The sequence below is a fragment of the Gobius niger genome (assembly GCF_951799975.1).
Source record: "Gobius niger genome assembly, chromosome: 8".
NCBI lineage: Eukaryota > Metazoa > Chordata > Actinopteri > Gobiiformes > Gobiidae > Gobius > Gobius niger.
The window spans coordinates 4120381-4181634 of NC_136859.1; the positions used below are offsets into that span (position 1 = coordinate 4120381).

The following is a 61254-nucleotide window of genomic DNA, read 5'->3' on the forward strand; positions in this document are numbered from 1 at the left end:
CAGAAGAATGTGGGGGGTTTGAGACAGAAGGAGGGGTTGCATTCTTGAGACTTGTTGATCGCAGTGATGAGACATATCTACATACTAGGGGGGGTTGTAGAGGCTACTTCGGTTTGATTTGCAAATGTACTGCCATGTAGAATACTTTTGAACATGTCCAGGTGCCTTTGGACTATTTCTCTCACTGTTACACGTTTGGAGTTAATTACAAACCGTTGTTTTGGTAATAACATTGTATGACATGCACCAGAGTTACAGCTGCATCCATGAGTTGGATTAAACTCTGTAAAGGTCTCAGTCATTCCATCACCTATACACTTAAGGTGTGTGTTTTAACATCTCACCCTCCGCCTTATGTGCATTTTCTCCAGTTCAGCTTGACCCAAATCTAAAAGGTTACGACCTACAGGCCAGTGTAGCGCCTCGTTTGAAAGCTAAGACCTACAAAACTCATCTGAATGGAGCTTTTTCCTCGTGTTGTTGCCGCCTTGTTGGATTTTTGTCACATTTTTGCCACATCGCTTTTGGGCACTTTTTTGTTGCGTTTTTGTTGCTTTTTCATCATTATTTCATTTTTTTTTTCTCTTATCATTTTCTTAATTTTTTTGTCATTTTCTGTCACTTTTTCATCATTTTTTCTTCACTTTTTCATCATTTTTTCTTTACTTTTTCATCATTTTTTCATCCTTGTTTTCGTCGCTTTTTGGCCATTTTGATCAAGAAGCTTTTAGATTTGGGTTTAGCCCATTTGGATAAAGTGTGCTCCGTTCAGGTGGGGGTTAAGGGGTTAACAGTGTAAGCTCAACTATAGAGCTCACACTATAGGGTTCAACAGTCCCACCGTTCTGGGAAGTGAAAAAAAATCCTTTCTTTGTTTAAAGTTGTTGTTAAATTAAAAAAATATGAAGAGTTTAAAAGCACAATGAAGCTATTTGCGAGCAATGGACCATTGCGTGGATAGTTTACAAGGCAGAATATCCTAAATACTTAATAATACGTTGAAATGTTTTTAGATTTTTTTTTTTATAAAGTTTTAGATCAATCTTCAATTAAAACTGTGTGTGATAAGACAGTAGACAACAGTCTTGACTAGACAGACAAAACATCACTTCAGCCCAATGCATTCCAAAAAGAAGAAAAAAAATAGTAATGGCTTTAGTAAATGTTTGGTTGGTTGCTTTTAACTTATTAGAAAAAAACGATTATTAAAGATGCCCTCCCGCTTGTCCATCCGAATCGATCAAGCTTGCATTATTTGATGCCACTGGGATTATTTTCCCTTCGCTTTTCACCTGCCATGGCTCATGCTTTTGCCTGACATAAAAACAAACGGCGCTGTGTGATGATGTCATCAGGCCGCGCTGCTCAGTTTGCTTGCACAGGTGTGAGGGCTGGCCAGCAGGGGGCAGGTGTGAAAGAGACCTCTCTGTACTTTTATGACTGTTCAGAAAATATTCAGCATAGTTTTTTTTATTAATAAATGAATAAAAAACAAAGCTAGACTATTTTAGAGGCAACAAATAATCGTTTGAATAATCGTGATTATTATTTTTTCAATAATCGAGCAGCTCAGGTGAATATTGCATCCACAGAGGCTTCTTAAAAGGGCAAAGGCTTTGTGTGAATTTTGGTTATTACATCAGGACAAAAAATTATAATTTTTTCTTGAATTTCTTACAGACCAACAAAGCAACTGTCATCAGAAACCACCTATGCATCTATAATGCCTTCCTGCGGCCAGTGTGGGAAGATATTCTCCTCCACCGCTCACCTTAAACGACACTCACTGCTGCACACTGGGTCGCGGCCATTCAAATGTGACCAGTGTGACAAAACATTCAACCAGGCCTGCCACCTGAAGAAGCACCAGCAAACGCACACGGGAGCCAAACCTTTTCCCTGTAAGGCGTGTGGGAAGGGCTTCACCACCAGGGGGAGCCTGAGGAGACACAAGCTCACTCACACCGGAGAGAAACCTCACACGTGCAGTGAGTGTGGGATCGGGTTCACAGAGCTGGGAGAGCTCAAGAGGCACATGCGCATTCACACCGGGGAGCGACCCTATAGCTGTGAACTGTGCGGCAGAACCTTTCCATGGGTGAAATCCTACAAGAAGCATCTCCTAATCCACAGCGGACTGAAGCCGTGCACCTGCGAGACGTGCGGGAAGTCGTTTATCTCCACCACCGTCCTCAAGGAGCACATGAAGTGTCACACTGACGAAAAAACACACACTTGCGACCAGTGCGGTAAGAAGCTAAGAACCTCGCAGTCGCTCAGATTGCACCTTCTCATTCACTACGGAGAAAAGCCGTTTCGCTGCGATCGCTGCGGGGTTGGCTTCCGGAACCCAAAGACCCTGAACGATCATTACCTCGAGCACACGAAAGAACTGGTGATGCCTTGTGAGCTGTGTGAGGAGATGTTCCACACGAAGGCTGATTTGTCCCGACATATGAGGACGCACAAGAAGAAGAAGAACGTGACGAGTAAATAACTTCACGTCCTTTTTCATCCATGAATGTCGAGCCTCAGCACCCCTCTACTGTAACTTTCCAAACCGTGTTAGTCTGGACTTCATCTATAAAACAGAAGAAAGTTAACTTTTCAGGAGATCACACTGTTTTGATTGTTTTTATGATATTACTTTTTTAAGAAGAAACTTGGTGATTTGACACTGCTCATCTTGAGTATTGAGATCGTACATTCTCATGTCCCTTGGTGTTAAAATGAACTCCCAAATTTCTATCCTCATCATTATTTAAGGAAGGGGTGCCCAAATTGGGGCCCGCGGGCCAAACTTGACCCGCCTGAACAATTGAGTTGGCCCGCCAGAGAGTGCCCTACTTTTGCGCCGCATCTGGTTAATACTAACCTCCAGATTCCACATTCTCCGTGCTCGCCCCGCTCCACTCCACCCCGACCTCCGCAGCAAATGCGTTGCTATGTTGAACGTTCAGAAACATTCCACATCGTCCACTCTGCTCTGAGGGGCCTACGTCTCCACTCCGCCTCGCCACGATAAAAATACGGATCAACCCTATTTTCAGGTCCGTCTGCGCCCCATCAACTCCGGCCGGATCAAGCTCCACAGTTCAGACCGCACCAAACGGGAAAGAGAACGACAACAATATCCGTATTTTCAAAGTAATTACCCTCCGAGCGGACTTTATTTTAACGAAAATTTCACTATTTCACACAAAGTGACCTCGATAATTCCCTCTGTGGAGTTTGATATCACAAAAACAATCACACGACCCGATTAAGCTTCTGTTGCTTTCGTTCACGTAACTTTTTTCCTGCCTCTCCCTCGCACATGAGGGGGGGCACAGGCTTCATGCTTCAACGCGGCATAGGTCACATGCTCATTAATAGTTGTTTATTATTTTATTGGGAGTTTTATTTCTCAAAGTCGTTGCTTTGTGCGCGTGCTCCTCGTGGGGCTGAAGCACTGGCGGAGAGGACCGGGGCGGACTGAAGTGGAGACAGTGGGCGATGTCGCAGCCGTTCGGAGTCGGGGGGGAGCGGAGTGGAGCTGAGCGCACAGGCGGATGATGTGGAATCCCGGGGTAACTCACATTCATTCTCAATGGCAAATATAGATGCAGTACACTTTTTGGCCACCAGCTTCAAATTGGGGACGCTGTTTCACTCCTGTCGCAAAGTTAAGGAAACACTGTTCTGGTGTCTTGGTGTTTATCAATCATCACAGAGCGTTGCAGCATCAACTTTAACATTTTTCCATCTTTCATTGGAATGTTGTTGACATCAACAAAGGTACATGTTAAAAAAATGTACTCATAAAATAATTTTTGCTGAACTTTCAAAATGATCTAAAATCGCATTTTCTTCTTTTTCTTCGTTGACAAATGAATGAGGTAAAGTCACTGTAGGTGCTGTAGATACAGGTGGTGTTGTTTACATTTTGCACTATATTGCTACAATAATTGATTTTGTTATTGTCATAGATAGAATTAAATGCAAATATATACCAAAAAAGAAAATAACTATTATATGCAGTTATATGTGTTTCACGCTTTGCCGTGTTTGGCCCACGACCCACTGTCACTTTTTCATTTTGGCCCTCGGAGACAAGAATTTTGGGCACCCTGATTAAAGGGAACAGACATATTACAGAATAGCCTGAAGCAGTGCAGTGGTTGTCAATTGGTGAAGCTCCTATTTACATTTTGAACAAATTGATTTTGCTTTCTGGATGACAGCTGTCTGTAATCCTTAAAAAAACATGCATTATTCTTTTTAACTGTGACTGGAGCCCACTAAGAATGCCATGAAATAAACTTAATGAGTCTGTGATCAGTCTCTCATGTCTTTTTAGAAGAGTAGAGTAAACTGGTAATTTGCTGTAAACTTTAAATGGTATTTACATAATCAGGGTCTGTGCTCTGATTCTGATTCCATGTTTTTGACACTAGAATGTATAGCTACTAGAGTCAGACGCATTCACTACTTGTGGTGCTGGAGTGAAATGCCGCCCCCTTGTGGTGAAGCGCTGAATATAATACATGAGGTAAAATCTGTCCCTCATTCAGCTTACTTAAAGGTGCACTATAAATACAGACTGAAATCGCCCATATATGGTCATGTTTAAGGGGGAAACAATTTGGAAAAAAATCTAAACATTCTCTAATTATTCAAAAACTACTGAAACAAACGCTGAATTATGAATGTAGTTTCTACTAAATAAAGATACAAAGACATGGAGAGGAGCAAAGTGGTTCAACAGCCCATAAATATATAAATAGGCCTAATGAAGAATGCTAACATGATGCTATATGTTAAAATCGTGCTAATGCTAGCTTATAGCTAATATAGCTAAATAAGCATCCATATGGACCCGATTTAGACTTGACTTTATTTGTATGTGATAAATAAGATAATATTTCACCAGAAAATGTCTAAAAAATGTGAAAAACTGTTCCCTGAAGATGTTCACTGTGTTCTGAAGCCACGCCCCCTTCTATGACGCTGTCTGTATCTATGCAACTTTTGATCTGTTTTTTTGTTTATATTAATGCGTATTTGACCTTTCCGTGACCCATTGGCTGTATCGGTGTGGTTAGCATTGGTTTTATTTACTGTCTTTTTTTTTTGTATATATGGTAGATTTTCTGAATGAAATATATGCGTAACCATGGAAACGTTTCAATCAGCTTTGAAAACCAGAAATCCTAAAAACAACTGATCATGAGACTTAGGAGCCACCGGGATGGTAATAAATGCGCTATACTAACCACTAGGGCTGAACCATATGGACAAAATGTCATATCTCGATATTCATGCCAGATATCTCGATATTGATACGATATAACTACGGGTTAGGTGAAAACCAAGCATTTTTCTGAAAAATAAAAACATAATAATAAAGAGTGCAGTTTTATTGAGGAAAATCTATATAGTTTATGTCTTGCTTTTTTCGATTTGAATGTTTTGAATGTTCATATCTCGATATCAATACGATCTATATCTTTCAGCCCTACTAACCACCCAAGCAGCCACTAGAAAACTGAAAGACCAAATGCGCACTAATGTCAAGGTTTTTTTCTGCATAAAAAGTTGCATAGTGCACCTTTGTCTTTTTACACAGGACTATAAAGGTTTTGAGACATTCTCAGTAGTATCGTGAATATGAATAACGGTAATATTTTTCTTCAATAATTGTGACTCAAAAATGTAGAATCGTGACACCCCGATGTTTGGTTATGATATGTATATGTATCAGGGGCGGACTGGCCATATGTCCGTTCTGGAAGAACACAGAGGGGCCACTGGCTCTAGGGCCACCAGTCCTGCCTCAACTGAGCTTTACCCAAATCTAAAAGCTAAAAGAAAAGCATCAAAATAGCGAGAAAAAGAGGATGAAAACAAAACAAAAATGTGCTGGAAAAGCAACAAAAAATGTGATGAAAAGGCAACAAAAACATGAGAAAAACACTGGCAAAAAAACCACAAAAACATGAGAAAAACAACAAAAAATGATAGAAACAATAATGAAAAAAACAACAAAAATATGACAAAAATGACGTGACAAAAAGTTACCATCACTTTTGTAGGTCTTAGCTTTCAAATTGAGGCGTTACATTGTTGCTCTCCAGTCGAGAAGCTTTTAGATTTGGGTAAAGCCCAGTATTAAAAAAACATGAATCTAAAAGGAAATCCGTGGAGTATGGTGTGCCACAAGGTTCAATTTTGGGACCATTATCATTTACTATTTATATTAATGTTTTTGCTTCTGTTTCTACGACCACCTTTCCCGTTCTTTTTGCTGATGATAAAAATAAAAAAATAAATAAAAATAAAAAGTCGACCTGGGGTAAATGCACTCGGTTAAGGCGGGTGGTTAGAGGTTAAAATATGTATTTATGGAAGTGTCACAATTACGCTAATTTGGGCCAGGCTGGTCAGAGTCCAGGGCAGTTTTTCAGTCCCAGTCCGCCCCTGTTATGTATGAAATATATATAAATATATATATAAATATATAAATATATATATACTGTTCAGCCTTTTCCAACGCTATTATTTTGTAAGAAACCAAGCCCAGAATCCTTTAAAACCACAATAGAAAGACACAGTTCAAGACAAACGCGTCAGTCTCTCCCCACGTGCACACGCACACCGCGTTAAATTAACACCCTCTCGCGCAGCGGCGGCGCTTTTGTGATTTATTGATTCCTCCCCAAAAAAGGAAAATTAAAATCCCCCCGGGGCCTCGCTCATAGTCCTATCCGCGTATGGGCCCCTCTGCCTCCCACCTGTCCCCTATCCACCTCGGGGGGGCCCCTCATTGTTGTGCCTCTCGGGCCGTACCATTAACCCGTGCGAGGCGGGGGTGTCCTGCACAAGGAGGAGGTCCCGCCGCCTTCCCCTTCTCCTCCTGCTTCTGCTGCTGCCTGGAGGTGTCTGTTTGTGAAGATGCACCTGAGCTAGCATCCCGAGCCCGACCGTCCAACCTTTCCTTTCTGCTCGCGCGTAAATGGAGGCTCATTAGCGCACAGGGCGTGTAGCGTTGTGATATTTTTCTCGCTCCTTAAAACAAAGCGCGTTTTTTCGGGGGGTTCGTTTGGGAGCCCGAAAAGGAGGAGGTGGAGGACCATTGTCTCCGTATGTCCTCTTAGCGCCGACGCCGGAGCTCATGCCCAAACACAGCGACATTAGCAGCATGTTTTTCATCCTCGCGCTTCTGTGCGCATCGAGGAGCGCTGCCGCAGCATCCCGTAAGTACCACGTCTTTCTCTCGCACGCAACGATGATGATGATGGAGGAGGAGGAGGAGGAGGAGGAGGCGAGGCTCGAGCGGTCTGAACACACAGGACTAAAAAAGCAGTAGCCTACCTGGTGAACCGCGTACAGGCCCGTGTGTGTGCAGGGCAGAGACGTCCAGGCGCCTCAACCCTAAAATGTGCGCTCGAGTCTTTTCTATTCTAGTCCTGTTTTGTGAGGAGACCTGGTGGTGAGGGAATCATGAGGTCCGCACAGTTTGCTCTTAAATCATAATCCAGGGCGTCTGCAGTCAAAGGCAGAATGCTGACTTTCTGATATGCCATGGTGTGTTTCATGATCAATGTGAGTTTTTAGATCTGGCTGACCGTGCGCTACTTACTATAGGCTATAACCTGCTTGTTCATGGTTTCTTTGAGAATAATCACTGTTTTTACTCCACAGTTTCATCTAAAATGTGAAAACACTGCATTACATTGTTGTTGTGTTGTAATGTGGCCTTCATGTGCACACATCTCCAGATTTTGCATATAGATAGGTACTTAATTGGCTTGTTTTACTATTATACCCTTATTGTTGCTGCTGTGACGACGCAATTTCTTTTGTGGATCAATCAAGTGTCTCTAAGTCACAAAATCGACTTGTTCTGCTGAAAATATCTGTGGACATTCGGGCCTGGAGGATGGTTGTCGACTAAATGGTAAATGGACTCAACTTATACAGGCTTTTCAACCTTTATCAGGCCCAAAGCGCTTTACAGTAAAGAACCAGTCACCCATTCACTCTCATTCACACATCTGTGTAGCAGACACTGGAGGCAATGGGGTGAAGTGTCTTGCCCAAGGACACAACGATGTGTGCATTTGCGGGAGCTGGGATTCAAACCAACGACCTTTCCAATCACGAGACGACCCGCTTTACCAACTGTGCCACCGTCACCCGACTAGAGTTGCCGCTGGTCACGGAGATGTCTCTGAGACGTCCCCTGGAGACAAGACGAGTCTCCAGGTCGTCCCAGTCACGTCGTGAATGCTGTGTGTCCTCAGCCTGTGAGACGTGTCTGTCTCCGAGACACTCCGTGCGACTTTTTGAGATCTCAGTGATATTTCACAGGACTCGGAGACATTGCAGAGACGTCACAGAAACGTCTCACAGGTTGAGGTCAATAAACAGTGTTCGCAACATTACCAGAGCAGTTTGAGACCAGGTACAAATCAAATCAAACCTGTTTTTTTTTCTTCACTGAGACGACCTGGAGGCTTGTCTTATCTCCAGGAGACGTCTCAGAGACATCTCCGTGACCAGCAGCAACTCAAGTCTTCAACTAGTCTCCAGATAGGTTCTTTGTATGTGCGCAGTCAGAGTTGCAGAGACATTACTGCTTTAACACAACTCTCTATGGTGAGAGGCCTGTTGTGTCTTATTTACTCCTTAAAATATCAAAATGTCTCCTCTGTTTGATGGAACTAGAATTGAAGTGACATTACAAAGCACTCTTTTGTTAATCGGGACTAGGGCTGAACAATATGGACAAAATGTAATAACTCGATATTCATGGCAGATATACTATTATATCGAAACGATACGATAGGCTATAACCAGTGCTTCATTTGTAAATTAGTATTTTCAGGAACACTTTTGGTCTGATGTGATGGATTCGGGGCTCTTTAACAAACATTTTTGCCTGTTGTGTCTTATTTACTTCTTAAAATATCAAAATGTCTCCTCTGTTTGATGGAAGTAGAATTGAAGTGACATTATACAGCACTCTTTTGTTAATCGGGACTAGGGCTGAACAATATGGACAAAATTGAATAACTCGATATTCATGGCAGATATATTATTATATCGATACAATACGATATAACCAGTTCGGGGGAACAGGCCAAAACATTGGCCGGAACTCTCTCATTAAACACCATTATATCAAATCAAATCTTTGCCGGTGTAACATCGAGATGCACTTCTTTGTCAAGCTGCACTGACAGTATCAACGCGCATGTGCACATGTCTTTGTCTCTCATAAAAAACGAGTTATTAACAACTGGTAAACTTTGTCTTGCATAATATTACGTAACTAAAGAGCAGTCGACTCTTTCCTCAGCAACTTTTATGACATTTAAACGGTCATGCTTTCTGATTATTGACAAAACCAGTACTTTTTTTTGTTTTTAAAGCCTATATTTGCAACAGACAGATATTTAAAGGCAAATTGTTTCAGCAACTAAGTCATTTACTAATTATATGTAGAATAGACGGCCTAATTCGACAGTAAAATTTATGAAATCATGTGATTTGCTGAAAAAGCGGAACTCGATGGCTGAATGTAAAATGACTCGATAGTTCTGCACATGCGCAGCAACGAGAAGTAGTGCAACTCGACAAGCCGTCTGTTTCCATTGTACACCGGATCCTCCTAAATATTTCCCAGATCCTGTACCCTGAAAAACTGAAAGTTGGGGGACTGCATTCCCCCAAACAGGGGATCAAATGAAACACTGGATATAACTATGGGTTAGGTGAAAACCACACACGGTTTTATTGATGAAAATCTACATTGTTATATCGTGCTTTTTCGATTTGGATATTTTGAATGTTCATATCTTGATATCGATGTGATAATGATACATCTTTCAATCCTAATTGGGACCATATTTATTTAGAGTTGATTCATCCTTGAATGTTTCTATAACATTTAAAGATTTTTCACGAGTTTAGACCTGGTTTAGCTCAGAAAGTTTGTCATAACTTACGAAGGAGCTTTGGTTTGATCTTGCTGATGCGTAAACAGAACTATCCCAAATTCATGAGAGCGTAGATGTGATATGCCACATTTTAACAAACCAGTCAGAAATGACTCTTTTTGCACCATTATAAACATAAAGAATTGACCAGGGGCGGACTGGCCATATGTCCATTCGGGAAGATCACAGAAGGGCCACTGGCTCTTGGGCCACCAGTTTAAATTTTCTCCTTAACCTCTTAAACCCCCGCCTTAACCAAGCTTTACCCAAATCTAAGAGCTTAAAAGCAAAGCATCAAAATAGAAACGAGTGAGCCAGAAAAGCAAAACAAAAATGTGACAAAAAAGTGACAAAGACGTGACGAAAACATGACAACAAAGCAGCGAAATAAGAAATGAAAAACCGACAAAAAAATGATGAAAACACAACAAAAACTCACAAAAAAAGTAATGAAAAAACAACAAAATTTTCTGTTTTATTTTTTGTTTTATTTTCTGTTTTATTTTTTATTTATTTGTCTATTTTTATTTATTTATTTATTTATTTATTTATTTATTTTTTCATTTTTGGGGGACTGCTTTTTACGCAGTTTTGAGCCTCTCTGCCCATCATAAGGGAAATGGGATGTGGGTAAAAAAGAAAGGGCTATAAAATGAAAGTATAACACATGCAAAAAGGTGCAAAATGCCAATGTAATGTAACACTTCAATAAAAAAAGCGGTAAGAGGTTCACATATGTCTTTGTGTAAGTGCTGCATTTACGCTAATTTGGGCCAGGCTGGTCAGAGTCCAGGGCCCTTTTTCAGTCCCAGTCCGCCCCTGGAATTGACCACACCATGATGAAAAAAAGACTCCTTATAAATGAAACAAAGACAGTTTTACTCCAAAGTGTATATTAGATCAAATATTTGAAACACCAAATCTATGTCTATGTCATGTTTAAATCATCCTCTAATACCCTCTGTTTGAAAGAGCCTCACATCATTTAAATCCACTGCAAAAGGACCAGCTCTCTGCTCTGTCCACGTGGGAGAAGCTCTATGTAGCACAGCATATCACTGACTACAAGTAACTTCATCTCCTCTTCCACTACAAACGTGAATCTCCTCTCCCGTCGATCCTCTCGGCCTCACGTTTCCTGGCAGCTTTAACCTCGGCCTCCTACTACTCCACACTCCGTCCCTCCTCTGCACTCGACCCAACCGTCGCAATCTGGGAAAACTTTGCCTCCAAACTCATCGCCAAGGGAAACGACATCTTCTGTTGCTGTGACGACTGTCATTAGGCCACCGGGAGTCGCATTGTTTGGAGATGGCTGCATTATTGGGTCACTTTTACTGCAGTCTCCGAATCTTAAGTTAGAACTGCTGCAACGCCATCGAACCTAATGCAAATCTGACAGCGGGAACCTACATAGAGATTAATGGCCAGACAAGTAACAGCAGCAGCAGCCTGTGGTGGCCATTTCCCCTTTATTTTCTATTTTTATTCTCACGTTTATTGCCACTTGTGTGTTATTGAAGATGTGGTAATAAGTACTTTTGGGTTGGGGTGTTATTCTGTAGGTCTTTCTCAGTCTGTCGAGGTTCTGCATGTTTACGTAGCACAGTCAGACGAACTCGATCAACAGTTCCAGCGTCCTCGTCGGTCCTTTCTTTCTTTTGGAACATTCCCCCGTTTCCCTAAGGCCTCCACCCACGATGCAATAGTTTTGTAATCAGGAACACGGCCTCGCTGACGATGAATAATGGAAAATGGTCCTAATGTGAAGAATGAGCTCAGACCTGTTCACCACAACTGCCTCTAAAATCCTGCACTGTCACTCAAAAAGGTGTTAATTCAGATCTGAAGTGCCGTCATGCACGAGCTTAATATAGAAGCTGCAGTTACGCATAAGACCTGAGGTGGCAGCAGTGAGTATAAAAATGACCAACCTGCATCTAGTCTCTTTAATATCTGTATCCACTTTTCAAAAAAAGGACGTTTCCACGGCCCCCCTGTAGTAAAAGTACTAATAAGTGTTTGTACCACAGGGCGGTGTGAGGACTCTCTGGCCACCCCTCTGCAGTAGTAGTAAAAGTATTTGTTTGTACCACAGGGCCACCCCTTTGCATTAGTAGTAAAAATATTTGTTTGTACTACAGGGCCACCCCTCTGCAGTAGTAGTAAAAGTATTTGTTTGTACTACAGGGCCACCCCTCTGCAGTAGTAGTAAAAGTATTTGTTTGTACTACAGGGCCACTCCTCTGCAGTGGTTGTAAAAGTATTTGTACCACAGGGCAGTGTGAGGACTCTCTGGCCACCCCTCTGCAGTAGTAGTAAAAGTATTTGTTTGTACCACAGGGCGGTGTGAGGACTCTCTGGCCACCCCTCTGCAGTTGTAGTAAAAGTATTTGTTTGTACCACAGGGCGGTGTGAGGACTCTCTGGCCACCCCTCTGCAGTTGTAGTAAAAGTATTTTTTTGTACCACAGGGCGGTGTGAGGACTCTGGCCACCCCTCTGCAGTTGTAGTAAAAGTATTTGTTTGTACCACAGGGCGGTGTGAGGACTCTCTGGCCACCCCTCTGCAGTTGTAGTAAAAGTATTTGTTTGTACCACAGGGCAGTGTGAGGACTCTGGCCACCCCTCTGCAGTTGTAGTAAAAGTATTTGTTTGTACCACAGGGCGGTGTGAGGACTCTCTGGCCACCCCTCTGCAGTTGTAGTAAAAGTATTTGTTTGTACCACAGGGCGGTGTGAGGACTCTCTGGCCACCCCTCTGCAGTAGTAGTAAAAGTATTTGTTTGTACCACAGGGCGGTGTGAGGACTCTCTGGCCACCCCTCTGCAGTAGTAGTAAAAGTATTTGTTTGTACCACAGGGCGGTGTGAGGACTCTCTGGCCACCCCTCTGCCCTACAGCTCCTTCAGCAGCTCCTCTGCGTTCGGCCGTGGACATGGAGCTGGTTACGGCAAACTCCTGCGCACACAAGGTACAATTACTTTAGTTCAGTCGACAGAGTTAAAAACTTCACATTTAACCATAAAGTTTGTCTCAGTCCAGATGTTTTTATGTTCAGTGTTGCTAATTTAGCATCGTATGAGCCTTTTTTTTAATCCTTTTTTATATAGATTTTATTATTTAGTTTTATTTTGACACAATTATCGTTTGTGTTTAATTGTATGCAAGTTGTTGAAACGGTTTTGTCAAATATTGCTTTATTATCATCGGAATATTCAATAGTTATCGATATTACTTTATTTTCTCATTTTGTGCAGCCCTAGTGTTCGGAGACTTTTTAAAAATTAAACTAATGATCAATCCTAATAATATTTCCCGTCGCCAGGAGCCGGAGGCTGGACCCCTCTGGACTCGGACCGGTCGCCGTGGTTACAGGTGGACCTGGGCGGGAGGCGGGATGTGGTTGCCGTGGCGACGCAGGGCCGGTACGGCAGCTCGGACTGGACCTCGCGGTACCAGCTGCTGTACAGCGACTCGCAGAGGAACTGGAGGCCCTACCTGCAGGACGGGAACATCTGGGTGAGGAGGCGCTTCACTTCACAACACCGGCTAAGCTAACGTTAGCTTCCTGGTTGCACTGTCAGGTTTTTTTAAAGTATTTATGAGCTGTTGAACCACTTTGCTCCTCTCCACGTCTCTGTATATTTATTTAGTAGAAAAATATACATTATTCATCATTTGTTGGTCTTGTTTGAAGCAGCCGGAGGGAAATCAAAGAGAGGAAAATAACTGAACTTTCTCCCATTTCTCTTTCATTACTTTAACACATGCTAAATTATGAATGTATTTTTCTACTAAATAAAGATACAGAGACACAGAGGAGCAAAGTGGTTCAACAACCCATTGAGGTACCTTGTGTTTGAAATGTGTGGTATAAATAAATATGCCTCTCCATAAATACAAAGGAAACTTATAATGCTAACCAGGAAGCTAGCAATATCTTCATACTACACATGCTAACACTAGCAACAAGTGCTGTTTTTTCACTTCTACTGGACAATTTGCTGTGAAAAAACACTTATATGGACCCCATTTTGGCTTGACTTTATTTGTGTGTTATTCATGTGTTTATAGCCCGGCAGAAAATGGCTAAAAAGAGTGAAATATTGTGATTCCGTTGCCGTCTATATCTGATACTCTGAGCCCAAATATTGGATCTGATTGGAAAGAAAAACATTGCTATGATGATGAGCCATTACGAAGGCTTGCTTTGTAGTTGAGGCTATTTGAAAACTGAAATTACTTGAAGAAGTCCAATGAAATGTGGAAAACAGAGACATTAGCAGGTGGGGGCGAGTGTTTTGTCCTTCTGCGACGGAGAGAGATTGAATATGCAGGACAACACGAGCATCATATCATTAAATCTTCAGCGTCTGGGCCTGAGGTTTGATGGTTTGTTTGTAGAGATATTAATAACCCTCCTGTGTCTCCTTGTCTCAGACGTTTGAAGGAAACGTGAACAGTGAGTCCGTGGTGCGTCACGAGTTGCAGCACTCCATCGTGGCTCGGTTCCTGCGGCTCGTCCCCTTGTCCCGGAGCAGAGAGGGGCGCATCGGCGTCAGGCTGGAGCTGTACGGCTGCACTTACTGTGAGTACAACTGTTTCAACAGCATCCTTTCAGTTTCAAACAGGAGGGACTAATACATGAGAGAGGAGCAAGAAGTAGCTAAATGAAGATGTGAATGATTCCAGCAGGCCTTAAATCTGCACTTCTTTGATAATAATGGAACTACTTGACCTAATTTACTAAAAGTTCATTGAAAATATAAATTGTAAGGACCACAGCACGTCCAGCTTTTTTTAGCTTTACATTCATTTTAGAACAGGGGTGTCAAACATACGGCCCGAGATGATTTAATCCAGCCCGTGCCCTGTAGAGCATAAATTCCAGAGTATGTAAAAAAAAAACGTAAGTCTCTAGCCCAGGGGTAGGCAACGTCAGGCCCGGGGGCCAAAACCGGCCCTCTATCATCAAACTCTGGCACTCGAGATTATTTTGAGAAATATTATGACCCAAATCTAAGTACTCTAGAAAGTACTCTAGAAATGTGAAAAATACTGTCAATTCCTTAAAATGTCTTAGCAGAGCATCCTTTTAGGCCATAAACCTAAAAGAATGCTCTAAAAAATGACTTAAATCTACTTGAATTAAGAGAAAAAATCTAAAGATTGAGTGGATTTGGTCTGGCCTTAATGCAGATATATCCTATTCTTGCCTATGGAACAAGCACAGGTTTTTTCTTGATTCAGATTATTTTGTATATTTCCAGTGAAAAATGAAAAAAAAAAAAATACAGTAAAAGTTAATTTGGGAAATTTCAATTTGTTCCATTGGCATTGGTGTTTTTATCTGATCTTAGATTAGTTCAAACAGACTCTAATTTAACATAAAAAAAAACTTTATTCAGCGAATTTTAATAATTTATCTAATTTAAGATGGACATTTTTCCAGTGTGTATGATGTACAACACTGGCATATGTAGAAAGTGATGATTTACTTCAATTGCTTTAATTGGAGGGTCCGGTCCTTTGTCTTTTGACGATGAAGAAACCCGGCCCTCCACCGAGAAAACTTGCCTACCCCTGCTCTAGCCCATTCCTGTGCGGAGCTATAACCAGAACGCTCATTCTAGCCACTAGGGGGCATTACACTTAAAATAAAGGAAAGAGTACCACACGTGTCCAGCAGAGGGCACTGACATAATAAGAGCTCAGGATGTGAACAACACATTATATAGCCACGTGGTAAATGGACAGTCTGCCCCAGGGAGCGGCTGTGGCTTCACTAACAGCTTACCACCCCCGAGTGTGGAGTAAATGAATAATGACTATGTAGTTTGAGGAACTTGTGACACAGGCTTGTAAAGTGCAATGTAAGTGTAAACCGTTGTTATTAATGAAGCTACAGTCAAGTTGAGGCTTTGACCAAATCACAGCTTATTTTTATTCATTTATGGGAACCGTCTTCCCTATTGTATGGGCCCCGACCCGCCGTGGGAGCTGAATTTCGGCCCGTGACCCAAAATGAGTTTTGTATTGCATTGATCTCTTGCGGATTCAGGGGAAATGTTCATTCTCGGCTAGAAAATTATTACTTCCAATGCTAACTTTAAACAGAGCTACATCCTTTTTACAGAGTGGTGTTCCACAAGGCTCTGTTTTGGGCCCTAAGTTACATTTGTTATATATAAAGGATATTTGTAAAGTATCGGATGTTCTTAATTTTATTCTCTTTAGTAATAAAAAGTTAAACAATGAGTTGTACACGGCAAAGTTCATTTACCAAGTTAAACATAATAAAACCCGGAAATGCTCACAGATATTGTTTACCCAGCGAGAAAGTAATTACAATCTCAGAGGAACATGTATATTCAGTCAGCCACATGTACACAGTGAATTAAGAGAACACTGTTTATCAAGCAAATGTCTCTTTTTCAGTTCAAAATCATTTACAAGATAATAATAATAATTAAAAATATTCTACAGAATGAAAACATTTAAAAAGTGTGAACCTTGCGTCTGAAACTGTGCTGCTCTTCCAGGGGGCGACGTGATCAGCTTCGACGGCCAAAGCATAATCTCGTATCGCTTCAGGAACAAGAAGCAGAAGGCTCTGAAGGACCAGATCTCTCTGAAGTTCAGGACCACAGCGGGAAACGGGGTTCTGCTCCACGGAGAGGGACAACAGGGCGACTACATCACACTGGAGCTGCACCGCGCCCGACTGCAGCTCAAGATCAACCTGGGCAAGTGCCGGTGGACGCCATGATTACATTTGCTCTGCTGCTGGTGCTCAGGCTACACTTGGAGAAACTGTTCTCTCTAAACTTTCCACCAAGAAAGAAATTAATTGCCTAATTTTCTCAAAAATATCTTTAATTATTGCACTGATCAATGTCCCTCCATAGATTTATATGGGAAAAGTTGAAGAACCATTTTCTCACATGCATTTTTCTCATATTGTTGCAACCAAATTTCCACTTTAGTAGCACTTACAGACACTAAACTTTCCTGTCCCCAAAAATACATGGGTCCATTTTAATTTTTTTCACTCACACTGAAAAAGTTGAATGTAAGTGAATGCTAAAGCAAATGGAACAAACATAAATCCCACTTGAAATCAGACTAATTTAATTTAACATTTAAAAATATGTCTTTTTCAGTTGAAATGATGCACAATAATCTGAATTAAGAAAAAAATAACTTATTCCATAAGTGATTAGAGTTATTATCTGATCTAAGTCCACACCAAACCTATTTAAACCTTAGATTTAATCACTCAATTCAAGTAAATGTTATTGTCTTCCTTTTATAATTGTTCTCTTACCAGTGTGTAACTAATATGTTAGTTATACAAACACATATAAAAAAAATTCCCTCAGAACAAATCTTTGTACCTAATGAGTAACCAAAGTAAAGCCATAAATGAAAGCCTGGTTATATCAATTATTAATACTTGGTCATCAAAAAATTAACAATTTTGACTATTTTTATGTATAAAACGGCTTATTTTGATAAATGTTCCCCATGTCTTTGTACTGTAAAAGTTTCAAATTGATATCTTTATATTTTAATGTTAACCCTGTGCACCTGCAGCGTCTCGCCTTCAAGTGCACATGACACATAGTTAAAATTAGATTTAAGATTTTGCTTAATATTGTACCCAGCTTTCTATAGTTTGGCCGTTTTTGTGATGTTTGTAGTTTCACTTCCTCATTGGACTCTGACAGGAAGTGACATAGATAGAGGCAAACAATAAAATGTTATGTCAATGGGAAATGAGTTAAACTGCTTTGAACTTTACCTCCATCTCTGTCACTTCCTGTCAGTAGCTTAAAATATGCTAAACTTTTCTGCCCAACATTTCTTTATTAACTTACAGCAAATATAATCCGTCTAAATAAGTCTTAGTTTCAATAGCATTAAAACCTGTCATAGTTACTTTAAACCTGTTTATGTTAATGGAGAAGTGCGAGGAGTAAATGCACGGTTCAAAGTTCAAATATCCATAGTGTTGCTGTGGTTGTCGCTCCCGCTGAGTGACCTCTGACCCCCGTGTCGTCTCATCTCCAGGGAGCAGTCAGTACGGCTCCATCTCGGGCCACACGGCGGTGACCAGCGGCTCGCTCCTGGACGACGACCACTGGCACTGGGTCCACGTGGAGCGCTACAGGCGGAACATCAACTTCACTTTGGACCAGCACACGCAGAGCTTCAGGACCAACGGGGACTTCCACCACCTCGACCTGGACCAGGAGGTACGGCTCCGGCAGTGCAAAAGCACCCTACTAATACTCTCCCTTTACGAGGCTTATTTTAGGACTTTTGCTCGACTTTCGCCCATCATAGTTTTTCTGGAAACGTTATGCGTGTCTTTAACCTCTTAAACACCGCCCTAACCAAGCACATCGTTACCCAAATCTAAAAGCTTCTTGAAAAATGAGAAAAAAATGAGACAAGAGAGTGACAAAAATGCACTAAAAACACGACAAAAAAGTGTTGAAGAAAAAAACAAAGAAGCAACAAAAGAGATGAAAATGTGGTGGAAAAGCAACAATAACACAACAGAAAATCAACCAAAGAGCGACAAAAAAGCGAGAAAAACATGACAAAAAAGTAACAAAAAGGCAACAAAACATGACAAAAACATGACAAAAAGCAACAAAAACATGACAGAAAAGTAACAAAAAGGCAAGAAAACATAAAAACATGACAAAAAGCAACAAAAAAGCAGCAAAAAAGCAACAAAACATGACAAAAACATGACAAAAAAACAGTAAAAACATGACAAAAACATGACAAAAAACAGTTAAAACATGACAAAAACATGACAAAAAAGCAACAAAAACATGACAAAAAAGCGACAAAAAAGCAACAAAAACATGACAAAAAACATGACAAAAAACAGTAAAAACATGACAAAAAAGTGACGAAAAAGTGACAAAGAAGTGACAAAAACATGACAAAAACATGACAAAAACGCAGCTGACCTGGAGAAAATGCACTCGGGCTAAGGCGGGAGGTAAGAGGTTAACATACACAGAGATTCACAAATTATGATATGTTTGTGTAGGAAGACATAGGACGCTGTCATCCAAATGTAGTTTTTTCGTTTTTTGGAGACGGTAACGGCGATAGAAACAAATGCACAGACGTTTCAACACTTCAGGCCCATTTTCTCAAACACTTTTGCAACATTATCTCCACCTCCTACACGCGCCAAACTTCTCTCAGTTGGTGGACAAGCCTTTGAATTCTTGTTAAATAACTGATATCAAGTTGTTATCAAGCAGCACTAAGTAACTTGTTTACCTTAATAAATCCTTTCCGTTGTCCCTCTGGGGTAATACAAGTGTTCTTGGGATGATTGGGGGTCTTTCATCTCCCCCTGGTGTCTCTGGCAAGAAAACCACAACTTCCGGGTCAGAGTCACCGATACACACTAATGGAATCACGACGAAGACGGGGAAAGCTAACTGTGGGCTAGCACCACAAACAGTATTTACAGCCAAGTTTGAGTGAAAAACATGATCTCCATTGTGTAACTGGATGAACAATATCCCTCTGTCCCTTTGTCTTTTCTGTCAGCGCAGTTTTTACTCTCACGGACAATTAATGAGTAAAAAAACAATGCAACGACACCTGCAGTGGCGCTTATGGCCTCTAGGGGCATGAGTTACTTAGTTCTGCTTTAATGCTTCTTCACTGGAAAAGTTACCGGCTTAAATGAGATTAATAACTTAAAATTATTAAGGTATTTCATGTGGCATTTGAGTAGGTTTGAACTATGCTAATGCTAATGCCAATGGAACAAGCAGAAATCCCACTTGAAATCAGACAAACTTACATTTAAAAATATTTCTTTTTCACTTAAAATTATACTTGATGAAAAATCTCAGTTAAGAAAAATGTGCTTGTTCCATTGGCAATAACATGTTTTGTCTTATGTAAGACTGGACCACCCTAGACAAACCTACTCAAACTTTAGATTAAAGTAGTACTAAGTAACTCTTGCCCCTAGAGGCCATAAGCGCCACTGCAGGTGTTGTTGCATGTTGTGTTTTTTTACTCATTAATTGTCCATGAGAGTAAATACTACGCTGACAGAAAAGACAAAGGGACAGAGGGATATTGTTCGTCCAATTACACAAGGATCTCTTTTTTTTCACTCAAACTTGGCTGTAAATACTGTTTAAGTGGTGTTAGCCCGCAGCTAGCTTTGCCCGTTAGCCTGTTAGCTTCTTCTTCGTGATTCCATTAGTGTGTATTGGTGACTCCGGTCCGACGGCAGCCAAGTTGCAATTGGTTTTCTGGCCAGAGACACCAGGGGGAGATGTAAAGGATCTATTAAGGTAAAAAAGTTACGCAGTATTGCTTTAATCTCTGATAATATCTGAGAAAATTAGTTTTTTGTATCATATATTACAAATTAAAGTCTTAGTTGGGTTGCAGTTTGAAATTCTAAAGTGATGGTGGGTCCTGAAGCCATACCAGTTGAGAGGGTTCACTTAAGAAGAATATTCTTTTTAATATCTAATTCCTGCCTTATTTTTAGTTTATTTTGAACCCACCAAAAATAAAGAAAATGCTTAATTTCACTCATTTGTTTATACAAAAGCTAAAAACAAACTAAACATCTGAAACCAAATAAAAACATACATTCAAACCTGACTCCTGTCGTCAAACCTGACTATACAGAGTTTGTGGCTTAAATATAGGCGATTATTTTTATATTTAAAAATTATTCTGCATACTCCTCTCCCAGATCACGTTCGGAGGTCTGCCCCTGTCGGTGAAGTCCGGGCCCGGAGGTCGGGATAACTTCATGGGCTGCATGGAGGGAATCACCTACAACTCGGACAACATCACCAGCCTGATCCGCAAGAAGAGAGTCGACACCTCCAGCTTTGTAAGACGTTTTACAACACATCTCGTTTAATCAAGGTCCTTCATGTTCCTCCTACCTCCCCTCTGCAGCGCAACCTGACGTTCTCCTGCGCGGACTCGGAGTCGTTTCCCGTCTTCTTTAACTCGTCCTCGTTCGTGCTGCTGCCCGGGCAGATGGACAGCGACACTCTGTCCGTCAGCCTCTCCTTCAGGACCTGGAACCCCCACGGCCTGCTGCTCTTCACGGCGCTGGCGGACGGGTGGGTGGAGGTGGGTCTCTCCGAGGGCAGGGTGACCGTCTACATGAACGTCACGCAGAAGAAGAACACGCACATCGACATCTCCTCAGGTCAGACTCCATTGTAACTGTGTCGAGACGCTGCAGGTGAAGACAGTGGGTCAATGTTGCGATTTACGGCTAGTTTTCTCCCTTAACGTCTTCTCATAGTAAATAAAAGTCCAAACTCACCCTGTGCGATGTTTATTTTAGGACGTTTTGTGGCTTTCTTGGCAAAAAGTGTCATAAAGATTCGTAGCCTTTATTCTGTCTGAACACTGACCTCTTGTGGACAAACTTATTATTGCGACTTCTCATAAACAGGATTGAAGCACCAGCCTGTTTTCTTTTGCCCATCACTAGTTTTGTCGACTGACTTGCTGTAGTTGTTCAGGAAATCACTAGAAGGAAGGAAAGTTTATTTATAAAGCGCTCACAGATAAAAATCACCAATCATCAAGTCCTGTGCATGACACGGGCGAATAAAGAACATTGAACTAGAGCTGCCTCATCTTTCCCTGTGCTAATTCCTTCAAATACTGACATGTTTGGTATCCATGTGTAGCACGAAAGGCTGTGACCGAGATGACGCTGTAATCCAAATATGGTCATTTCCTTTGTGGGAGAACCTCTGAGCCTTTCAGACACGCCCCCTCCACACGTTGTCTGTGGCATCAGTGGGGAGGGGGTTCTGCTGAGGAGCAGTGGTTGGTTACTCGGCCGGTGACGAAAGCTCGGAGGCGTCTCCAGGAGGTGGGGGCGTTCCTAGGAGGACTCAGGCAAACCTATCCCTAAAATGACCGCTATCAGAGTTTTTACAGATTACTCAAAAATACATGAATGTGCCAAGGCAACACTTCAGGCATGTTTTTAATGAGGGAATGACATAATAACATGATGTAAAGCTTGAAAAAGTCGATTTTGCATAATACCCCCCCTTTAAGTAGCCCTCCGATGTTCTTAGCTCGTCGGGTAAAAAGGTTGGAGACCCCTGAACTACAGAGGACAGAAGACGACTCAAGTGCCTTCACACACCTGTATGACTGAGAGCTTCTAGACAACCAAAAAACAAAGTATACATTTAAACCTGGCTCGATCAATTATTTTGATTTTGCCGCTGAAATCGAGGCCATTTTTATGCACAAATATCTTTTTATACAAACATAAAATGACTACAGCAAACTGAGTCTCTAAATGTTCTGTTTTGTTCCTATTCACCTGCAGCGTCTCACCTTAATTAGAGTATTTAAGAGTATTTTAGTATTTAAGAGTAGAGATCATTTCAGTTTTAGTAATACATTTGGGTTTGGATATTTTTCTGGTTTTATGCAAATTTTAGACAGGATGTCATTTTAGACCAAGTGGCTCTTTTGATGCTGAAAGCTGCAGACAAATTTATCTCTGTTTTAGACTCTTTTCAGACCTGGTTTTGGTTTCATCTTGATCTCGGCCAAGTTATATTTGGAAGGACAAAGTTTGAAACCAGTTTACTCCAGGAAGAGATTATAGACTGTAAATGTGATTATTATTATAGTTAGTTTGGGTGATGAAGTATTAAATAAGAAGTGTTTTTGCTTCCGCCGTGTCTCAAATGAACCTGGTCTCTCAGGCTCGGGTCTGAACGACGGCCAGTGGCACAGCGTTCATCTAAACGCTCTGGAGAACTACGCCATGCTGACCGTGGACGGAGACGAGGCGTCCACCGTGCGGACCGCCATCCCCATCCAGATCCAGACCGCCGGGGCCTACTACTTCGGAGGTAAACCTTCACAAGCCGTCTCTGCCTGCGCTTTTACAAAACTGACTGCAACGTTTCTATCACGTTTCCTCCCAGGTTACTTCCAGAGCACGAACGTCCTGTCGCTGCAGCGCTCCTTCCAGGGCTGCATGCAGATGATCCACATCGACGATCACCTGGTGGACCTCCGCGCCGTGGAGCAGGGGCTCATGGGTAGCTTTGAGAACGTCAGCCTGGACATGTGCGCCATCGTGGACAGGTACGTTTTTCTTTTGAGCCTCATGCCTGGTGTTGCCAGATCCAAACCCGAAGACCTCCTCTCTGTTTCAGGTGCGTCCCCAACCCGTGTGAACATGGCGGCCTCTGCACTCAGACCTGGGACGCCTTCAGCTGTAACTGCAGCAACACCGGATACACGGGCGCCATCTGCCACATGCGTGAGTCTGGTTCACTTCATTAAAGCTTTATGAAGGACAGTGCCCTCCTCAGCGGTGCATCTTCTGTCCAGAACAGAAGATGACACTGAAGATGAGCCGAAAGTAAAATGTGACTGATTTTGATTTATATTTTTAACTAAACCTTGTGTAATTAGGCAAGGCAAGTTTATTTGTAGAGCACAATTCATACACAAGGCAATTCACAGTTGGATAAAATTACAAGAAAACTGATCAAATTAATAGAACATCAACATAAAAATTAATCAAATATAGTAAAAAGCAAGAGTGCAGATAAAATACTTTCAGTTGTCATATTCATGGGCAAAAAGAACTGTTTTCAGCCTGGATTTGAACATTGAGAAAAAAAAAGTGAGAAAACATTGACAAAAAAGTGACGAAAAATTGATGAAAAAGTGGCAAAAATGTGACGAAACAAATGACAAAAATGTGACAAAAATGTGACAAAAAATTGACCAAATTGTTTTTTTTTTAAATGACAACAAAATGACAAAAATGTGACAAAATGTGACAATAAAATTACAAAAAATTGACAAAAATGTGATAAAAATCTGACAAAAAAATTACAAAAATTTGATAAAAAATGGACGAAAAAATGACAAAAATGTGATAAAACAATTATTTAAAAAATACGAAAAAATTACAAAAAAATGACAAAAAATTATAAAAAAAATTACAAAAAAGTTACAAAAATGAGTTGAACACCCAACAAAAAAACGATGGAAAAAAAATCTGATGGCGTGAGGAAAAAGATCCTCTCGGTTCAAGCGGGACTTAAGAGGTTAACTGAAAGAAGTTCCAGCCTTAGTTCATTTATCATATGCGTCAAGTACAAGGTATCAAAAGCAATGAAAAGAGTTTTATTTACATACAATACAAAACACACAAATATACAATATTACTCATGCTGCGTGTTCATGATTTTAATGGGATGAATGAATGAGTGTTATTATTTGCGAGTGATCATTTTATCAAAACTAGAATAAACACAGTACATAAAACATTAGGGGCATAGGGCTGATTTATTCAGGACTCACGCTTATTAGATACTTCATAGGAAGCTTGATTGAAAGACAACAATCAGCAGATTCCAAAACAAAAAACAGCAAGTCTCCGAAATTATAAGCAAAAGTCTGCAACGTAATAATCTGTAACTTATATCAAAATGTGACCAATTCTCACCGATGTTTCTCTGCCCTGAGGCCTATAATGTGGAGCTCATATTAAAGACTAGGCTCTTTCCAAAGCAAACGTCTCTGTCACGTTCAGGCCCGGAGATATCGGCGTTAGATCGGCCGATAGTCGATATTGTAAAATACTTATATATCGGCCTGATATATCGGCCTGAATCACTGACATCAATCTTTTTAACTCCTGTGTCGTAGCCTTGTATCAACAGTCCTGTGAGGAGTACAAACTCCGAGGTCAGGGGTCAGGGTCGTACTTCATCGACCCGGACGGCAGCGGACCTATCGCCCCCTTCAGGGTCAGCTGTGAAATGACAGGTAAGGACTCACAAAAACACGACCGCTGCACTGATTTAACAACCTACATAAAGCACGGGGGAGGGGTGAGAGTTCAGGCACTCTGAGGGGCGGGACCGCAGTTTGTGAATGCATGTGGAAGCAGAGGGACGGGAGAGAGTTCAGCCTCCTAACAGCCTGATGCATGAAGCTGTTGGTCAGGAAGTCACTGAAGCTACAAGAAGAAGAACAAAACTCAAACCCCAGATTATGTTCAGTAAAATCTTTCTGTCTTGTGTTTCAGAGGACGACGTCTGGACCGTTTTGAAGAACAACATTTCGGCGCAGACTCCGGTTCCCAAACCAGCGGCTCAGGACAGGAAGGCCGTGTTCCACATCGACTACAACGTCACGGATGAACAGGTGAACGCCACAGCAAAAACTCTTAACCGTTTTACCCGGGGACCTGGGTCACGGACAATGGCAATTAGGGCTTTGAAACTGCAGGGGAAACAGGCTTTATACCCGACACTCCACAGAATATTTGGTTTGTGTTAATAAAGTATTTCTAAATAACTGAACTATGTCTGGAATAAACCTGGGTTGCTGCATGCGACACTCAGGGGAAATGTCAAAAATGTTAAAAGGACAAGCAGAACCTGAGTCTCACTACAGTTTGAGACAGTGTTAATTTCGTCGTCTAAAATATTTAGTTTTAATTTTAGTCAAAGTGATATTTTTGGCGACTAAAATTGGACTAAAACTAAATTAAACGTTTCTCATGAGACTAAAACTATGACTAAAATGTCCAGATATTTTAGTCGACTAAAATAAGACTAAATAAAAATGAAAGGGAGAGACTAAAATCATCCAAACTTCTATTGAGCGTCTGAAAGAGCCTCAGATCATGTAAAGTCTCTGCCAAAGGATCAGCTCTGAGCTTTGTTCATGTGGAGCAGCTCCATGAAGCAGAGGAACAAGATTAAATATGATTATAATGAATATTATCAATGCAAAGTCGACTAAATTCGTCTTTAATTTAGTCGACTAAATTGACATGCAATTTTAGTCGACTAAAACTAGACTAAAATTGCAAAGCTTTTTTTGACTAAATCTCGACTAAAATTAAATTACATTTTAGTCAAAAGACTAAAACTAAAATAAAATATGTTGTCAAAATTAACACTGGTTTGAGAAAGTCTGCTACCCCATCTAGTGGTACACAGCGATACAACAGCCCCCAGTCTTGACTAAAACCTAAAATGCATTTTCTCTTTGCAACTAAATCATTGAGTTGTGAATACCGTTAACACTATTTGTAAACCTTAAGTTAAAGACAGTAAAGTATAAAGTGGAGAAGCAATTATTCTCTTTTTTATATGGTATTTCTGTCAAAATATAACTTTTTGCTCCACCTGAGGCTCATAGTTATTTAAGTCTTCAACGTTCAACAAGCTTTGCAATGTATTTATTTCGTAAGAGTCAGAGGGATTTGTAGGTGAGGAGGAGGAGCTTGTACTGAATATTGAACGGGGAGCCAGAGGAGCTGCTGGAGGACGGGGGTGATGTGCTCTCTGGACCGGGTGTGGGTGAGGAGGCGGGGCAGCAGAGTTCTGGATGTATTGCAGTTTTTGGAGATGAGTGGTGGGAAGTCTGTAGAGGAGGCTATTGCAGTAGTCCAGTCTGGAAGTGATGAAAGCATGGATGAGGATTTCTGCTGTAGACTTGGTAAGAAATATAAAAATTAGAGTCTAAATAGCATTCAGCTACAGTTTTTGCATTTTTGCTAAAAAGTTGCATCTTGTGATCGGTTTCCCCTCATTGTTTTACGAAATGTTTGCAAATTAGAAAACTAGTCTCTGGATGTAGAATTGGCATTAAAAGCATTCAATTTGACTCGCAGCTACTGAGGCCCTGTATTAAATGTTTGAAAATCCTCTCTTCTTGTGCCGTCAGGTCCTGTCAGTGACAAACAGTGCGGATTACTGTGAGCAGTACGTGGCCTACGCCTGTAAGATGTCCCGCCTCCTCAACTCTCCAGGTACTGCCCCTGACATTGAACAGATTTATGTTTGACCCTGTAACCTGTAACCTGTAACCTGTCCTGTGTCGTTCCTCAGACGGCGTCCCGTTCTCGTCGTGGGTGGGTCGCTCTAACGAGAGGCACTCGTACTGGGGCGGCTCCGGACCCGGGATCCAGAAGTGCTCGTGCGGCATCGAACACAACTGCACCAACGCCGCGCACTACTGCAACTGCGACGCCGACCTCAGGGCCTGGTCAGAACCGACACACGCTTTAAACATTTAAGACGAGACGCTGCTGGTGAAGAGAGGAACACATCCAAACTCAGAGATCCAGCTGAAATGTTTCCTGCAGATTCCTGAAATTATATGAAAAAATTCTCAATCTCTAAATGAGCCACAGTGACTCTCTGTCTTCACCTGCCGCGTCTCCAGTTTCCTTCGTTTGTCCAGTAAGAGCCTCCTACGGCCCATAGCTGTAACACGTTTCTGTGGTCGCTGCAGGAAGGAGGACGTGGGGCTGCTGATGTACAAGGAGCACCTCCCTGTGAGTGCGGTGGAGGTGGGAGACACGGGGAGAGCCGGCTCTGAGGCCAAACTCACCGTGGGGCCACTGCGCTGCCGAGGAGACGGTCAGTCACCACAGAAGCAGAAGCAGAATAGTTCTTATTGCCATTGTAATATATATTGTAACATATAACACAGAATTTAGATACAAAATAAGCGGTAAAACTTTAAACTGTAAGGCTATAGGGACATGTATGAAGAATATTAAAATAAATGAGATACAAAGTAAAATATGGTGAGAAGACAACCCAATCCACTATACTCACTCACATACATTTTATTCATGGTTCAACAGTGAAAACATGTAAATAAGATGGAAAACTAGACGCCCTTGTTGCCATAGTTATATATTACTCCAAATAAATGTGAGTCTTTACTTGGTACCGACCGAAAAGCTCCGGTAGGGGGCGGTATCGAAAAACTTTTTTTTTTTTTTCCGGTGCTAATTTTCGGTACTTTTTCTCTCCAAACGTCAATAAATGATCCGCAGTGAGTCTAAAAAAGCCTGAACTCATGAGGAGCTTCAGCGCAAATGCAGAAGCGAAGCAAAGCAGTAACTTACTATAGCTTTGAGATGGCAGAACCGCGGTCTGAGCCAGGACTAAGCCAGGACTAAACCAGGACTTACAGTAAACTGGTTAAAAACCAGGACTAAACCAGGACTAAACCAGGACTGAATAAGAAACTAGAGCTCTTAGACAAAGAGAAAAGCAGTGACAACACGGTATGACAACGAGAAACGCATTGGCTTTACCTTTAGCTTTAGCCCCGCAGAGCCTGAAGTTACGCGCTGTTGTTTAAACTCCAGCTGCACCGGAGCGTTTGGGATGAGATTGTTTCTGGAAAAGGTGAGCGCTCACTCTGCATTAGCCATTTTTGGAACAGTTATGGTGCATTTTCATTGACAGCTCAGGAGGTATTAATGTCCTTTCTCTCTTTTTATCACGGCTTTAGTGGGAATTCTGCTCAAAACATGAAGTTACGCTGCTGCGGCCTGTTTTCTGATGTGCCGTGTTTGTGCCGCTGGGCTGTTTATTCTCCTGAACGATGCTTTTAATACACATTATTTTAACTCAATTAAAATAAGAAAGGCATCAAAAAAAGTACCGTTAAGGCACCGGTACCGAAAAGCAGGTATCGTTAAAGTAGTGGTACCCAGCCCTAGTTTCTACACAAGTACTTTGTCATGTTGCCATGAAATAATGAGGTGTGTGTCCTTTTCCATGTAACAACCACTGAGTAACATCACTGAGCTGAAGTAAATTGCACCAGTTTTTCACACGAAAACAACAAAGCAACAAAATGTTGCATTTACAATTAATCTTACAATATTGTGCAATTTAGACACAACAATCCAATGAGCAATAAAACAAAATGGCTAAAATGTGGCTTCTTTAAAACAAACCTGCTCCCTCAGTGTGTAGGGTAATATGTGAGCGTTATATATGAATGCTTAGGAATGAATGTAATGTAATGGTTTTAAAGCTTTAATGGGAGAAATGTGCAGTGTGTTGTATTATTTAAGACTTTGTTGACATCAGCCCAGACATGACAGGTGGAAACTAGCACAGCCCAGTACGATGCATCTCTGAGGTTAATGTATGTCGCCGTTCTGGTCATGAAATGTAAATGTTTCCTGTCCTCGTGCAGAGCTCTTCTGGAACGCCGCGTCCTTCTTGGGCCCGGCGTCGCACATGCTGTTCCCGGCGTTCAGATCCGAGCGCAGCACGGACATCTCCTTCTACTTCAAGACGTCCTCGTCTCACGGAGTCTTCCTGGAGAACTCCGGGCCCAGCGACGCCATCCTCGTCTCGCTCAGAGGTAAAAACACTGACAAAGACGTGACTGTGGAGGCTCTGCACGCACTTAAACTGGATTTTACCTTTTAGAGGTCTTTGTTAATGCCTAAATAAAATATGTTTAAAACCACAAATGTAAAAAATCTCAAACAATCTTCTTTTATAACATTTTTTAACATTCACTCAAACAGAGGAATGACATTTTGAAATAACAAAACAAAATGGCACCAGCTTTTGAGCAAGAGATTGTGCAAAACTGCAGCTGAGTTTGTTTTAGAGTTTTTGTATTTTTGTAAAAAATAGTTAAAGCAGCACTAAGTAACGTGTTTACCTTAATAAATCCTTTCCGTAGTCCCTGTGGGGGTAATACAAGTGTTTATGGGATGATTGGAGGGTCTTTCATCTCCCCCTGGTGTCTCTGGCCAGAAAACCATGTTTGCAACTTGACTGCCACCGGACCGGAGCCACCAATACACACTAATAGAATCATAAAGAAGAAGCTAACATGCTAACGGGCAAAGCTAACTGCGGGCTAGCGTCACTTTAAACAGTATTTACAGCCAAGTTTGAGTGAAAACAATTATTTCCATTGTATAGTTGGATGAACAATATCCCTCTGTCCCTTCGCCTTTCCTGTCAGCGTGGTATTTACTCTACAAGACAATTAATAAGTTAAAAAATCGTAACTTGCTGCGACACCTGCAGTTTCACTTATGACCTCAAGGGGCAAGAGTTACTTAGTACTGCTTTAAAGAGGGGGTATTATGCTTTTTTCAGTCACATAGCCCCAGTCTATAGCTCACTACAATGATGACGAAACCTTCTGTTGGTCTGTGAATGCAGTAAATTAGAATAACTGCCTTGTATAAAATTGCTCTCTCAATATGGCTGTAGTGAATGTCTTGAAATAGGCCTCTGTCTCTTTAAGAACCTCTGAGCCTTTCCGACACGCCCCCTCCACACGCTGTCTGTGGCATCAGTGGGGAGGGGGTTCTGCTGAGGAGCAGTGGTTGGTTACTCGGCTGGTGACGAAAGCTCGGAGGCGTCTCCAGGAGGTGGGGGCGTTCCTAGGAGGACTCAGGCAAACCTATCCCTAAAATGGCCGCCATCAGATTTTTTACAGATTACTCAGAAATACGTGAATGTGCCAAGGCAACACTTCAGGCATGTTTTTAATGAGGGAATGACATCATAACATGATGTAAAGCTTGAAAAAGTCGATTTTGCATAATACCCCCCCTTTAAGCGATGTCATTGAGCCTTGGCCATAATTTTGGCATAATGTTTTGAATGCCCCTTTGTTTAGTCTTAAGGCAGATGAAAACCTACATGTGTGTGTCTCCTCATGTGTCTCCTCAGGCTCGTCCGTGGTGTCGCTGTTGTTGGGCCTGGGCACCTCTCAGATGGAGCTGACCGTCCGCTCCTCGGCTCCTCTGAACGACGACCGCTGGCACCGCGTGGAGGTGGAGAAGAACTTGAAGGAGGCGTCTGTGCGTTTGGACGGACAGCAGCCAGAGACCAGAACCCTCCCACAGGGAAACCGCCGCGCCGAGGTCTACACTCAGCTGGTCATAGGTGAGCGGCGGCCTGTGTTGTGTCACCTTTTCTATGTTTTTGTTTTTTTTGGTCACATTTTTGTTGAGTTTTTGTCACATTTTTGTTGAATTTTTGTCACTTTTTGGTTGAGTTTTTGTCACATTTTTGTTGAATTTTTGTCACATTTTTGTTGAATTTTTGTCACATTTTTGTCACATTTTTGTCACATTTTTGTTGAATTTTTGTCACATTTTTGTTGAATTTTTGTCACATTTTTGTTGAATTTTTGTCACATTTTTGTTGAATTTTTGTCACATTTTTATTGAATTTTTTTCACTTTTTGTCACATTTTTGTCACATTTTTGTTGAGTTTTTGTCACATTTTTGTTGAATTTTAGTCACATTTTTGTTGAATTTTTGTCACATTTATGTTTAATTTTTGTCACATTTTTGTTTAATTTTTGTTACTTTTTGGTTGAGTTTTTGTCACATTTTTGTTGAGTTTTTGTCACATTTTTGTTGCGTTTACATCCTTGTTTTCTTCTCATTTTTTGTGGCTGTTTTGGTGCTTTTTTCCCAAGAAGCTTTTTGATTAGGGTAAAGCCAAACTGTTCAGGTGGGAGTTAAGAGGTTAAAAAGTAACATTCTTTCAAACGGTTTGTTAATTGACTGAAAACTATCTGTACAAACTCCTCTCTACGTCCAGAGCTTTATCTTTGTCATATTCTGCAGGAGCGTCCGGCGGGCAGAGGGCGTTCCTAGGCTGCATGCGCGCCCTGCGGATAAACGGAGTGACCTTTGACCTGGAGGAGAGGGCGGGGGACACGGCGGGGGTCAGCCCGGGCTGCAGGGGGCACTGCAGCAGCTTCGGCATCCACTGTCAGAACGGCGGCCGGTGTGTGGAGCAGTACAACGACTACCGCTGCGACTGCTCCAGGACGGCCTTCGACGGGCCCTTCTGCACCGAGGGTAAACACAGGACTACTACTACTACTACTACTACTACTACTACTACTACTACTACTGCTACTACACCTGCTACTAATACTGCACATCGTTTCTCATCTTGCCCATGTTGTTCCCCAGATGTGGGCGGGTACTTTGAGACGGGCACACTGGTCCGTTACGACTTCCAGGCCGAGTCGTCGTCCGAGCAGAGCAGTGTGAGCAGTGGGGGCAGTGGGAGCAGTGTGGGCGTCTCGGAGCAGAACCTGACGCAGGAGGAGCTGTCCTTCAGCTTCAGCACAAACAGCGCCCCCTGTATCCTGGTCTATGTCAGCTCACGCACTCAGGACTACCTGGCCGTGGTCCTCAGGTACAACGGTACGTCCCACTGTTTAAGTAACGCTGTTTAAGTAACGCTGTAATGTAAAGCGTTATAGTATCATAATTACTTTATCAGTGACTGGACATGACTTTTTCATAATATTTTTAAACTGGAAAGGTATTATTTATACTGAAATTTAGAAAAACATTAAAGTCGCAGATAAATGATATGTCAGCATCATAGTGGGACAGACCTAAACAGATTTTCTTATTGATTGTCATATAACTAGTAATCAGTTATCAAAATATTTTTGAAATGCTTATAATCAAGCACATAACTAGATTAAAGCAGAACTAAGTAACTTGTTTACCTTAATAAATCCTCTCCGTAGTCCCTGTGGGGGTAATACAAGTGTTTATGGGATGATTGGAGAGTCTTTCATCTCCCCCTGGTGTCTCTGACCAGAAAACCATGTTTGCAACTTGACTGCCACCGGACCGGAGCCACCAATACACACTAAAAGAGTCACAAAGAAGAAGCTAACAGGCTAACGGGCAAAGCTAACTGCGGGCTAACGTCACTTTAAACAGTATTTACAGCCAAGTTTGAGTGAAAAAAAATATTTCCATTGTATAATTGGATGAACAATATCCCTCTCTCCCTTCGCAGCGTAGTATTCACTCTCCAAGACAATTAATAAGTTAAAAAATTGTAACTTGCTACGACACCTGCAGTTGCGCTTATTGCCTCCAGGGGCAAGAGTTACTTAGTACTGCTTTAAAGGGCCCGACCAATATTTTGGTATATCGGCTTTTTTATGGACCGATATCGGACCGATATCTCTGGAACCACTTCCCATTTTTTGTTTTGGAATCTACTGATTTTTGTCTTTCAAACAAGCGCCTTCGGAAGTACCTTCTAAAGATGAATAAACAGCGCCCCCTGCTGTCACAGTTCACGTGGCGTCATACACAGGATTATCGTTAAAATATTGGCCAAAAACATCGTTGTAGATTTATATATATTTCTATGATTGAAACCTTTACTATAATAATAAATGTTTAACTATAGGCTATTTGAAAATATATATAAAAAATACATCAAATTGTATTAAAATATCAGCCTATGTAAGAGAGAAGAGAAGAGTCTGGCCAAGCTGACTTTTAGAAAGGGTAATCAGTAATCAGTAGTTGGATTACTTTTACGGAGAATGTGAAGCATGATTTTGAAACTGTCTTATCTTTTGTTCAAATTTTGGCCATTTTTAGCCAGAAAAAGTACATATTATTCCTACATGAAAACACGAAATGAAAACTTACAGTGATTTTCCCTGCATATTTATGTCAGTAATCTACAGCAATAATGTATTTATTTTTCCCCCATTCACCTGCAGTGTCTTGTGATAAATACTTGGGAATAAAAACATGTGTTGTTTATTTCTGCATCTTGTAAATGTATTTTCTGACTCGTGGCTCCAGGAACGCTGCAGATCCGCTACAGCCTGGGCGGACTGAAGGAGCCGTTCACCATCAACATGCCGCACAGGAACATGGCCAACGGGCAGCCCCACTCAGTCAGCATCAGCCGGAGACTCAGGGACGTGCGGCTGCAGGTGAGAGCGCCACCCAGGGGCCAGAGCGGGACCTGCCATGGAACTAATGAGCTAATAAAACAATGTGTGTCTCTGTGGCAGGTGGATCACTACCCGGAGTCGTCCCACACTTTACCCGCCGCCTCCGACACGCAGTTCAACCTCATCAAGAGCATCTTCCTCGGGAAAGTCTTTGGTCGGTTTGAAAACTTCTGTTATTTCACATGAGCAAACGACCAGAGCTGCTCCTTTGGCAGTGAAGTTAGATGATAAGAGGCTCTTTCAAACTGAGCCACTGAAATTCACATGGTTTTAGTCCATTCCATTCAGTAAAAACATCTCTAGATTTCAGTCATAAATAACTACCAGTACTTGTAATTTAGTCTGAATAACATTAAGTCGACAAAATTAACCCTGTTCAGCCTGATCTTAAAGGGGCTGGATGCAAGTTCGCCATTTTATACTCACTACTGCCACCTCAGGCCACATTTGTTTCTATATTAACCCCTTAACTCCCACCTGAGCACATTTTCTCCAGCTTTACCCCAATCCGAAAGCTTCTGGAAAAATGGTGTGAAAATAGCCTCAAAACTGAGACGAAAACAATGATGGAAATGTGACAAAAAAGTGAGAAAACATTGACAAAAAAGTGACGAAAAATGGATGAAAAATTGTCAAAAATGTGACCAAAAAAATGACAAAAATTAGATAAAAAATCGACAAAATTTTTTAAAAAATGTGACAAAAAATGATTAAAAAAAATGTGACTAAAAAATAAAAAATAAAAATGTATAAAAAAAATTTTTGGGTCGAAAAAGCTACAAAAATGAGTTGAATACCCAACAAAAAAATGATGGGAAAAGAATCTGATGACATGAGGAAAAAGATCCTTTCCATTCAGGCGGGAGTTAAGAGGTGAAGCTCGTGCATGACGGCACTTCGGATCCGAAGTAACACCTTTCTGAGTGACAGTGCAGGATTTTAGAGGCAGTTGTGGTGAACAGGTCTGAGCTCATTCTACACATTAGGACATAGCTGGAACATGTAGGGGGAGGAAAATACATAATTTTAACATTTTTAAACTCCCTATAGTCCCTTTAACCCCATTGACAATCTTTGGGATGTGCCAGAGAAGACTGCACATTGTTTCTCATCTTGCCCATTTTGTTCCCCAAATGTGGGCGGGTACTTTGAAACGGGCACAATGTCTGTGTCGATAGAATCATTTTAACCGTTTTGCATTTAAAATAACTTATATTTGAGCAGCATCAGCTTTGTGGTTGTATAAGCTACGCAGCGGCGGAGTGATCTGCGAGAAAATAGTCCCTCAAAATGTGATCATTCATGTGATGCAGGTCAGTTTTATTCCAAAAATTACTCTATGGACTCAGACATTTATATGGTTAGTCTGGTGTTATAAGTGATTTGCCTCAGGTGCTCTGTGGAGCGGGTCACACTGTTTTTAATGCAGGCTAGCTGATACCATAGAAATGCACTAGCCTTGCACTAGCCTAGCGCCACGAAACTCTTCAAATATAAGAACTGGATGAATTAAAAAAAATATATATATCCAGAAATCAGCAACACTCTGGATAACTATAGGAAATGAAACCCTATGTCAAAAATCCTGAAATATCCCTTTAATATAGGAGGTGCAGTTACACGTATGGCCTGAGGTGGCAGTAGTGAGTATAAAATGGCTAACTTGCATCTAGCCCCAAAGGAGCAGCTCTGTGCTTTTTTCCTCCGCTCTACATTATACAAACGTCATCGTCCCGTTTGCGTTTCAGAAACGGGTGCGATCGACCACGTCCTGATCGAGCAGTACAACACTCCGGGCTTCGTGGGCTGTTTGTCCCGAGTCCAGTTCAACAGCCTGGCGCCGCTGAAGGCCGCGCTCCGGTCGGGCCAGAGCGCGCCCATCAGCACCCACGGGATCCTGGTGCCGTCCAACTGCGGCGCCGCGCCCCTCACCCTCTCCCCCCTCGCCAGCCAGGACGACCCCTGGCACGTGGAGGCCGGTACGGAGGCGGGCGCACCTTTCGATAGTCGGAGAGTTCAGTAAATATGTTAATGTGACTTTGTTCGTCCACAGCTGGAGTTCATCTTCCTTCAAACACGGAAAAGGCGGTTTCTGACGGAGGAGAACGAAACTCCGCCGTCATCGGAGGTAAATTATCTGCAGGAATAAATATTGATTTGAGAGTCTGTCCATGGGGCGAGATATTAATAAATCACTGCTCTCAAAACTAGATGATAAATCGTAATTTACTATCTTCATGTAAAGGAACAGGCCTCCACTTTTCCACACTGAGATGTGTCTTACCTGAGCTTAGACGAGTAATAACACCTGAGGAGCACTTTGACGTCTGCACACTTAAGTGAAGATATTACTGAGAGGCTAAATGCTAACAACATCTTTGGTCTTTTTGCGTGACTGAGCGCACGCGTAAAGACCAGACCAGGTACGCATCAACTCGTCTAAGCTCAGGTAAGAACATATCTCAACATGGAAAAATGGTGGCCTGTAATTGTAAATATTTTGCCCCATTGACAGATTTCAAATAAAGGACAAACGTACTTATTTCAAGAAAATTGGGCATATTTCATGACTACTCTTTGTAGTGTAATATATAATATATATATGTCCCCTCTGGTCTCCTCTCTCGTCCCCCCCCTCTCTCTCTCTCCCCTCACTGTCCCCCTCTCGTCCCCCCTCTCTCTGCTCTCCCCTCACTGTCCCCTCTGGTCTCCCCTCACTGTCCCCTCTGGTCTCCTCTCTCGTCCCCCTGGTCTCCCCTCACTGTCCCCTCTCCTCTCCCCTCACTGTCCCACTCTGATCTCCCCCTCTCTCCTCTCCCCTCACTGTCCCCTCTGGTCTCCCCTCACTGTCCCCCTCTCGTCCCCCCTCTCTCTCCTCTCCCCTCACTGTCCCCTCTGGTCTCCCCTCACTGTCCCCCTCTCGTCCCCTCTCCTCTCCCCTCACTGTCCCACTCTGGTCTCCCCCTCTCTCCTCTCCCCTCACTGTCCCCTCTGGTCTCCTCTCTCGTCCCCTCTGGTCTCCCCTCACTGTCCCCCTCTCGTCCCCCCTCTCTCTCCTCTCCCCTCACTGTCCCCTCTGGTCTCCTCTCTCGTCCCCTCTCCTCTCCCCTCACTGTCCCACTCTGGTCTCCCCCTCTCTTCTCTCCCCTCACTGTCCCCTCTGGTCTCCCCTCACTGTCCCCTCTGGTCTCCCCTCACTGTCCCCCTCCCTTCCCCCCTCTCTCTCCTCTCCCCTCACTGTCCCCTCTGGTCTCCCCTCACTGTCCCCTCTGGACTCCCCTCACCGTCCCCCTCTGGTCTCCCCTCTGGTCTCCCCTCTGGTCTCCCCTCACTGTCCCCTCTGGTCTCCCCTCTCTGTCCCCCTCACCGTCCCCCCTCTCCCTCCTCTCCCCTCACCGTCCCCTCTGGTCTCCCCTCACTGTCCCCTCTGGTCTCCTTCTCTGTCCCCTCTCTTCTCCCCTCACCGTCCCCTCTGGTCTCCTTCTCTGTCCCCTCTCTTCTCCCCTCACCGTCCCCCTCTGGTCTCCTTCTCTGTCCCCTCTCTTCTCCCCTCACCGTCCCCTCTGGTCTCCTCTCTTGTCCTCCCTGGTCTCCCCTCACTGTCCCCCTCACCGTCCCCCTCTCCCTCCTCTCCCCTCACCGTCCCCTCTGGTCTCCCCTCACTGCCCCCTCTGGTCTCCCCTCTGGTCTCCCCTCACCGTCCCCCTCTGGTCTCCCCTCACCGTCCCCTCTGGTCTCCCCTCTCTGTCCTCCTCTCGTCCCCCCTCTCTCTCCTCTCCTCTCACCGTCCCCTCTGGTCTCCCCTCACCTTCCCCCTCACCATCCCCTCTCCTCTCCCCTCACCGTCCCCCCCTCTCTCCCCCCTCAGGCGTGGTCTCCGTGGTGATCTTCGTCGTCCTGTGCTTCCTCGTCTTCCTGGTCCGGCACCTGTTCCGGCACAAAGGCTCGTACCACACCAACGAAGCCAAGGGCCAGGAGTCGGCCGACTGCGCCGACGCCGCCATCATCGTGAGCGACCCCGCCTTCACCGAGACCATCGAGGAGAGCAAGAAGGAGTGGTTCATCTGACCAAAGGGGCGCTCGCCGACGGGACTGTGGGGGCAGAGGCGGATGTTTAGGAAGCGTTTTTAACGGACGACTGGACTGGGTCTGTACAGTGCCTGTAAATGGTTGAGTTTCATCTTGTTTTTTTTTTACTACGGACTTTCAGATCATGCAACTATGGCCTTGGGAGTATGAATGCCCACACCATGTACTTAAAGCTTCTTTCTGTTACGTAGAATAGACGGGATAGTTTAACGGAATAATGTGTAACGATTACTTTTCTCAGACGTTTTCTCAGAAGTTATTCTCCTGCTCAAGAATCAAATCTGATGATATATTAACTTTGTTCAGCTCCACCTCTTCATTAAATCAAATATATAAATACAAAGTGGTAATTAAAACAACCAAAATCTCAATGTCTAAAGGCGAGACGCTTCAGGTGATTTTTACCAAGTTTTCTCCCTTAACATCTTTTTAATGTCAGAACAAAAACAAAAACAAAACTTATTTCATGACGTTTTATTGAGTATCGCACTGGCTTACTCATTCACAAATATCGACATGTTTGGTATCCATGTGTAGCACAAAAGGAGCTGAGACTGTAATCCCAATGTGCTTGTTTCCTCTCTGTGGGAGCGGCATAACAGCAGCATTTAAAGGGGCTAGAGGCAGGTTGGCCATTTTTTGCTCACTACTGCCACCTCAGGTCATACGTGTAACTGCAGCTTCTATATTAAGCTCGTGCATGACGGCACTTCGGATCCCAAGTAACAACTTTCTGAGTGACAGTGCAGGATTTTAGAGGCAGTTGTGGTGAACAGGTCTGAGCTCATTCTACACATTAGGAGATTGTTGGAACATGTAGGGGGAGGAAAATACATAATTTTGACATTTTTAAACTCTGTATAGTCCCTTTAAGGCCAGTTTTATCAAAATCCTACAACAGACTCCAAACTTTCCAGTTTAGGACTTTTAAGTTTGTTTCCGAGGAATGTTTTAATACCTAATTCTCACCTTATTTCATTTTTTTCCCTTTGAACCCAACAAACTTTTCACTTACTTATTTAAAGGTGCACTATGCAACCTTTTATGTAAAAACAAGTTGATATTAGTGCATATTTGACCTTTCAGTGACCCAGTGTCTGTTTGTGATTAGTTTGGCGCTTTTACTTTACGTCCTGGTGACGTTTACGAAGCTTCAGGATCAATTTTATTACGTTTTTTAAGGATTTCTTTTGGGTTTGGGGAATGAAATACATGGGCAACCATGGAGACGGTTTAATCAGCAGTGAAAACCTACCAGAAACAATTGAGAGTCTCAGGGGCCACTGGGATGGTAATAAAAAGGCCAGTGGCTCCATCGGTGGCAGCCATTAGATAATGGTTTCCACCCAAGCAGCCATTAGATAACTGAAAGACCAAATACGCTTCAATGTCAACTTTTTTTCTGCATAAAAAGTTGCATAGTGCACCTTTAAGAATAAACAACATATCCAAAATCCCTTTGCTGACTAATATATCAACAAAATCAGACCATAGATTTAAACCTGGCTCGATTCATTATAAAAAATAACGTACATTTTGCCTTATTTTTATATGAAATTGTTTTCCCTTCACTTGAAGTGTCTCGCCTTAAAGGAGCGATCCTTGATTTTTTATTTTCTGTTATTGGAATAAAATTAGTTTTGTCCTTTAGTAAATGGTAAAAGCAACATTTATCTAAAAAACACTGGTTTTAAAGCCTTTTAAACAGTCATAAAATGTCAGGCTACTAGGCATTTTTTACAGTGAAGTGACAGTTTTCCCTGAAAGTTATGAAACCTGGTTTAAACTCAGTCCCTGTGACGAATGTTGTAAACGCATTAGGAAAGTTTGAGACGAGTTTTGACCAGAAAATAGGAATTTGAAATTTGAGTGGCCCTGTTTCTTTGTACAATCAGGTAGAGCTCCTTTAAGATTCACACACAAACCCGAACAATTATCGTGACAAAGATCTAAATCCAAACGTCTGGGCTTAAACATTACTATAAAAGTGGTTTACTCAGATACAAAGCTAAACAAAAGAACCTCTGACCTTTGTTTTCGCCGGCACAGCCTCGTTTGTCTGAAGTGTCAGGACCAAAACAATAACTTGATATTTTCATCCTAAACCGTTACAAGTCGCTAAACTATCCCTTGACTTTTCATTTATCGATTGCCAAACTTTCATGTGTTGCCTGTTTTTATGAATATCGCTGAATTTAGGAAATGTCGGACCATTATAATGTACGTGTGGTTTACAAACTATTATTGTTTTCGCATCTGAGAATGTAGCAGATCTTCCAAATTCGGGACCACTTTACAATAAGCCGCTGATTCTTAATAAAAGGTATTTAGTTTACCTTTATAAAAACTCACATAATGGTCAAACAACATCTGAACATCTGTAAAGTCAAAAACAAGACGTAAAAATACTAAATCAGGACAAAAACGAGGCTGAAATGGAACTAAATCAGGAGAATTGTGACTGAAACTGTTAAGTTAGTATTTGTTTTAATTCTTGGCTGTGTTTGCAAACATGTGTAAACCTCAGTCAGATGGAAGAAACTTTTAGATCCTTTTTGAGATTTCGAAACTCAAGAAAAATGTGCATTAGAGCTGGGTACAGTTAAACGATATCGGAAGAAAAGTTTAGGTTCTACCGGTATCGGAAAAATGAACTCTTTTATCTTTAGATCCAAGTTTTGATGCTGTTGGTCCAGGGACAGCATTAAAGGGGGGAAAAAAGAGTGACTTGGTTGTTTCAGCTCAAATAAAAGTTATTTTTTCTGATTTTTTCCCCCCAATATTTATATATTTTTTCCCCTATATTTTCATATTTTTTTTGCCCCATTTTTTTCAACATTCTTTACATTTTTTTCTTATTTTTTCCCCCATTTTTTCTCATTTTCCCAGTTTGTTTCTGTCATTTTTGCTCATTTTTTATTACTAATATTTTTTCCTCTTTCCCCAATTTATTCCCAATTTGCCTCCTTTTTCTCCTTAATTTTGCCACTATTTCTCCCAATTCCCCCCCCATTTTTGCTCATTTATTATTACTAATATCTTTCCTATTTCCGTCCCTTTTTTCTACCCAATTTAAAGGTGCATAATGGAACTTTTTATGTGGAAAAAAAAGTTTATATTTGTGCGTATTTGACCTTGTAGTGACACTGTGGACGAGTGTTCAGCATTGTGCCTTTACTTTCCATCACGGTGGTCTCTACAACGCTCTACGATCAGTGGTTTTGTAGGTTTTCTGGTCTCCAGTGAAAACTTTCCAAACAATTGATCCTTGAGTGTCCTATAGAAACCACTGTGATGGAAAGTAAAGGCGCCGTACTGACCACTCATACAGCCACAGTGTCACTACAAGGTCAAATACGCACAAATATAAACTTTTTTTTTCACATAAAAAGTTCCAAAATGTAGCTTTAAGTCAATTTTTTGTAACTTTAAGTGATTTTTTTTTTTTTGCCCCATTTTCCCAAAATTATTCCTCATTTTCCCACACGTTTCTTGACATTGGAGATTAACCTGATATCCTTCTGTTTTCTAGTTCTGGACGACAAATATTTTCGTATAGGTATCGGCAAAAGGAATCGATATCGAAAACCAAGTATCGTTAAAGTACCAGTATTAAAAACAAAGATAACAGTACCCAGCCCTACTGTGTAAAGTGTGGCTTGTAGTTTTTGGCTCCACATTTTCCATTTCTTTTAGTCCAACTTTCAGACCCGCCTCTCAAAGCCTCTCATTGTAACGTGGTCCCTTCAATGTCTTTGTACTTTATTTATTTAGATGATTTATTTTTATATTATTTATTTGAGAATTCCTTTCGTTTTGGATATGATTTAACGTATTTATTGCCGTATTATTTATTTGACCGTGATTTCGACAGCCTTAAAACTGGAGAGTGAGTGTCTTGCCCGTGTCTGTAGTTTCTCGCCTGTTTAAGAGTTTCGTGTTTGTCGTTTTTTCATCGAAGCTTTGCACAAACTTCCTCAGAGCACAAAGCTCCGCGACACGGCGACGACGAGCGGGGCCGGGCCACACGAGCGCGGGCCCTTACGGAAAATATACAAAGGTTTAATACATGTGTTTCCGATGACATCATGCAGTACTACAATAAGTAACAATATCTGTACTCAGACGAAAATGAAAGGCAACTGTGATTTTTACAGTTTGTCTACAGAGTCTCGGTCTGAGTCAGTGTTTAACCTCTTAACTCCCGCCTGAACCGAGAGGATCCTTTTCCTCACGTCATCAGATTTATTTTTCTTTGTTGGGTGTTCAACTCATTTTTGTAACTTTTTTGTCATTTTTTTGTCATTTTTTTTGTCACATTTTTGTCATTTTTTGTCAATTTTTTGTAATTTTTGTCATTTTTTTGTCATTTTTTGTCACATTTTTGTCATTTTTTTCATCATTTTTTGTCACATTTTTGTCATTTTTTCGTACATTTTTTATCACATTTTTGTCACATTTTTGTCATTTTTTGTCAATTTTTTGTAATTTTTGTCATTTTTTTGTCATTTTTTGTCACATTTTTGTCAATTTTTTTGTCACATTTTTTGTCACATTTTTTGTCACATTTTTTGTCACATTTTTGCCACTTTTTCATCAATTTTTTGTCACTTTTTTGTCAATGTTTTTTCACTTTTTTGTCACATTTCCATCATTGTTTTCGTCTCAGTTTTGTTGCTATTTTCACAGCTTTTTTTCCCCAGAAGCTTTTGGACTGGGGTAAAGCCAAACTGGAGAAAATGTGCTCGGTTCAGATGGGAGTTAAGGGGTTAAGCTGCTCAAGTCGTTAGCATGCTACCGGCTAGCAACTGTCAATCAACTGTCAATGGCTTCAACAGGATAAACACATGTGTGGTTCACATCTATGACACTGAGGAAATACTACGGCAGGGGTATGCTACGTCAGGTCTTAGATTAGATAAAACATCTTATTGCCAATGGAACAACTCATCATTCTCTCTTGTATCATTTCAAGTGAAAAACAAATCTTTTTAAAAGTAAAAGTTCATTTGTTTGATTTCAAAGTGGGTTTTTTGCTCGTTCCATTGGCATCAGCATTTGTATCTTTATCTTAGATTAGTCCAAACAGATTCAAATTCAACATAAAGAACCTTTATTCAAGCAATTTTAAGTCATTTATCTCATTTTAGATGGTCATTTTTCCAGTGTGGTGCTTTACTTTGGCCTAAAACTGGCGGCTTCGGCCCTCGGTCTTTTTAAATGAAAAAAATTAGCCCTCCGTTAAGAAAACTTGCCCACCCCTGTACTACGGTAACAGCTCTGACCTCTGTCACATGTTGTAGCCAAGGCTTTTGTGGTTCAGGGCTTTCTCTCAGAGCTGAGCTGTTTAGGCTAAATGCTAACCGGTAGCATGCTAACTTCTTAAACACTGACTCACTGGTTTCTTCTCATAAACATGTGTCTCTGGGGCCGTGTTTTAACTCTTATCTTCATGAGCAAAAATCTGGCCAGTTCAAATGATCTGAATTTAGGACATTTCCCCATAGACAGTTTGATGGAGCTACAATTTAAATCTGAAACGCTATAACTGTATAAGATTATAAATGCACTGTGTCCAATTTTTAAATATTGTCTGATAAACCCCCATTGTTCCTTTAACTCATGAGTTTTTCAAAAGAAGTCTATGGGGGAAGTCAATGGGAATTTACTATTACTATTAGACATCTTCTTACATTTTGAACCCGAGGCGAATCAAACAAGAGAGAGGAGGACAAACTACTAACACTAAAAAGTACCATTTCCTGTCCGCACACAGTACTTTAATCAAACTTTATTTCCCAGGATGCATCATGCTCGTGTGGCCCGGCCCTGGGTCTGTGCGGTGTTCGGGAGCTTTCCCTTTACGTTCAGTCCTGAGTTTGAGTTTTTGACATTTTTCAAAAACGTGACGATGTGTCGTTTATTTTCTCTTAGTGCACGGCTAACAAGCGGATATCTCACTGTCCCAGAGTTTTTTAAAACAAATAAATGAATGAAACAGAAGTCGAGATGTGTGGATTTTGAATTTCGCTTTAGTGCATGTGACGAGTTGTACATTTTTATTAAGAGTTTGCTGAAAATTGAATGTATTTTTTCCCAGGTTTGACACTTTATGTGAGGTTTTTCATTTCACTTCACATGCTGGACCAACGGGACACGAGCAAATAAGGATTCTATGGTTTAGAATATATATTTCCATTTCCATTCTGAAGGGGACACCAGTGATTTGTGATGAACAGACTTGAGATAAAAAGTAAAAAAATATTGTACCATTATTAACCTCTTAACTCCCGCCTGAACCGAGAGGATCTTTTTCCTCATGTCATCAGATTTTTTTCCCATCATTTTTTTGTGGGGTAATCAACACATTTTTGTAACTTTTTTGTAATTTTTTGTCACATTTTTGTAATTTTTTCGTCCATTTTTTGTCATTTTTGTCAAATTTTTGTCATTTTTTTGGTCAAATTTTTATCACATTTTTTTTGTCTTTTTTTTGTCATTTTTTGGTCATTTTTTTTGCCATTTTTTTGTCAAATTTTTATCACATTTTTATCATTTTTTTGTCACATTTTTGTCTTTTTTGTCACATTTTTGTCTTTTTTTTGCCACTTTTTCATCATTTTTTCGTCACTTTTTGTCAATGTTTTCTCGCTTTTTTGTCACATTTCCATCATTCTTTTCGTCTAAGTTTTGTTGCTATTTTCACAGCTTTTTTCCAGAAGCTTTTGGACTGGGGTAAAGCCAAACTGGAGAAAATGTGCTCGGTTCCGATGGGAGTTAAGGGGTTAAGTAAGAAGCTGCAAGAAGAAAAACAGATATAAGTCCTGTTCCCACTGAGAACAACAATAGGAAGAGGTTCATGTTTAAAGTGTAGTAATGGCTCTTTTGTTTTGCAGAATCAGATTTGCTTAAACACACCCCTGCTGATTGTCGTGACTACTTAAATAACATTATCTCCAAGTACTTTTTACTTTTACTTGAGTAATTGTTGCTGTCTGTGAGTGGCCAGAAAAGCGCGACATAAAACCATTATCATTATTATTTTTTACCAAAACAGAAACACGTGGATTCATTGGGCAAAAAATTGAGTTTTAGACTTAATTCTCTCTCATTTAGTTTCCCTTTATTGTTTTTGCGTGAGTGTGGCGCCCCTACTGGAGGTCAGAGCCGCTACACCTCAGTCACAGAGCGGACATGCGCCTTCAGAGAAACTTTAGAAACTGAAAGTATCAGAGGACGACGTGACGCAGTGAGTATTTCTTTTACAGAATAGAAAAATGTAACAAAGGTTTGGTCTAGTTGCTTTGTCCTTGGCTCAGCTTTAGTCCGGGTTTAGTCCTGGTGCTTTAGGCCTGGTTTAGTCCACTTTGGTGCTTAGACATTGGGAAAAGACTCCCAAGTAGTCCGATGCTTCCCTCCATACTTTTTTTTTTCTTTCTCAATCACTTTTTCTCTTTTTGTCATGTTTTTGTCGCTCTTTGAGTGTCATTTGTGCTTTTCCGGCACGTTTTTGTTGCTTATTTGTCACTTTTTAATCGTGTTTTGTTGCTTTTTTGACGCTTTTTTTGGTACGTAGTTCCAAAGTAACATTTTCTCCAAGTGCTTTTTTACTTTTACTTTAAGTAACGTTACTCTTACTTGAGTTAATATTGTGACTCCTCTCCCCACCTCTGGAATCTAATTATATTTTTTATTATGAATGTAAGCCACTTTTCTGTGTTGTGGCTACATTGGTAAACAGGAGATCCTGGGTTCGAATCCCACCGCTGCCACCAATGTAACCGAGCGTTTTGGGTGGAGAAGGCTTGATGCAGAGGCAAGGAAGGCGACAGCATAAACTTTGTAGGAAGTATTTTATTTACTCCGGCGTCACCTCAGTTAGGCCCGCATAACAATCTCCTTCACAACTCTCCAGCTCACTTCCGGTTTTCACAATAAGAGCACCATAAAACCGTGATGCATACTTCCTTTCCTTGTAGCCACAACACAGAAAAGTGCCTCGTTTTGCAAAAAAAAAAATATATATATATATATATACCTACATACATATATAAAAAAATATATGTATGTAGGTATATATATATATATTTTTTTTTCTTTTTTTTTGCAAAACGAGGCACTTTTCTGTGTTGTGGCTACAAGGAAAGGAAGTATGCATCACGGTTTTATGGTGCTCTTATTGTGAAAAAAAAAAAAAATATATATATATATATATATATATATATATATATATATATATATATATATATATATATTGAGGAACAGCATACATACTGTATAAACACTGACATAGTGTATCCTATGCTGAGCAAACCTTCCTGAATTGTTTGTGAACCTGGGGTCACCCCCCGCTACTCCTGAAGTGGCTTCCTCACATACTGGATTTGTCTCTACTTTGGTGGGTCGTTTAGAGGTGGCCTTTGCCAACACTAGGCAGAGTGCTGCTGTTGCCCATGACAACCAAAAGCTTTATCATGATTCTCATGCGCGCCATACTCTGTTGGGGATTTAGGGTGGCTTCATAACCCCAGGGAAGATCACATGAAGCTGGCACCACATTGGAGGGGCCCCTTTAAAATCACTGGTGTTCTGAGTTCTGACAGTGCTCACTTATCGCATCAAAGATTCCCTTGTGGAGGAGGGACTGGAACAGGTGGTTCATTATGACAGGTTGAAGCCGTACACATTGGGCCTACTCCCCAGACAACCCGCAGATACCTGCCCTAGGGTGACCCCAGGTTCACAAACAATTCAGGAAGGTTTGCTCACAGCAGATCCTCTGGATAAGTTGGGAGGAGCGTCAAATATGCGTGTCTCACCACAGGCTTGGTCGAGAGCGGGTAGGGCAGTAAAAATGCCTGCACGCTTTAGGGATTTTGTCACCTACCGTTGAGTGTTAATTTTGGTGTGTTTTTTTTACTGTTAGGATACACTATGTCAGTGTTTATACAGTATGTATGCTGTTCCTCAATATATATATATATATATATATATATATATATATTTATATATTTATATATATATATATATATATGATATATATATGTACAGTGCCTCTCGTGAGTATTCATACACCTTGAACTTTTGCACATTTTGTCATGTTTACAACCCTAAACATGAAGATTTTATTTTGATTTTTTTTACTGAACGTTCACACACAAGTAACAGACAGCTGTGAAGTGAAAGCAAAATGATACATGATTCTGTTAATTTTCAAAAAATAGAAAAGTGAAAAGTGGGGCTTGCATAAGTATTCATACAGCATTTTCTGAGTGCATTAAATTGCCTTTATAACATTCCTAATGACTCCAGAATGTTCACTCCTTGGCCTAACGGTTAAATAGAGGCCACCTGTGTGTAATCTACTCTCAGTATAATTTCAGCTGTTCTTTCAGGCCCTCAGAGCTGTGGTCGGAGTGTGTTGGTCACTAAACAGCATAATGAAGGTCAAGGAGCACCAGAGAGGTCAGGGATAAAGTTGTGTAGAAGTTTAAAGCAGCGTTAAGTTATACAAAGATTTCCCAAGATTTAAACATCTCCCGGAGCACTGTTCAATCCATCATTCAGAAATGGAAAGAGTAAAGCACCACTGCCAACTTACCAAGACACGGCTGTTCACGTAAACTAACAAACTGAACAAGGAGAGCACTGGTGAGAAATACAACCAAGTGCCCCAAGATAACTCTGGAGGAGCTGTGAAGTGCTGCCGCTGAGCTGGGGGAATCTGTACATGGGATAACTATAAGTCTTATTCTTCACAAATCTGGCCTTCATGGACGAGTGGAAGAAGAAAGCCATTATTGAAAGGAGGCCATAAGAAATCCCGTTTGAAGTTTGCTAGAAGTGATATGGAGGACACAGCTCCATGTGGAAGAAGGAGCTTTGGTCAGATGAGACAAAAATTGAACTTTTTGGCCCAAATGCAAAACGTTATGTATGGAGCAAACCTGACACTGCTCATCGTCCTGAGTGCACCATCCCCAATGTCAAATATACGGGGGGGAGCATCATGCTGTGGGGCTGCTTTTCCTCAGCGGGGACTGGGGAGATTGTAAGAATAGTTGGGAAGATGGATGGAGCCAAATACAGAGACATTTTGGAGGAAAACCTGCTGGAGTCAGCAAGAGAACTGAGGCTGGGGCGGAGATTCACCTTCCAGCAGGACAATGACCCTAAACACAAAGATAAATCTACAATGGAATGGTTCAATAAAAACATATTAATGTGTTAGAACGGCCCAGTCAAAGTCCTGACCTAAATCCTATTGAAAATCTGTGGAATAATCTGAAAACTGCTGTTCACAAACGCTCTCCTTCTAATGTGACAGAGCTTGAGTTGTTTTTTAAAGATGAATGGGCTAAAATGTCAGTCTCTACATGTGCAAATCTTGTAGAGTCAAACCCCAAAAGACTTGTGCTGTTATTGCAGTAAAAGGGGGTTCCACAAAGTATTCATGCATGCTGTATGAATACTTATGCACGCCCCACTTTTCACTTTTCTATTTTTTGAAAAATAACAGAATCATGTATCACTTTGCTTTCACTTCACAGCTGTCTGTTACTTGTGTGTGAATGTTCAGTAAAAAAATCAAAATAAAATCTTTATGTTTAGGGTTTTAAACATGACAAAATGTGCAAAAGTTCAAGGTGTATGCATACTCACGAGAGGCACTGTATATATATATATATATATATATATATATATATATATATATTTTGCCATGTTTTCTTTGCAAACGAGGACGTTTTTTTTTTTGTTGGGGGGGAATATGTAAGCCACTTTTCTGCGTTGTGGCTACAAGGAAAGGAAGTATGCATCACGGTTTTATGGTGCTCTTATTGTGAAAACCGGAAGTGAGCTGGAGAGTTGTGGAGATTGTTATGCGGGCCTAACTGAGGTGACGCCGGAGTAAATAAAATACTTCCTACAAAATTTATGCTGTCGCCTTCCTTGCCTCTGCATCAAGCCTTCTCCACCCAAAATGCTCGGTTACATGAATATCAAATATATTTAAATAACTGTAATAATGTGGGAGTTTTGTCTCTTGTTATTGTGATAATTGACCTTTTCAGGAAATAGAAACCAGACTGAGACAAACCCAAACTTTCCCATAATGTCGACCGAGGCTCTATTATCTTATCTACAGAATCACTTTAAAGTCCAAATGTCATATTTGGGGATCAGTGGTTTGACTGCCTGTTCCCTGATGCTGATTCTTTAGGGCAGCGGTTCTCAAACCTTTCAGGCCGTGACCCCAAAATCGAACTCAGGACTTCGTTCAGTAAAATGTAATCACCATTTATAATGATTTAAGTCACAAAACATTTAAAATCTGCAGTATTTATACATATTTATATAAAGCTGTTTTTCCGTGTGGGCGACACAGTGGGGAGCGGTTAGCTCTTATGCCTCACAGCGAGAAGGTCCCGGGTTTGATTCCCACCTGGACGGGGCCTTTCTGTGGAGTTTGTCTGTTCTCCTCGTGTCTGCGTTTCCTCCGGTTTCCCCGACCACCTGACCATGAGAGTCAAGTATAAAGTATTTATTTTTTATTTAGTTCAGTCCTGGCCCCAGTGGGGAACCTCTTGTACATGTTTTTAGTGGTAGGGGGACATGCAAACTCCACGGCCCCGTCCAGGTGGGAATTGAACCCAGGACCTTCTTGCTCTGAGGCACAAGCGCTAACCACTGCACCCAAAGTATAACTTAACCCCTTAACTCCCACCTGAACTGAGCACATTTTCTCCAGTTTGGCTTTACCCCAGTCCAAAAGCTTCTAGAAAAAAGCTGTGAAAATAGCAACAAAACTGAGACGAAAACAATGATGGAAATGTGACAAAAAATTGATGAAAAAGTGGCAAAAATGTCACAAAAATGCCACAAAAATATTTCAACCTGAAAAGACTCACAGAAACGGAATGATGGTATGAGTGTTTTATTAACGAACATGAATCATTGTTGGGGCTCAGACTGAACGAACGACATGGAATGCATGGCTTTGACGAATGATGGCCATGATCTTCCCCAGAGCCTGGACCCTGGTGGTGGTGGAAGAGACCTGGGTTGGCCACTTGATGAGCGGAGCCGGGGAGGAGCCAGGCGGAGAAAGGGGTGGAGGAGGGTCGTAGCACGGCTTGCAAACTGCTGAGTGATTGACCAGGGAGCTTAAAAAGGCGATCCTCAGCGATGAACGGCTGCTGAGGGGATGAGCACCTGCGGTGATTGGCTGTTGTGAAGGTGCGGCTTGATCGGAGTCCGTGATTGGATGATTGGAGTGCGCTGCTGGTGATGAGGTGATGAATGAATGCAGCTGGTAGGTCTTCCAGGTTGAATTTGCGCCTAAGCTTCATGACAAAAATGTGATAAAATGTGACATAAAAATGACAAAAATGTAATAAAAAATTGACAAAAATAAATAAATAAATAAATGACCAAAAAATTACAAAGATGTGACAAAAATGTGAGGAAAGATTGATGAAAAAGATGACAAAAAAGTTACAAAAATGAGTTGAATACCCAACAAAAAAATGATCCTCTCAGTTCAGGCGGGAGTTAAGAGGTTAAAGTATTCTGTTTTTAATCAAAATACATCGAATTAAGAAATGACATGTAAAACATTTTGTCTCAAAATCCTCTCGCAACGCCCACTTTGGGAACCCCTGCGGTCGAGGTCGTTCATTGATTCAGTTCATCATTGAAGTCACACCTGGAGAACTGAGATCATCAGCTGTTGACATCACTGTATATTCTGCTCAAATGAACTCTTCCTCTGATTCTCAGCAGCTACAGCATGGACCCACGTGGACCTGGCCCCGGGTCCAAACCCAGACCTAAACCTGCTCCCAGCTCTGTGTCTCTGAAAAGTGACAAGTCTAAAGGAAACCCTCCTGTCTTTAAAGAGCCTCCTCCTGAAGACCAGAGGTGAGTCTCAGTGATGAGTGTCTAACTCTACGGACTGCATCAAAGAAAAATGGGGAAATGAAGGTCATTTTTCTATATCTAATGAAGAATGTTATGATGTATGTGAATCCTCTTGGAAATGTACAAATTTCCATAAATGGCGAGAGTTTAGCTGGAAGTGTTTGTTGTTTTCCAGCTCTCAGGACAGGCACAGCCTGGGAAGAGTCTAAATGCCTAAATATCTCCTTTTCAAGTCAAATTTCAAGGAAAACATTGTCACTAATTATCGTTATTCTTTGCCGTCCATGAACAAAACAAAAACTCTCAACTGTTTCAAACGGCTCCACAGAGTGAGAGAGAAGTGTCGACTCCACAGCCGTTTAACCCACATCCCCTCGGACTAAATGATTTACAACAAAGTCAATCTTTGTATTTATTACTTTATTTTGTGGCTAAATGGGGCTACAGATTGGATGTTTGTTGGATTAGTTTGCCCTATTTGGATTTGTCATATTAATCATTAGTTTGGTTGAAAACCTCCTGCTGTCAAGGACGTTCATTGATTCAGTTCATCAGTGAAGTCACACCTGGAGAACTGAGATCATCAGCTGTTGACATCACTGTATGTTCCGCTCAAATGAACTCTTCCTCTGATTCTCAGCAGCTACAACATGGACCCACCTGGACCTGGCCCCGGGTCCAAACCCAGACCTAAACCTGCTCCCAGCTCTGTGTCTCTGAAAAGTGACAAGTCTAAAGGAAACCCTCCTGTCTTTAAAGAGCCTCCTCCTGAAGACCAGAGGTGAGTCTCAGTGATGAGATATGGACCAATAGGGCTGTCCCTGTCATTGGACAATGTGTCTGTTTTATGACTGTCTCTTCAGTCACACTGTTAATAATAATAATGATAATAATGCATTGATTTCATATAGCGCTTTTCTGGACACTCAGACGTTTTACATTGCCCTATTCAGTCACTCCATACTTGGTGGTGGTAAGCTACTATTGTAGCCACAGCTGCCCTGGGGTAGACTGACGGAAGCGAGCAACCAGTCTGTGCCATTCAGCCCCTCCGACCACAACCAACCACTCACTCACTCATTACATTCACTCAGGCTTTCTGGTGTTCCAAACGGTCTCCCATCCAAGTACTGACCAGGTCCCAGGCCTGACGGGATCAGGCAGAGCAAAGGCCAGAGTTTCAGAAAACATGTCATAGCCACTGAACGGCTTTGGACACATGGTTATATTTTCAGTTTATCATGGGCAAACTTCATAAAAGAGCTCACAGCCTCCTATAAGTTGGGCACTTATTATTTTACGCTACTAAAAACCATAAATATCAGAAAAATAAAAAATATATGTAAAAAAAATCACCTACAAAACTTAATTTCAAACCATTTTGCATTGTCTGTCCTCCTTTATTCTACAAATACACATTTTATCCAGTCCAGCCCCTGAACACCTCACTGTTCGAGAAACGAAACTAACAGAAGCCGAGTGATTCCCTTCAGACGCTTTTACACAGGCCCCGTCAGAAGAACCCTGCATTGAGGGGGAAGAACTTATACCGAGCAAAAGTCATGTTGTTTAGGGCTGTTGTTGAATGGAATGTAAAACAGTATTTGTGATGGACTTGACCAACCAGGTTTAACATTAAACTCAGATTAGAAGTAAAAGTTGTGCATGAACCAGAGTCTGTGCAAGAGTCCGATCAGGACAAGCTGACGGCACCAGAGTCAGAGCTTTCAGGAGGACGTGGTCAGTTCAGTCAAATTAGGTTGAAACGGAAATGTCAACAGTCAATCACTGTATGTTGTAAATAGACTTTTCTCTGATTTCCAGCACCAACATGTTCCCAACTGGACCTGGCCCCGGGTCCAAACCCAGACCTAAACCTGCTCCCAGCTCTGTGTCTCTGAAAAGTGACCGCTCTAAAGAAAACCCTCCTGTCTTTAAAGAACCTCCTCCTGAAGACCAGAGGTAAGACATAGGGTTGTGCCGATGTACGATGTCATCGTCCATCGTGATGAATGAGCAACATCACGATGGAGAGCAACCACCGTGATGCTCTTGTCAGAAACAGGCACTGATCTTCTGTGGGCCTTGTAAACCTTCAAACTTTGTAGGGATTGCACTGTAAATTAAATCACGAATATAACTAATATGCAGCGCGCATATTAGTTTAAGTAGCCTGCCAGAAGCCAGAAGCCATGATGTGTTAGCCGTAATATCAAAGTAAAGATGCGCTGCTCTATTTGACGCACGGGGCTCTCTCTCTCTCTCTAGCTTAACTTTAACACCGCGTGGTCTCGCATTTCTTCGTACGAAAACTAAACAGTTTTACAAATGACGAAATGGCTCTCACATCGGAGCTAGCTCAGCGCCCATGGGTTTAGATATCTTCACGAAGGACCGAGAGAGGAGAGAAAGAGGCGGTGCAGGAGGTACGAAGTTACGAGCACACTGACCGGGCGGCGCCTGGAGCGGCTTAAAAAACGTTAGCTACGACGCAAACTTGTAAATATTGTCCCGTTCACCCACTGTTTCTTAAACAATACGTTAACATTGAGCAAATGCAAATAATAAGCTCCGATTTAAATTTGTATTAGTGTGATAAGAGCCTTGGTATTGAGGAGCCGATGACCCTCTGAATAAGTCGTTCTCCTCTCAGACTTTTACGCACGAGTTTTAACACATTTCTTTTGCAAAAGTCGTGTTCCATAACTCTGTTCAAATCATGTTTAGTTTGGATCCATTTATCCTGCAATCTCACATTTTCCTAACATAAATAATATGCAGCATATATAGGCTATGTAAATGTCTTTAAAAATGCTTATAATGAGAAATGGACGATATCATCGTCCATCACGATGGTTCACTGTAAACATCGTCAACCACCAATTAAGGGGACATCGCCCAACCCTAGTAAGACCTGCTTAAACCAGAGCTCTGGGAAATGTTCTCACGTTCAGACTTGGTTTAGTCCTGGTTCAGAGTCAGTCCTGGTGTGAGCTGTAGATGGTGTTTCTGTTCACAGGGAGCCAGGCCCAAAGGAGCAGCTGGACGCCATATTCACGGTGAGTAGCCACGACTGCAGCATGTGTGGGGTTCTCTGTGGGGCTCCTCAGGTCCTCTCTTTGACTGAAAATCTTTAAATCTGATTCTATTCCAGCCTCAGTGGAGGAGCTGCTGGTGAACCTCATCAGGGGGAGCCTGCTTCCCTCCGCTCGCCTCTGGATAACCACACGCCCCGCGTCGGCCAATCAGATCCCTGCTGATTGCGTCTCCATGGTGACAGAGGTGCGAGGGTTCAGCGACCCACAGAAGGAGCAGTACTTCAGGAAGAGGTTCAGAGACGAGCAGCAGGCCACAGACATCATCTCCCACATCAAGAGCATCCACAGCCTGTACATCATGTGCCACATCCCAGTCTTCTGCTGGATCCTCTCCACAGTCCTGTTCCATCTGATGGAGACCAGAGAGAGAGGAGAGCTGCCCCGCACCCTCACCCAGATGTACATCCACCTCCTGGTGGTCCAGGCCAAAGTCAAGAACATCAAGTATCATGAGGGATCTGGGACAGACCTCCTTATTCTTCAGCATTCACATATAAAGTGTAGTGTCAAAGTTAACCTCCCGCCTGAACCGAGAGGATCTTTTTCCTCACGTCATCAGATTTTTTTTCCCATCATTTTTTGTTGGGTATTCAACTCATTTTTGTAACTTTTTTGTCATTTTTTTGGTCATTTTTTGTCGATTTTTTTGTATTTTTTTTGTAATTTTTTAAATAAATTTTTTATCACATTTTGTCACATTTTTGTCATTTTTTGTCACATTTTTGTCATTTTTTGTCACATTTTTGTCAATTTTTTGTGACATTTTTGTGACATTTTTGCCACTTTTTCATCGATTTTTCGTCACTTTTTTGTCAATGTTTTCTCACTTTTTTCTCACATTTCCATAATTTTTTTCGTCTCAGTTTTGTTGCTATTTTCACAGCTTTTTTCCAGAAGATTTTGGACTGGGGTAAAGCCAAACTGGAGAAAATGTGCTCTGTTCAGGTGGGAGTTAGATGGTTAAAGCATCTTTTCACTGTGTTGGAGCGCCCTCTGGTGGATAAATATGCAGGATTACTCCAACTCCTAATTCCAGTTCATATTCTTTTGTTATTTTATTATTTATTAGGACAATGTACAGTTACATTTGGCTCCAGAGCAAAGAGGTCTTTACCAGATTGAAGCATTTTTAAGATAATTTCGTACATAGATCATTCTGATGCTAAAAATCAAAAATCAAAACAACACATAAATGTCTGAAAAGGCACACAGGAGGAGTGGTCACATGACTCCAGGTCTGATAAGTGAGAGAGTGAAAGGATTAGAGACGACGCTGACGCAGTGAGTCTTACTGATGATTCCTCTGTTTTCTACTGTCATATAACTGTGTCCAAATGAAATGATGGCTCAGTCAGTGTTTAGTCCAGATTCAGGATGGGAAGAGTTTGTGTTTAGGTCTGGAATAGACCTGGTGTGGTCTCAGATTGCTACTAATAAACTGCATATTGAATCCCCTCCGATACAGGACCTGCACGAACAGCGCTGTGAGAAAAGGCTCTCAGTTTTATGCAGGAGCGTATAATCCTGCACATTCCCTCTTCTCCTGCCTCACTTTGGTCTGAGACGTCTGCAGAGTCTCAAAACTCAGACCTCTCGTTTCAGAGACAGTTTTTATCCTCAGCCTGAACATTAAACTGAAGGAGGACAGAGGTTTTTGCTTCTTCTTAAAGTGTTTGTAATGTATTGTATTGATGTTTTTAGGTAAAGATGTAAATTATTCATTTTACTCAGCGGAGAGAGTTCCAGAGCAAAACTTTTTTCATTGCTTTTGTACTTTGGACTTTATAGTTTAGTCCCATGTGGTTAAATATTAAACCTGGATAAATAGTGGTTTCGGGCTGGATTTGCACATGGCTTATCATCAGGATATCGATTTGTCCAGGCTCAGACCAAGTGTAGCTCTGGATTATCTTCCTGTTTTTGAAAAGACTCCGAAGGTTTTACTTTACAGGAATTATAAAATAAAGTGTGGGCATAAGTTGACGAAGGTGACCAGCAGACAGAGGTACGGACCAGACTGATCACGGACCAGACTGATCACGGACCAGACTGACTGTGAACCTGTTTCTCAAACAGCTGAACAGAGACTATAGAATCCTATCATGGTCAAATTCAATTTTTGTCATTATCTGTCTTTTAAATGTATCGTGAAGAGAATATAGATAATCGAAATATTAAACATTGTATAACATTGTTTATTGGAATAATATATTTGTTTAAAATAACTTGTATTTAAAAAAGAGTCGAAGCGGCGGAGTTGAAGTTGAAGTTTTCCAAATTAGGATTAAAATGATTCAACTGTTGACATCACTGTGATTTCTGCTCTTCTGAACTCCTTTTCTGATTCTCAGCTGCTACAACATGGACCCACCTGGACCTGGCCCCGGGTCCAAACCCAGACCTAAACCTGCTCCCAGCTCTGTGTCTCTGAAAAGTGACCGCTCTAAAGGAAACCCTCCTGTCTTTAAAGAGCCTCCTCCTGAAGACCAGAGGTAAAACACATTGATCAAATCGTGACCAAATACTGTCTGTCCTTGTAGGGCGTGTCATCTGCCCCTCAGTCAAACAATATACAAGTGTAGTGTCACCGCTGAAAAGGTCATGTACTGATTTTGTTTTAAATATGTACGAAAAAGATATAACTCCTGACGATTATGATTTAATTTCTATGGATGACCCGACCCAAGAGTTCAGCAGAAAATGTTAAAGCCATCGTACGTTATATAGGTAACAAGTTAGACATTAACACAGCTCACCAGAATCTCACACTTTGTCTTTCAAAAACTGATCAAAGCTGCACTGCGGTCGCCCACTGCTGCGAAGGATGGGTCAAATGCAGAGAATACATTTCCCTATGGAGACAATAAAATACATGTTAATCTCAAACAACTTTAGTTCAGTATGTGAAGAGTTCTAAGCTGTGGGCTCAGCATTAACATACAAATATGAAACCTAAATCCTACATTGTAAAAAGACTGATCTTCTGATTCTCAGCAGCTACAACATGGACCCATGTGGACCAGGCCCCGGGTCCAAACCCAGACCTAAACCTGCTCCCAGCTCTGTGTCTCTGAAAAGTGACCGCTCTAAAGGAAACCCTCCTGTCTTTAAAGAGCCTCCTCCTGAAGACCAGAGGTAAGACCTGCTGAAACCAGAGCTCTGGGACATGTTCTCACTTTCAGACCTGGTTTAGTCCTGGTTTAGTCCTGGTGTGAGCTGTAGATGGTGAGTCCTCAGGAGGTCTGTGGAGGAGCTTCTTGTGAGTCTAAATGAGTCCAAAGGCGGCTGCAGTGGTCTCTGCTCAGTCTCTAATGTTTCTGTTTGTTGGTTCTCAGGGAGCCAGGCCCAAAGGAGCAGCTGGACGCCATATTCACGGTGAGTAGCCACGACTGCAGCATGTGTGGGGTTCTCTGTCTCTAAATCTGATTCTATTCCAGCGTCTGGAGGAGGACATCCTGACGTTTGTCAAAGAGCAGCTGCAGAGGCTCCACAGGCTCCTGGTCTCAGAGTACCCAGAGAGTAGCTCAGAGAGTGAGGAGGAGCAGAGCAGCAGAGAGGCTGTGCTGAACATCACCCTGGACTTCCTGAGGAGGATGAAGCAGGAGCAGCTGGCCGAGCGTCTGAGCTCCAGTAAGAACTCTTCCACATCTACTTTAATAACTTATATTTGAGTTTGTGTCCAGTGAAGAGTTCACTGTTGTCTCTGTCTTTATTCAGAGAGTTCTGTTGGAGTTTGCAGAGATAAACTGAAGAGTCATCTGCAGCAAAGGTTCAGCGCTGTGTTTGAGGGCGTGGCTAAAGCAGGAAACTCCGCCCCCCTGCACCAGATCTACACAGAGCTCTACATCACAGAGGGAGGGGCCTCAGAGGTCAACCAGGAACATGAGGTCAGACACATCGAGACGGCGTCCAGGAAACCAGCCGCTACAGAGACCAGCATCACATGTGAAGACCTGTTTAAAGGCCCCGCCCACAGACAGCAGCCAATCAGAGCAGAGCTGACAGAGGAGGGACCAATCAGGACGGTGCTGACGAAGGGCGTGGCCGGCGTGGGGAAAACAGTGCTGACTCAGAAGGTGAGTCTGGACTGGGCTGAAGGCAGAGCCCACCAGGACGTCCAGCTGCTGTTCCCCTTCACTTTCAGAGAGCTCAATGTGCTCAGAGACACAGAGTACAGCCTGGTGGAGCTGCTGCATCACTTCTTCAGTCTAACCAAAGGTCTCTGCAGCTTTCAGCAGCTCCAGGTGCTCTTCATCTTTGACGGTCTGGACGAGTGCAGACTTCCTCTGGACTTCAGCCGGACCCGGGTCCTGACGGAGCCCACAGAGAGCGCCTCAGTGGAGGAGCTGCTGGTGAACCTCATCAGGGGGAGCCTGCTTCCCTCCGCTCGCCTCTGGATAACCACACGCCCCGCGGCGGCCAATCAGATCCCTGCTGAGTGTGTCTCCATGGTGACAGAGGTGCGAGGGTTCAGCGACCCACAGAAGGAGCAATACTTCAGGAAGAGGTTCAGAGACGAGCAGCAGGCCACAGCCATCATCTCCCACATCAAGAGGACCCGCAGCCTGTACATCATGTGCCACATCCCAGTCTTCTGCTGGATCCTCTCCACAGTCCTGCTCCATCTGATGGAGACCAGAGAGAGAGGAGAGCTGCCCCGCACCCTCACCCAGATGTACATCCACCTCCTGGTGGTCCAGGCCAAAGTCAAGAACATCAAGTATCATGAGGGATCTGGGACAGACCTTCACTGGACTCCAGAGACCTGGGAGATGGTGCGGTCTCTGGGAAAACTGGCCTTTGAGCAGCTGCAGAAAGGAAACCTGATCTTCTACGAGAGTGACCTGAGCGAGTGTGGGCTGGACGCTGCAGCCGCCTCAGTGTACTCCGGAGTCTTCACACAGGTCTTTAGAGAGGAGCCAGGCCTGTACCAGGACAAGGTCTACTGCTTCATCCATCTGACTGTGCAGGAGTTTCTGGCTGCTCTTCACGTCCATCAGACCTTCTTCAGCTCTGGGGAGAACCTGCTGTCCTCACCACACTCCTGTGAGAGCCCTGACCCCGAGGAGAACCTGCTGTCCACACCACACTCCTCTGAGAGCCCTGAGACCTTCTACCGCTCTGCTGTGGACCGGGCCTTACAGAGTCCAAACGGACACCTGGACCTGTTCCTGCGCTTCCTCCTGGGGCTGTCTCTGCCGACCAATCAGAGCCTGCTGCCAGGTCAGCTGACTCACACAGGAAGTGACTCGACCAATCAGGAGACAGTAAACTACATCAAACAGAAGCTGAATGAAGAGGGTCTGTCTGCAGAGAGGAGCCTGAACCTGCTCCACTGTCTGAACGAACTGAACGACCACAGTCTGGTGGAGATGATACAGTTTTACATGAGATTAGGACGTCTCTCCTGGTTACGTTCTCCTGGTCAGTGGTCTGCTCTGTCCTTCCTCTTACTGTCCTCAGACTCAGACCTGGAGGAGTTTGACCTCAGGAAATACTGTTCCTTAGAAACAGTTCTCCTGAAGCTGCTGCCGGTCGTCAAAGCCTCCACCAAAGCCATGTGAGTCCAGACTGTATTTAAACACTTGTGTCTTGGCTCTCGTCTCTAATCGTCCTCTCTGTCCTCAGTCTGAGCGGCTGTGGCCTGTCTCCTCTCAGCTGTGCTCCTCTGGCCTCAGTCCTCAGCTCATCCAGTCTGACTCACCTGGATCTCAGTAACAACGACCTCCAGGACTCAGGAGTGCAGCTGCTGTGTTCTGGACTGAAGAGCGCCCCCTGCAGACTGCACACCCTCAGGTGAGACGCTCCCATGATGCACTCTGTCTCTGTGTCCACATTAGAGGCTAATGCTGTGTGTCTTTAGTCTGTCTGGATGTCTGGTCTCAGAGAGGGGCGGGGCTTCTCTGGCCTCAGCTCTAAGCTCCGCCCCCTCCCACCTGAGAGAGTTAGACCTGAGCTACAACCATCCAGGACCCTCCGCCGAGCTCCTGACCGCTCTACGGGCTCCTCAGGGGCCCCTGCTCTCTCTCAGGTGAGGCCCCCCTGGACTCTCTCAGGGTCTTGTCTCTGGTCCATGGTTGGTCCAGGTCTGGTCTGGTCTACAGTAAACTGGACTTGTGTGTTTCAGGCTGGATCCTGCTGGAGAACAGTGGATGGTCCCAGGTCCACGGAAGTGTGAGTCTGTGTTTTAATAATTTCATGGAAACATTTTTTTTAATGTTGGATCTTCCCAGTTTGTTCATGCCTGTACTTATTACAGCTCAGTATGATACAAATAAAACAATCAAAAAACAACAGGAAAACTCACAGGAACAGGAATGAACAAGTGATGTCATGAGTTGTGTTTGTTTCCTCAGATTCCTGTGAGTTTTCTCTGGATCCAAACACAGCTGAGAGGAACCTCCTTCTGTCTGAGGACAAACGGACTGTGACCAGAGCGAGCGAGGAGCAGCAGTATCCAGATCATGAGGACAGGTTCATGGACCTGCCTCAGGTCCTGAGCTCCACTGGCCTGAGGGGGCGCTGTTACTGGGAGGTGCTGAGGAGTGAGAGTATAGGGTGGGGGGTTGATATAGCAGTGAGTTACAGAGGAATCAGACGGAGAGGAGACAGAGAGGAGAGTGTGTTTGGAGACAATGATCAGTCCTGGAGGCTGAGGATCTTTGGTGGACGTTACTCTGTCTGTCACAACAGGAGAAAAACAGACCTCATCTCCTCCTCCTCCTCTCTCTCTGGCTCAGGTGCAGTGGGCGTGTTCCTGGACTCTGAGGCTGGAGCTCTGTCCTTCTATGAGGTCGACTCTGGTGGAAAACTGTCCCACATTTACACCTTCACCTCCTCCTTCACTGAGCCTCTGTTTCCTGGGTTTGGGCTGGGGGATGATGGTTACTCTGTGTCTGTGTTAGATCTGAGGAGAGCGCCCCCTGGTGGACCTCTGTGACTGAACTCTTTTATGACACACATTTGATTGACAGCTGTAAGGACCAATCACAGCTGGCTCCGCCTGTAATCACTGATTCACTGTTGAAATAAAACCCGTCTTTATGAAATCATCACTTGTGTGTTTGAGGCTCTGACAGATACAGGTGGAGCCGTCGCCCTGTTACCGTGAGGTCGACGGTTCACATCTCAGTCTCACCCGCACTTACTCTGTCAATGGGCAAGACACTTCACCCACAGTTCAGACACGACACACCAGGGGGTTTAAGGGTTTAAGTATATGTGTTTTCTGAAAGGCTTGTGATCCACTACAAAGGGTTCTGCGCCCCACTTTTGGCTCCCGACCCTCCAGCTGAGAAACACTGTTCTATCACTTCAAAATGTGCAAGTTCACAGTTTTCATCACTTAGAATCTAAGTGGACCTAAATGGATCTCAGTCTTGGATCCATTTTAGCCTCACTTTGATGGAATTTATGTTTGAAAAAAGACAAATTGCTTTAAAATGTGTGTTTGGAGCATACTGGGTTGAAATGGTCTTGGTCTATTCCTTTAAGCTGCTGTTTGTTAACTTAACCACTCT

General features: G+C 42.4%; 1 protein-coding gene and 1 pseudogene across 2 annotated transcripts; both read left to right on the forward strand.

Annotated features, from left to right (window-relative positions):
* The first annotated feature begins 6710 nt into the window (after positions 1-6710).
* cntnap2b (contactin associated protein 2b) lies at positions 6711-37859 on the forward strand. The gene is made up of 25 exons (XM_079560998.1): positions 6711-7235; positions 12843-12953; positions 13308-13501; positions 14423-14570; positions 16525-16732; positions 18060-18240; positions 20748-20891; positions 20960-21218; positions 22756-22905; positions 22981-23143; positions 23215-23321; positions 24725-24844; positions 25107-25225; positions 26759-26843; positions 26923-27079; positions 27329-27456; positions 29042-29212; positions 30550-30765; positions 31459-31695; positions 31813-32049; positions 33472-33605; positions 33687-33780; positions 35375-35605; positions 35680-35754; positions 37495-37859. The coding sequence occupies exons 1-25, from the start codon at positions 7154-7156 to the stop codon at positions 37692-37694; spliced, it is 3951 nt and encodes a 1316-aa protein (XP_079417124.1). The 5' UTR covers positions 6711-7153; the 3' UTR covers positions 37695-37859.
* An 18236-nt stretch (positions 37860-56095) lies between these two features.
* On the forward strand, positions 56096-59912 carry LOC306966302 (protein NLRC3-like; annotated as a pseudogene). The gene is made up of 6 exons: positions 56096-56226; positions 57070-57109; positions 57172-57364; positions 57452-59294; positions 59363-59765; positions 59862-59912. The product of its transcript is annotated as a protein NLRC3-like (transcript).
* The last annotated feature ends 1342 nt before the right edge of the window (positions 59913-61254 follow it).

Excerpts from the sequence above, each read along its gene's own strand:
- cntnap2b (XM_079560998.1), top strand. The coding sequence starts at position 7,154 with ATGCCCAAACACAGCGACATTAGCAGCATGTTTTTCATCCTCGCGCTT. Across the intron at positions 23,144-23,214 it reads ATGTGCGCCATCGTGGACAG|GTGCGTCCCCAACCCGTGTG; the intron begins GTACGTTTTTCT and ends TCTCTGTTTCAG. Across the intron at positions 25,226-26,758 it reads ACAACGTCACGGATGAACAG|GTCCTGTCAGTGACAAACAG; the intron begins GTGAACGCCACA and ends TTGTGCCGTCAG.